Genomic DNA, 72,089 nt, shown 5'->3' on the forward strand with positions numbered 1-72,089 from the left:
GTTTCTTTTTCACTTCCCCCTTGCACCAAAGGATATGTACAGACCTCCCTACTTCTGAGAAGAAGTGGAAAGAGAGGATGATAATTGTTAAAGGGAGATGGGCCGTGCCCCAATCGAGCAAACTCCCAATCCCTCGCAAGTTCGGGAAATTAGGTATAGAACATCCCCCCTTTCTTCATGAAGATTGTTCTGGCTATTTCCATGTCGAATCTTATTCTTTCAATATATTTACGAGTTTCTTGGTGTTTTTTCAGCGACATTTCCTTCTTCGGCTACCAAGAAGAGGCTTTCCTTCCTGGAAAGGCAGGTCTGGAGCAACCCTCCCTCGGTTGAGAGCTTACTCACTTTTGTGAGTCTTAAAGCAGTTGCTTCCAGAGCTGTAGCTGCTAATCTCATGGACCTCTCACTTCCATCATTTGACAGCTTCCCCATGACTGAGGAAGAAAAATAAAGGGCTGAAGCCTTGAAGAGGAAAGCTGCAGAGAATGCTCCGCTGACTATTTAGCGTACAAATGAGTAGGAAAAGGAGATTGATGAAGTCCCTTTGAACAAAAGGGCAAGGCTGAACCCCTCTTCAACCGCAAAATCCAAGGGTGCTTCCAACCCAAAAAGCAAAGGGAAGAAAACTGACGAGATTAACCCTGAGGATGAGGTCAGCGCCTACGTCCTTGCCGAGGCTGGGGCACCTTGGACTCCTTCCTTCTCGAGGGCTGACAAGTCCATCCTCCATATTGGTGATTCTATAATCACTGACCCATCTGCAGCACTGGCCGTTGCTTGGGGAATGTGGCTCCCCAAGGATGAAGAAATTATCGGCAGAATGGGGTTGGACCAGCTACTCCTATCTGCCCCTGTTCAAGCCATAGAGGTTTGCTCCTTCCTTCATTTCCATTATCATAATTGTCTTATAAACTTTCTTACATTATTATTATCTCATGATGCAGGGCTTGTATCTACTATGGCCCTCTGTGCTACTGCTGAGGCTCAGTCTCTTTCCCTTAAGAAGCTGGAGAAAGACCTTAGTAATTCTAAGAAGAAGGCATCCCATGCCATTGCCAATGCACAAATTGTATATGAGACTCGGGATGTTTACGAGAAGTGTCTGGCTGCTTCTGATGCCAAAGTTGAGTCGCTGGAGGCTGAAGTCCAGCGCTTGAATGATGCCTTTAGCACCTGCATCATTGCCGGGAGGCAGATGCAAGGTCGTTACTCCAGTCTGGTGCACTTGTCAAGTGCAAAAGCTTACCGGTCCGGCTTCAATCAAGGCTCAGGCCCCAAATCAATGGATCCTAATACCTTTGATGTGAACATGGGGGTGTCCTTTCCTTATACAGAGGGTCCGAAAGGCTCAAGAGGCTGAGGTGTTTTTTGCTGAAATGGTGAAGGCTCACCCGGAAGATCCTCCCAGCTCATCAACTCCTGTAACTCCTGGTCCTTCAATTCCTCCACCTGTAAGTCCACCTATAGTAGATGCTTTCGAATCGGCCCCGTTTGATCCAAAGAGGAAGTAGGATCAAGCAAATATATATATATATATATATATATATATAGATATATTTTCCTTGTAATGAAACAATTTTGAGAATGAATGATATATCATTGTTTCTTAAGCTGTGTTTCTTTTATTCTGCTTCGACTAAGTATGCTTCTGATATTGCACTCACTCTGTTGAGAGATTTTTTTTTTTTTTTTTTTTTTTTTTTTTTTTTAAAAAAAAAAAAGGAAGGTACTCTGCCTGAAGGTTCCTTATTTGTTTTAGTCTGAAGCAAAATAAATAAGAGGTTTTCCAAGCCGGACACTTAGGGTCCGAGGTGAGGTTTTTGCCTAGCCGGACGCTTAGGGTCCGAGGCGAGGTTTTTGCCAAGCCGGACGCTTAGGGTCCGAGGCGTGGATTTTACCGAGCCGGACGCTGAAGGTCCAAGGCGAGGTTTTTGCCGAGCCGGACGCTTAGGGTCTGAGGGGAGGTTTTTACCGAGCCGAACGCTTAGGGTCTGAGGCGTGGTTTTTGCCGAGCCGAACGCTTAGGGTCCGAGGCGAGTTTTTGCCGAGCCGGACGCTTAGGGTCCGAGGCGCGGATTTTGCCGAGCCAGACGCTTAGGGTCCGAGGTGAGGTTTTTGCCGAACCGGACGCTTAGGGTCCGAGGTGAGGATTTTGCCGAGCCGGATGCCTGGGGTCCGAGGCGGGATTTTTGCCGAGCCAGACGCTTAGGGTCCGAGGCGAGGATTTTGCCGAGCCGGACGCTTAGGGTCCGAGGCAGGATTTTTGCCAAGCCGGACACTTAGGGTCCGAGGCTGGATTTTTGCCGAGCCGGACGCTTAGGGTCCGAGGCGAGGATTTTGCCGAGCCGGACGCTTAGGGTCTGAGGTGAGATTTTTGCCGAGCCGGATGCTTAGGGTTTGAGGCGAATGAATTACTCCCCGGCGCTGAGCCTGAAGGAGGTTTTCATACATATATTCTTCTCTTCATCGTTTATTATATATATATATATATATATATATTTTTCAAACAACTTGCCGAGGACTCAAAAATGATAGGAGGCCAAGAAAACGAGTAACAATGGCTGCGAAGTTTCCTATTTGTTTACTTTGGAGACTTTCCTCCATTGATACTCCCTTCTTGGCAACCATACGTCATGGACTACGCATATATTAACCACATTTCCTTTCTATTTTTATCTGATGTGGGACAAAGAGTTTTAACCATAGGTCAAAACGCATGCTTTTTAATAACTTGCTTCCAACATTGCTTTGCATAAAAGCATAAAATTGCATAATCATAGTGTAGTATGAAAATTTCTTTGCATAAAATTTGAAAATTTCATATTTCTTTCTTTGCATAAAAATTTTCAAAATTTTTTCTTTGCAAAAAAATTGTGCTTTCTTTACATAAACATTTTGCATAAACATTGCTTAAGCATACTGCGACGCAAAATTGCATAATCATAAAATGATGGTATGGCCCCCATTTTTATGGAAAGAAACAAATAGAAGCAAAATAAAGTAAAGCATGGCTGACTGTGAGCTTACGCAGCCTTATTTGTGAAGAATTCTTAATAAAATTGACAAACTTAACTAATGAAAATACCGTTTAAGGTGTATTGCATTCCAAGGACGCGTAATGGGACGTCCGTCAGTTTCGGCCAAATGATATGCTCCCTTCCCCACTACTTCGATAATCATGTAGGGTCTGGTCCAATTAGGTTCCAGTTTCTTTACATGAGCTGTCTCTTGCTTCAGAACCCAATCGCCTACCACAAAGCTCCGGAATCTGACACGTTCGTTATAATTGTTGCGCAGCTGCTGCTGATATGAAGCAAGCCTAATTGCTGCAGTATCCCTTTTTTCATCTAGAAGGTCGAGACTATGTTTGAGCTGCTGACTATTATTTCCTTCAAACAAGAAGGATGTCCGAAGGGTTAGAATCGCCACTTCGATTGGAATCACTACTTCGGATCCATAAGCCATGGTAAAGGGACTCTCTCCCGTGGGCCGCCGTGGTATGGTTCGGTACGCCCAAAGCACCTGAGGGAGATTCTCGTACCATTTCATTTTGAGTTTCTCCAATTTCTTCTTTAAACAACTGAAAATGGTCCGATTAGTTATTTCAGCATGTCCATTCCCTTGTGGATGACTAACTGCAGCTAACTTTTGTATAATTCCATGCTCAGCAAAGAATTTTCTTGTACTTTTATTGTCAAGGTTCTTACCATTGTCCATCATAATGACTTTTAGGACCCCGAACTGGCAAATGATGTTGTTCCAAAGGAAAGTTTTTACCTGCTCATGGGTCACACTTGAGTAGGCCTCGGCTTCTACCCATTTAGTGAAATAATCTGTAGCCAGTAGCACATACTCTTTTTGTTCCACAGTCTTGGGTAACGGGCCCACCATATCAATCCCCTATTGTGCGAATGGCCATGGATTTGCCATTGCATGCAAATCTTCGGCAGGTTGATGCGTCATGGGACCGTGACGTTGACATTTGTCACACCTCTGAGTATACTCTTCTGCATTTCAGGCCAAGTACGGCCAGAAGTAACCTTGAGTCAGGACTTTATGCGCAAGGGATCTACCCCCAGAATGGTTGCCACAATCTCCATCATGGATTTGTTTCAACACCACAAGAGCCTTAGTAGGGCTTAAACATTTCAGGTAACGACTTGAAAATGACTTTTGGTATAACTGATTGTTAATGATGGCATATTTAGCTGCGGTGAGACGGAGCTTCCGTGCTTCGGACTTCTGGTTTGGAAGAACTCTATGCTTGAGGTAGGCTTCCAATGGATCAATCCAGCATGGTTCTCAAGGAATAACAGAAATTACTATTACTTCCTGTGAAGGGTTAATGCTGGGCTCGTCCAGGAAGTCAATCGGCACAATCCGAGTCAGATCTTCATTTGAGGATGACGCTGATGTGGCCAATTGATCTGCTTCGGCATTCTTAACACGAGGTACTTGATAGAATTCGATCTGATCGAATCCCCGTGCAACGTTCTCTACAACTTCTTTATATGCTTTCATTCTTTCCTCTTTGGGATGGTACTAACCTGTCATTTGATTTATAACAAGCTGTGAGTCACTAAAAACCTTTAAGCAATGTACCTGGAGGCTGCTAGCCAATCGAAGACCAGCAAGTAACGCCTCATACTCGGCCTCATTGTTCGTAGCCGGGAACTTCAAACAGATAGATTGCTGCAGCTTGGTGCCTTCGGGTGTTGACATTACAACGCCTACCCCTGCACTTGTTTGATTCGAGGAGCCATCGACTCGAAGTTCCCATTGTGGTTCAGGGTGTACCGGCTCTTCGGGAGTGTCTTCATATTCGAGAAGAAAGTCTGCTATGGCTTGTCCTCTGTGCGACACCTTTGGCTCATAAGTTATGTCGAAGGAACTAAGCTCGATTGCCCACTTGGTAATTCTCCCAAATAAATCGGGCTTAGAGAGTATACCCTGTATAGGATAGTTGGTAAGTACCACAATGCTATGAGATTCAAAATAATGCCGAAGCTTCCTCTTGGCATAGATCAAGGCTAAGATGACTTTTTCTGCTTTACTATATCGCGTCTCCGCATCTGTCATGATCTTACTTGTGTAGAAGACTGGATATTGCCTCTTTCCTTCCTTTCTAATCAATGCTGCACTTGTCGCTATATTAGAAATTGCCAAATACATAATAAAAACCTCCCCGGGTTTTGGAGCGGATAGAATTGGTGGTTCGGCCATGTAACCTTTCAACCGACTAAGGGCCTCCTGCTGCTGAGGTCCCCATATATCTTTACTCTTAGATCATATAGCATCGAAGAATGGTTTGCACTTATCTAATAATCGGGATATAAACCGTTGAGGGCTGTGATCCGACCGGTAAGAACCTGCACATCCCTGCGATTTTTTTGTTCCTGATTCTGGATGAGGGCCTTAGCCTAAGCCAGACTTACCTCTATCCTTCTTTTATTCACTATGTGGCCGAGGAATTGACCTGATGATACCGCGAAAGAGCACTTGGATGGATTCAGCTTCATGTTGTACTTCTTCAAGGTATTGAAAACTTCTTGTAGATGCTCCGGATGATCTTCTTTTTTCACACTTTTAACCACCATGTCATCTATATATGCTTCAACTGTCTTTCCCAGTAGATTATCGAATATCTTGTTGACAAGGCGTTGATAAGTAGCTCCAACATTCTTCAGTCCGAAGGGCATAACCCTGTAATAATAAGTCCCCTTCTCTGTAATAAAAGCCGTTTTTTTCTTCACCTTCGGGATTCATAGGAATTTGATTGTATCCCGAGTATGCATCTAGGAATGTTAGCCTCTCGTAGCCGGTGGTAGCATCAACCATCTGATCTATCTTGGGCAGAGGGAAGCTATCTTTAGGGCAGGCTTTGTTAAGGTTGGTATAGTCTACACAAACCCTCCATTTTCCATTCTTTTTTTGTACGACTATCACGTTTGACAGCCACTGTGGATATTGCACTTCTCGAATGAAACCTGCTTGTAACAATTTGCTCACTTCTTCAGCTATAATGTAATTGCATTCGGGCACAAACCTTCGGTGTTTCTGCTTAACCGGTTTGAACTCCGGATCCACCTTCAGACTATGGAAGAAAACTAAGAGATTAATCCCTACCATGTCCGAGTGATCCCACGCAAAGGCATTTGCATTGCTCCGGATAACATCAATTAACACCTCCTTTTCTTCGGATGTGGAGGAAGAGCCTACATAGGTAACCTTCTGAGGGTCGCCGAGGAAAACTTCTACGGCTTCAAGGGTCTCCTCAGTGGGCTTCGCAATTTCCTCTTCCTCCTCTACCTTAAGATACTTGGGCAGAGGGCTCTGTAATTGCTATTTGGGTCCAGTTTTGCAAGTCATACCTGGTTGCTGTTGAGTCGACACCCTCTTTGCTTCAACTTGTGTCAACATATAGCATTCCTTCGCTGCGACTTGATCGCCCCACAGATTAATTACTTCTTTCCCATCCGGAGATAAGCACCGCATCACCTGGTGAAGGGTGGACGGAACTCCTCTCATCCGATGTATCCAGCCTCTTTCCGTGATGAGATTGTAAGAATGATGGATCTCTGTTAAAACAAATTTCCCTTTAGAATCCTCTTCGCCGCGGTTACAGACAAGTCTATTACTCCAAGGGGATCTACTCTTATGCCATCGAACCCCATCAACGGGCTGGAGGTAGGTCGAATAGATGATGACGGGATCTCTAGCTGCTCAAAGACCGTCTTTGTGATTATGTTGGCGCTACTTCCTGGATCTATCAAAACCCTCTGGATCATACAATTAGCCACTAAAAGACTGATAACCAATGGATCGTCGTGGGGGAGTTGAACTCTAGATAGGTCGCCATCTCTGAATCCAATACTGATGCTACCCGAAGCGATATCACTGACCGAGGCTATCCTCCTGAGCTTGTAGGCTGCCCTCAGTCTAGATCTGTATACATCCTCGGACTCTTGATCATCTTCAGACCTGCCATGTATTGCATAAATGACTTTTACTTGCGTACCTTCCACCTTGCGGGGATAGACCTCGCGGGGCTTTGCATATTCCTTTATCATAAGGTAATCTGTTAACTCACCTCTGGCGATCATATTCTCCACCTGTCGCCTAAAGGATCTGCAATCATTGGTTGAATGCCCATAATCTCAATGATAAGCGCAATGCTTGCTTTTGTCCATTTGCTCTAAGGGTTGCTTTATTGGCTACGGAGTTGTGAACTTCACCTTATTCTCTTGGAAGAGCTGAGCCAAGGTAGTTCGGAGAGGTGTAAATCCTTCCTCTACCCTTTGCCTTTTTTCAGGTGCCTGGGTGATCGGCGTTGAGGAACGTTGGCTTTGTTGAATCTTTGGAGTTGGAATTCTTTCTCGAGGCTTGTTTTCCACTGTCACCAGGGTGGCGTACTGCGCTCGGTGGGCTATATTTTCCTCAAGCCGAATGTAGATCTGGGCCCTGGCATTGAGAGTCTGCATGTCAGGAGGAGAATACTTGACTAAGGAAGTGTGGAACTTCGTCCCCTGAATCATTGCGAGTTTAAATGTCTCTATAGCAGTTGCGGGATGACAATCCGCTATTTCTGAGGCTTCCATGTTGAATCTTGACAAGAAATCCTACAGTGTTTCCCCCCTTTTTTGCCTTACGATGAAGAGGCTGGCAATGCTCTTCTTTTGCTTCTTATTTCCGCAATACTATGGCAGGAACATGGTGCATAGAGTTACGTAATCCGGGATGGACTTATGCGGTCTATTCCTGAACCACTCTAGTGCTGCTCCTGTCAAACTGGTAGGAAAAACTCTACACATCCAAGGGTCATTACGATCATCCAAAGCCATCTTTTGAGCGTAATGATCGAAGCGCCGAGAAGGATCCCCTGTTCCATCAAACTGGATGAAAAAAGGCATGGTAAATTTCTTGGGCCTCTCAACCAGATATACATCGTCAGTGAAAGGAGTTTTGACCAAGGAATTTTTGTGTGCTCTAGCCATCTCGGCAGGTGTCTGAATCTTCAGGAGTCTCTTCTCGTCAAAGGCATCCTGGACACCTGCACCATCTGGGATTCCATTGGACCACACCGTAAGTTTATTGCTGGATTCGACTTGCTCATCCTATGTGCGACGAGGGACGTTATCTGAAGCCGCAGCCTCGGAACTTGCCCTCCGTTGTTGCTGAACCTCATTCGGCTGAGCCTAATTAGGTCGTGCCCTATTAGGTGGAGCCCCATCAGGCGGAAGTCCAGTAATCGGAGGAATATTCTGACTAGGGGGTGCTGCTGTGTCACCCACTGGTGGCGGTGGTGCCAACTGAGCCAGCGCCGTTTGCAGAGTGTTATTCTGCTGTTGAAGCAAGGTGATCTGAGCCACGCTTGCTTCATTTGCTTGACGAAGTACGTTAAACTAGTGTAGAAACTCTTCACGCATCTTCTGCATCAACTCCGTCTGTTGATCCGTTGAAGATCCTCCGTTCGACATTCTGGATGGTAGCTACAGGATTCACTTGTGAAACAAAAAACAAGAGTGGGAATATATTTGCACACACTTCCCACAGACGGCGCCAAAGTGTAGGTGCAAAATTTCGCCCAACCAATAATAATTAGGAGAAATAACACAACTCACTCAATAAACAATAAAAATAAACAAGGACAGTATGTAGAGAAGCGTAGAATTGCTTTTTTTTTCTTTATTGGAGGTCTAGGCCTCTATTTATATACAAAAGTTAGAAGAATTATGATAGGACTCGCGTTGCTTGTCCTCTAATTCTTTCCATATACAAATTTATTAACAAATAGAATTCTTTCCTCTTTATAATTCTTCCCTTACCAGATTTTCCTTACACAGAACTTGCTTCCTTTGGTGAATCCTTTTCCTTGCAGGACCGGCTCCTTCTTTAAATGGATTTGTGCGGCATTTAACTTGGTCCACATGACTCTGTTCATGGGCTAGAAGTTTGTCATTAGTGACATTGGGCTGCTGGCATCGTGATTCGGGCTTCAGTAAAGCTGGTAGTTAACTTTATCAAAGATAAAGTTATATTTATGATGACGTGGACTGCTCTTATTGGAGGGAGATTTTTCCCTCCACATACATATATATATATATATTATTTATCTGCATTATTTACAGATTTTGTAGTTCTACCTTTGTAAGGAATTTGCATGGATAGGACACTCGTTAAGCATTGAGTTTGGGTAATATATCCAAAGAAGTTGATAAAACTTTACTAGCTGTAAAGCACATCAAATGGATAGTTGTCATTCAATGGAAACTTGGAAAAAGAATAATTATAATTTGTAACGCAACTGATTCCTAATCTAATGTATTTAGTAAAATTATATATTCATTTAGGATAAGTTTTAGTGGGCTAGCTAGTCTAAACTAATCTCTTTATTATGGTTAATTGAAATAAAAAACCTATCCGATTCGTAAATCTTACAGATTTTCGTGTAATTTTAAATATTTGTGTGTATATAAATTTTTGGTGTAATATTAAATTGGCTAACGTTGAAGGATGTTGATGGAAGGACTGTACACTTTGGAAATTATATTGAACTCTGACGAATTTTAGTGATGTGCTCTTTTAGTGTAATTTTAAATATTTGTATGTATATAAATTTTTGGTGTCATATTAAATTGGCTAAAGTTGAAGGATGTTGATGGAAGGACTGTACACTTTGGAAATTATATTGAACTTTGACGAATTTTAGTGATATGCTATTTCATTTCATTAAATTCATCGTACAGTAAAGGTTAAGACTTCATTTGTTTAAGCGTAAGAACTTTTTCTTGTAAAGTGGTTTTTATGTAACACTTTTTCATGTAGAATGTTTCCTTTATTTTTTATTTTCCGTGTTTGACAAATATATTGAAAATATTTTTCAGAATTTTTTTTTTTTTTGGTGTACGACTTCTAAAAGTATTTTTGAATTAAAATTAAAATTCTTATTTGAGTCATTGATTATCTAATTATTTTTATACCAATAATAATATTATTTGAAAACATATTTAAAAAAATAATCAATTAATTTTTGAAAATTCAACAAGTGAATATATGTATACATATATATATATATTCTCCACTTTACGTATAACTTCTTAAGATTTTAAAAAGTAAAACTAAAAAATTAATTACTAAGCTAATAATAATGACAAAAAAATATAATAATAAAAAGAAATTTATCAAAAATGGAAAATTATTGTTAATGAGAGATAGGTATTGAGTTTACTGACTATCCTCTATCGCATGTAGAAAAGGACTACTCTCTTTGAAATGTCCTCGATATATCAATTTTCCTTCGTCTTTGAAATGCAGCCTTTTAAAGTTTTGGGTCATGAGCCCTTTGTTCTAAATACCCTTTGTAAGTTTGAATTTTATTTTTATTTTTTTATTTTTTTATTTGGTGTTCACATGAGACTTCAACTACTGACCTTTGTTTAGAAAGTAAAAGATCGATATCACTAAGCCACTGACTCGGTATAAGTTTGAAGTTTTGCAAATACTAAGAGTTTGGTTAAGTTAATGTGGCCTTTCATTACCTTCTAATTTTTTTTGACTCACTCTTCGTCGTAATAGAGAAATGTCCTTAAACTCAACCCAAGTCACACATGCCTCATCTCATTGCCAACCACGAATGGAGGTTTCTAAACTCCACTCAAGTCAACCGTAACTCATATTCCATCTCAACCCGAGTCAGCCGCGGATTGGTTTGATTGGTGGCAAGTTAGTATGAAGATGTTGAATTGGCGGCCCAGCTATGTTGGATGTTGTGTTAGGCACGAAATGCAGTTATTTTCTCAAATTAGAGGGAAATTGAGGCATTGGTGGTGGTTCAACGAGCTGAGACTCGGTGTGAAACAGTGAAGGGTGCAGGTTTGTCCTGTTGGGGGGACACCTCCGATGGGAGTACTGATACAGTGATAATGTCTTTAGTAACTTATTTTTGTGAGTTTGTGATTGGGTTCAAGATTTTAAAAAAAAAAATTCATCAATTTCCCGTGTTGAACCAAATATCACCACAAAAAAATAAATAAATAAATAAATAAATTAAATTTCAATGTTAGAAGATCCATCCTAATCATGTACTAACACAGTAATAATGTACTTGTGTTTTTAATAACTTATTTTTGTGAATTTGTGATTAGGTTCAAGATTTAAAATTTTTTTCATCAATTTCACGTTTTGAACCAAATATCACAACCAAAAAAAATAAATAAATAAATAATATTTAATTTCAATGTTTGAAGATTCATCCTAATCATGGTTCGCAGTGTCACGATCGCGGTGCAACAGACTCAGACAAAATCAGTATAAACTGGTATATTCGAATTTTTGGGGCGTGACACAAATCACATATCAGATGATACGGTGAACCATGATCCTAATATATTGGTGTCTATTCTTTCTTGTATTCGAATTTTTGGGGCGTGACACGAGTCGCATACCAGATGATGTGATGAACCATGATCCTAATAAGTTGGTGTCTATTACGGTGAACCATGATCCTAATATCTTGTTGTCTATTCTTTCTTGTATTATGATAATTTATTTATTTATTTTATTATTATTACTATTTTTACCATGAAAATACAAACAAAACAACTAAACCATAACCTATATCAATATGACTTTGATAGCTTCGCAAGTGCATGAGCAACTTTTAACGAAAATAAAAAAATAAAAAAGTGCATGAGCAACTTGATTGCTAGTATGGACGGAAACAAACGTCCTAAACCTTAATTGATAGCCTTCGAATTGACCCATCACAGCCTTATAAACCAACAAAGAGTGATACTCAATCCAATCAAGTCTTGTCTTAGATGGCTAATTTTGTGCAACTTTTTTCACCTGTGATCTATTTCGTACATGAAAAATGAAGCCAAAAAACTAAAATATGTACTACTAGAGGAAATAAAGATGGTTAAAAAAATATAAAACATTACAATGAAAAAGAACAATTATGGTATTATAAAATAAAAGAATGTGCATCAATGAGTTTAGAGAACTTCTTGTATTACTTTAAAAGAAGAAGAAAAGTAGGGTACAATCGTGGAACCCTAATAATAATAATAATAATAATAAACATTTTTATTTCAAGTTCTTAATCACCGACAAGATCAAACTTTGTATCTCTATTTCATAAATTAAGGTATCCCTCACTATGTAGCCCTTTGATGCGTCACGGAGATTCGTTAGCAACATGAACTCATGGACACCCCAGATCGTTTTCGAGGCACAATAACAGCAGCAAACTGCAAATAAACGATTATTCAACAGGAAGCTTTTAGTTCAACAAAAAAGAAAGTACATATATATATATATACATTGTTATCAAATTTTAACTGAAAAAGCTTATGCGAGAAATTTTAAAAAGAGCTAGTGAAAATTTAAAAATGGTTTCACCTTGAAATTCAATATTGTTTTTGTTGTCGAGTTGGTCTTTTACACGCAGCTTGAATGTTGCATCTATTTTCCAATTCTTAGGAAGTTTCCACCAATCATCTATTTGGAGATAGAGGGACAAATATTTGCCATAAGCACTAGTTCTACTGTTTCCATTGCGATAGGTCATCATCTTCCTGAATTCAATACAAAAATTCATAGATATATATTATAAGATCTATAGATTTTATACAAAATTTAAAAATAAATAAAGAATATCATGACTAAAAGAAAAGCTCATACCATTTTTGTTCTTTGATTTTAAACTCATGACTGAGAATTGAGTATTTCCTAGAAAATCTATCAACCTTGAAAGCGTGACAAAATGGGGTTGTAGTTCCTTTTTCATGGAAAGACACTACCCTTTGCCTCCATATTTAATAACAAAAACCTCGGCTCCAAATACACTACAATCATTTACAAGGTACCCGTTGGAAGGATTTTTGAATGTATCCAGTGAAAGAAATTGATCAAAACCCCATTCCGTCTTCATGCTATGGAAGCGCCTTACTTGTCCAACATCTATATATATATATATATATATATCTATAAATTTATGCATATAATATAAGTACAAATTTCCCAAGGTAACATGAAATTGATAGATCAATTTGTATGTGCGTTATGAAAAAACTAGTTACCTTCGATGGCTAAGTACTTGTCACATATATGATCAAAGACAAATAATGTGAATTTCACATTAGCCTCCCAGTCACCACGAATTTTTGTTGTATTAGCTAATTGCAGGTAGAGTGAGACGTGATCTTTCACATCCCTGTTCTTATTCCCACCTGGATAGAGAGACAATTTCCTGTAAACCGTAAAAGAAAAATAATTAATTTTTAATTTTTTTTTTGTTAAAAAAATAATAATAATAATTAATTTTGTTAGTAGACAATATATATAAACAAAATAGAGAAATTAAAATTCAAACACACCATTCATAACCGCCGGCTTTAAAAACTTTTGATTCATATTTCTCTAGTGCTCCCAGGAGTACTGAGAAAGATTCTATTTTGAATATATAGTCCGCCGGTGAGATATCTCTTAACGATCTTGTAACTTCTGTTACAGTTTGAAGAAAAAACCAAAACAAAACAATTATAGCAATGTTTAATTTTTTGTGCATGCATGCATGTATAAATATAGATTTATTTATTTACCAATAATGAATGTGATGTAAAGGTAAAAGAAAATAAATGACTTACCGAAAGGAGATAACGATTCACCTATACTTTTCCAAAACCTTCGTCGCTTGTTTTTCTAAAACATGTAATTGTCTATATATATAAATAAATAAATAAATATATATATATATATATATATATACACTATTTGTGAGATATTATTTTTGGCAATTATTGTAAATAAAACAAGTCCAAGTCAAGTTGTAATTCAAATTACTTATTCGGCAAGTTATCAAGTTCGACAGCAACTACAAAATTAGGAAGTTGTTCAAGTTACCATAATTAAAGATGATATTTCATTCAGACTTACCATATATAGTGTGTCAAGCTTAAAAGAACCATATTTCAAGTTCTGACAAACTTAAACCGGTTCAGTTCCTCTGAACCCGTTCAAGACTTCAAGATTGGATTCGAAAATTCTTCTGCCAGACTTGAACCGGTTCAGTCCCTCTGAACCCGTTCAATGTATCCTGTTTACAATACAACTTTCAATTTCCTTTCCTAAATTGTTTCCCAGTTGGTCTAAAATTGTACCAAATTCTATGCAAGAATTTTTCCTTATTTTCAAAAGGATTATGTTATTCTATATTCTATATAAACCATGTCATATATATTAGTTTATGAACGGCTTTTGCATTATTAGATTATAATTCTTAAAAAGTCTTAGGAAGATTTTTGTCTCAGTAATTGTTAGAGAATTTTCTGTTTATCTTTCTAGAACATATACACATAAACACTTAGTGAGTTTAGAGTTGTGTTGTGTTGTTCGAATCCTGATCGTAATTCGAGAAGTGTCGTCTGATTTACTTTATACTCTTGTGAGCTAGAATCAAAATTCAGTGTACTAGTTTTTTCCCACTTTCGCTTTATTTTAACACACAAGATCTGTTTTTAAAAATAATCAAAACTTTATTTTCCGCTGTACAACTCACACTATTTATCTGCATTAATTTGCAGCAATTGTAGTTCTATATTTAAAGGGAGATTGCAGAGAGATAGGACACTCGTTAAGTTGATGTTGATTAGAACTTTACTAGCTTTAAAGCATTGCAATTTTGTCGCCCCATCCATTTCCACTCTGCCCAATTCCTAATGGAACAGGTATGGGAACTCTTTTTGTTCCGTACAGGTAGTTTTGGCAAAAAAAAATAATAATAAAAATAAAATTAAAAAATTAAAAAATTAAAAATTAAAAATTAAAAATTAAAAAATTAAAACGAGGGTGGGGTTGGAGTTTGATTTAAACCAACTATATATATCTTTTATTATTATTTATTATTTATTTTTTATAACTATATATATATATATATATATATATCTTAAGTTCTTAGTAAAGTAATCTAACCTATCAAACCTTCAGGGCTTACATTTTATTCATTTGGGACTCAAACTCTCACTAACCACTTTGAAAGTGAGATAAGATACCATCTGATTGCTCTGAGAAGGGCTTCCAATTTTTCAATAATTGTTTACTAGCAATGTATTTTGTTATCCAAATAAATAACAAAATTAAAATTAAAAAAATACAATAAATTTTTTTTTTTAAAAAAAAGTGTAAACGGAGCGGGACCTGGGTTCGGCTCACTTAGCTTCCAACAAGAGGAGAGTTGTATGAAATTTTCATTAATTAAACGGCCGGGTTTAGGCGAACCGGTTGCCATTCCTTGATAACTTGGAAATGATTAATATACAAATTGGTGACGCAAATGTATCCTAATCTAATGTTTTTAGTAAAATTATATATATTTATCGGGATAAGTTTTAAATGTTTGAGCAATGTATATAAATTTTAATTTTAATATTGAATCTGAAGCAGTCTCAATCCCAGCCCAGAAAGGGCTCTACCCTTCGGAAATTATATAAAACTTGAAGAAACTTTAGTCTATGTTTTCTTTTATTTCATTAAATTCATCCATGATAAAGATTAAACAGACCAGACTAAAATATTTGTGAGATATATTAGCCGAATTTTTTTTATTTGGGTCATAAAGACATCATATTATAGTGGGCAACCACCAAATTCGATCCTTAAATCTTTATTTCTTTCTACTATTTTTATACCAAAAGTTGTGTGTGTTCTCCTTCTTCATGTTGAGGGCCCTCCTACAACAAATTGGTATCAGAGCCTCCTACAAATTGGTATCAGAGCCTGAATGATAATCCGAAAGTCGGAATGGTGGAGCAATTTTGAAGCGTGAAGCAAAATAATATATGGCTCGTGAAAAATCAATTGAAAGAAGATTCAAGGAGGAGGTGATTTTGGCACCGAAAAATGAATGAAAAATTAATTCTCTCAAATTATGCCTACTGGAGCAATATCATTTTGGTTTAATTTAAAGCCTGTGGTTTTTGGTATGATATGATAAAAAATCCTAAGTGTTTTAAGCTAAACAAAATTCAAGCACAGAAAAAAGATACTGAAAAATGCAGTTCATCAAGAAGTTTGGAAGCATGTTGAAAATTTGAAATCTCCAAGTCAGGTATAGAAAAAGCTTGAATTTATGTATTTATCTCATTATAAATTCAAATCAGTATCCACTGAATATTGATTCCCAAATTACGATGAAGATGGATTTTTTAAAGAAAAAAGTTGGGAAGATGAAAATGAAGAAAATTTTGATGAGATAGAAGAAAAAGAAGATTTTGAAAAGGTGGAATGTACGAATATAGAATTTGATGAAAAAAGCAAAGAGATGCAAGATGAGAAAATGGTGACAGTGGAGTTTAAAAAAGAAGGAAGAGAAGGAGTTGATGTTGATGAAGAAAAAATATTAACAGATGAAAATGAGAAAGAAGAATAATTAGATATTGAAGACACTGAAGTTGTCACTAAAGAAAAAATCAAAGGAGTTGAATTTGGTGAAGAAATTGGAATATTAAATCTTGAAAAAGAAAATAAATTCTTTGAAATTTTTTGTGAAACAAAAAAGTGTTGCACGGAATATGTTCAATTGGGTGAACTTATCTTAGAAGTAAAATTGAGGAATTCTCATATAGAATATTTCTCAAGTGATATGACATAGGTGAACATAGAAGCGTTCTTTGATTTAAATGAGCAAGTCAAAAGTAAATTTAAAAAGTGTGGAAATTTTCAAGTGAATCTCAAGAACAACATTGGAAATCAATTTCAAGGTCAGGTGAAGAAAAGTACTAGAAGCATAAAGAAGACAAGATACAAAGCTTGTACATCAAAGGAGATTGCAAAGAAGATTTTTGCATTTGAAAGCATTGGAAATTTGATGCATGTAACGGCGACAAGGCTCAATATAATGTTTGTGGGGAAGATCCAATCCCTTATGAATTGCAAAGAAGAAAAGTGGAAGAAGCAATGAATGAAGATATCAAAGCTATTGAAAAGAATGACACATGGGAGTTGGTTAATCTGTCATCAAACAAAAAGACTCTTGCTAGAATTTTATTCAAGAAGAATCTTACAAAGTTGGGAATGAAAACCAAATTTGGTTTACGGGAGGCATTGTTGGAAAAATAAACCAAATACATGAACTAACTCAAGTATTGAATACATGAATCAACTCATGTGTGAAATATACATACACTATCTCATTGGGAGATGAAACACTTGTGTTAAACTTATTATTTTATTTATTGTCTTGTAATTTATGTCTTTCTAGAGTTATGTATTGGTGCCTATAAAGACATATTCTTAAGTTCTTTTGTAAGTAAGAAGTGAGAAAGAAAATATATCAGAATTGAGAGTTTTATGTAAAAGTTGTGTGTGTTCTCCTTCTCTATTTCTTCCTCTTCCTCGGACACCTTGATCACTTCTTGTTCCTCTTGAACCTTCTCTAAAAGAAGTTTGAGCATGAAATGCTTGTTCTAGAGGTGTTGAATCAAAATTATTTAATCGAAGCTTATGAGATTGGAGTGATCCCATCAAGCTATTTATTGACAAAGTCGACAAATCTTTCGACTCTTCAATTGCTACAACGATGTGTTCGAATTTTCTGGGCATACTTCCGAGGATTTTTTCAACAATTCTTTGATCTTGACTATCTTCTCCATTCACCTTCAATTGGTTAGTGATAGAAAGAATACGATTAAAGTATTCTTCTACACTTTCAGAATCTTTCATCTTAATCGTATCGAATTCAGCTCGAAAAGCTTGCAATCTCATCACTTTAACTTTATCTTCACCCTTATAAGTGGCCTATAACGTATCCCACGTTTGCTTTGCTGAAATGTCCATCGAGATTCTTTCAAAAATTACTTCATCAACTACTTAATAAATGAACAATAACGCATTCCTTTCCTTCTTTCGATTCTCCTTCAACTCATTGAGTTGTGCTTAACTTAGCCTCGCTTGATTCTTCGGTTCTTCAAAACCGTTTTCAACAATTTTTCATAAATCTTAGGATCCATACAACACCTTTATTTGTATACTCCACTGATTGTAATTCTTCCCACTAAACTTGGGAAGTTGGGCTGCAACATGTTGTTAGACGCCATTTTTCTTTATCGATCTTATAACAAGGCTCTGATACCACTTTATTGAAGTGAGTGTTTCTCAATTGTGTGTTTACTAATTCAGTTGAATATATGTGAGTGTATCCCATTTCTGTTCATTTGTCCACTAACTTCAACATTTGTGACCCAAATTTTATTTCGGCTCAGATCGTAACAACGCTTTGACCCAGCAAGAGATTCAAGATTTACATTTCCTTTTGCATGGGTTGTGTAGCATGATAATTTTAGTTGTATTTTTTCTTTTATATCTAAGAAAATTTTCTTTTGATTATCGCTTTCATTTCCTGGTCCAATTCTATAGTGAATGAGGTCTTCAACCACCATTTTAATCTATAATTAAAGAAATTTTATAATCTGATTTGGCGTGTAAGCTTTTTTTTTTTTTTTTTTCTAAACCTATGAAGCTCTAGTTTTGCATACCTACAATTTTTTTGCGACTGCCAAGACAAATTGAAAATTAAACACTTGTTAGTTCAATACTTTAATCTCTACCACTACAAGAAAAAATAAATAAATAAATAAAACGTCTAAGAATACGGTTTTCACCTTCTCTTTCGAAATGTTTGCTTTGGATTTGGTCCTTGACAAGCAGTTTGTAGTTTGAATATATTTTCCAATTAAGAGGAAGTGTTTCCGAATCAGCCACTTCTAAAAAGAGGGACAGGTATTTGTCTTTTGCTTGTGCATTTCCTTTGGGATATAGCAATAGGTTCTTGAAATCACTATAATAATTTGTGAGTTATACGCAGCGAAAAATACTTAAATTTTTTTGATTATTTTTAAAAATAGATCTTTTGTTTTTCTAACTTACTTTAATTTAGCAATTAATAAATTAATATCATGCAATCTAAAATAAAGCAAATTAAAGTTAGAGATGATACCAGGATTTTAGCGAAGAAACTCCAGTTGATAAAATACGTCAACTATTTGCATAGAAAAAACCTTGTAGACTGTGCAGTAAAAAATAATCCGATCCACTATGCTTGAAACAAAGTACACTAAACTTTGACTCTGGCTCACACCCTATCGCTCTACCAAACACCAACTGCTGATAATCCTCTGGCTTTGCGACTCCCCGTCCAACAGCAACTTGATCTCAAGCTTATGCTTGATCAGACAACATTCCTCGAATGCTCCAACCCTTTCAAAGTGTGATCCCTTTTATTTCTATTCTTTAATCGTTTGAATCCGATGTAGAAGTAGATTTGTTTTTGTCTGATCGATGTAGATGCAACTGTATAATCACGATCAAGATTCAAATAACACAACTCTAAACTCACTAAGTGTTTATGTGTCTATGTTCTAGAAAGACAAACAGATCGAAAATTCTCTAAGAATTTATGAGACAAAAATCTTCCTAAAGCTTTTTGAGAATAATAAACTGATAATGCAAAAGCCGTGTTTAAACCTATGTGTATGACAAGGTTAATATATAGAGAGTTTAAAATGTCCTAGTCCTTCTAAAAATTCGTGCATAGGACTTGGTACAATTCTAGACCAACTAGGAAACAAATTAGGAAAGGAAACTGAAAGTTGTACCGTAAATAGGACACCTTAAATCGGTTCAAAGAGGCTAAACCAGTTTAAGTTTGGCCGTAAGTAAATTTGAGGCTTACTTGAGTTCTTGAACAAGTTCAGAGGGGCTGAACCAGTTCAAGTTGGCCAGAACTTGATATTGGTTATTTTTAGCCTAAAAACATTCTACAGGCAGTTCTAAAAAAAAATATGGAAAGTGTAGAATATGTCCTAATCTGTTTAGAATCCTTCATAATGTGTTATTCTTACCTTTTTCTTCAAAAGATCTTCAATCATGGTAAGTTTGAACAACTTCCCAGTTTTGTAGTCACTGTCGAACTTAATAACTTGTAGACAAAGTAACTTGAATTACAACTCGACTTGGACTTATTTTGTTTACGATAATTGCCAAAAATAAAATAATATCTCACAATCTCCCCCTTTGGCAATTTCGTGACAAAACCCTAAAAACAATTTTCTCAATCTACCCAAAACAAAAAAGTAAATTACATTTTTTGTTCAAAGGCAAAAACACGAAATATGATCATTTTTCTCTTTTCTTCTTGGATACACAACTAGACCTGATGTCTTGCACACTATCAAGCAATAACTACCAGTGAAGTTTAATAAATAAAAATTTATAAAAACTCCCCTAAAGTATATATCCAGGAAAAAAATATATCATATCTATTCTCTCCCCCTTAATATCTCACTGTGATCTCTCCCTTTTTGTAACAAATTGTCAAAGCATATGAGATAAATAAGAAAACAGATAATTCCAATCTAAACAAGTCATTAAAGCATATACCAAAATTATCTAAAAATAATGACAATGTTAACAATAACTAAACAAAACATGATGTCATGATGCATGAAAAATTAACACAAAAGTCAGCATCATTGTTTTCTCAACCACTCTGTCAGAAAATTATTTGCTTCAATCTTCACCACTCTCATCCTCATCCTCCTCCTCCTCATCCTCATCCTCATCAGAATAATCATCGTCATCCTCAGCTCTCAAAGATGAATAAGGAGGTGCAGGCCTATAGACATCCTCATCCGGAACCCCTAGATGTTGTCCTCTCATCTGAGTCATTAGTAGTTTGAGATCTCAGATCTCAACCATCATTCTATCAAACATAGTTGTCTGATGTTGAAGTAGATAAGAATACATGATGTTTGCACTTGTGACGACCACTTATCAACAGTTCTCCTAGCCTTCCTAGCATTCTCCCTAGTAGTTTTGGACTTATTCAAGACACGAGGATCCAATTCAGCCATGATAGGCTTATGATAAGCCCTTGGAAGAATCTGAACATTCTTCTTCTTTAAGATTTCCATGATAATCATTGGAAAAAGAGAAGAATACTTTTGCGAGTTTTTCTTGTAATGAACTATCATAAGCTACACAATAGAGGATGTAAGCAGAATAGTCTCATTAATAGCAAGAAAATAAAAAACTTGTGCTCGTTTAAGATTTATTTCATTTTTTTTTCCGAAGTAGCCCAGATTTACAATAGCAAACAAATTGAAGAAAGCCGTTTCATCTATTAGAAAATGAGCTGGAATATTGTCTTGATTCAGAGAAGAGTTTGGCACACAGATCTTTGAAACAATTCGGGAAAAATCTGAACCCGTGATTGTCAAAGGCAGAGTCTGTCCAGTCAACTAACGATTGTCTGGAAGGTCTAGGATAGCTTCAATATCCTTTTTATCTACCATATAATCAACTCTAAACAGAGATAGGATGAAGTAGGAGTCATGTACCTCACGAATATTTGCGTAGAAATAAGTAACCATATCCGAACAGTAAAAGCTTTTGCCAAGCTTAGTGAAGAAAAGCCAATTATGCAACTTGATGTAGTTCACTAGCTTACATCCAATTGTGTCTTAAAGCTTTTGAAGATTGACATTCCTCTCTGACCTGATTAGATCATCCTGGTAAACAGAGAGATACACTTTCCAAGTATCGTTGTTGTAGAAGTGTGACTCGTCAAACTCAATCATGCTGGTGCTAGAAACAGACGGGATATCTCATTTGAGCATCTCTTGAAGCATATGAACCACCTTGAGGTTCTTGAATGTTAGTGCTAGTTTGAGACCTTTTTGGAGGTCTTGGATTTGTAATTCCTTTCCCTTTTGCTTCCTTAGACAGTTTAGGAGCCATGTTCTCTAGAAACTTTTTCAATTTGAAGCTTGTAAACTCTTTCAGTAATTTTATCGAACACCTCGTGTACAACTCTAAATGTGTTATAGAGAAAAGCTTGATTCAATCTTCAATCCTCCCAAAAATCAATCAACAATGTAGAAATCAACCCAATTTCACTTTAGAAGCTTCAAATATCATCAATAATCAAGTTAAACCAATCCTCTAAGTGATCAATCCCAAACTCCACAAATTTCTTTCAAACCCATTTTTGAATTTCAATTCTTCATACAACTTCTTCAATTCTTGTCTTCAATCTCAAATTTATCATGTAATGATCAATTGTATATCATGGATGAATGACAAAAATATGATATGATGTATATGGATATATAAATATATGTGTTTGTATGTGTGAGTTGTGGAGTGAAGTGGACTATGGAGCATATAGAGATGGAATGATTATGCAAACAAAGAGGCACAAAACAGGTTTAAAAACCAAAATCCCAAAGCCTTGAACCGGTTCAACCCTCTTGAACTGGTTCAAGAAGGGCTGTCCCTTAATGGCTTACAGCCTTGAACCGGTTCAACAAGGGCAGTCTTGAACATAGTGTTGTTTTGAGAAATTTTTTTTTTCCCTAATTTACCCAAAAAAATTTCTAACACAATGGTGATTAAATAATCAACAAAAGAAAATTTTAAAAATGTAAAAATCAAAATCTTTTTGAATTTTCCAAATCTTTTTGAAAATTTCACTCTAAAAAGTAGTCAGCAATTCCCCAACTCAACTTATCTCCACTTTTAGCTTCAATTTTTTCTTTAGCTTCAGCAACTTTCAATTTTTTCTTTCTTTTCAAGTTGAATATTTTTCAATTTTTTTTTTAAGCTCCTATTTTTTTGGACAATAACCTTTATAGCTTCAGTGAACTATAAACCCTAGTCAATAAATCAAAAAATTTTCAACCAAATTTGTTAGAGATGGACTAGTGCACAAAAGTCTATGAACTTAAGGTGGTGGCGGTGATGGTGGTGTAAGGCAGTGAGGGTGGAGAAAGGTGGTGGCGGCGGTGGTGGTGGATGTGGTAAAAGGCGGTAACGGTGGTGGTGGTGGAAGATGGTGGCGATGGTGAAAGGCGATGGCGGTGACGGTGGTGGTGGTTGCGGCAAAGAAAGGTCGTGTTGGTAGTGAAAGTCGGTGGCATTGATGGTGGTAAAAGGCAATGGTAGTGGTGGTGAAAATGGGAGGTGGTTATGGTGGAAGGTAGTGGTGGTTTTTGGAAGTTGATTTTTTAAAAAAAATTATTTGGGAATGGAATGGCCATTCCATAGGTTTAGTTATAGAATGAATTTTCATTCCAATGGAATGGTTATTCCCACTTTAAATTGCATATCAAACAAAAGAATGGTTAGAATAGGCATTCAATTCCTGCACACCAACCGCAGCATAAGTAAATCTTATTATTATAAATTTGAACCATTTTTTGACCCTAAAGAATAGGGCTTTCAAAAAAATTTGACCTGTATATTAAAGCCTAAAACTGCCTAAAGTTATAATTGTTCACAAGTTACTTGTGGAGAGGCCCAAAGCTACCTAAAGTTAGAGGTCCTAGGCTTTGAAGTCGGTTTTGAGGGTACAGGAAGTCCCTACCAAACAGGCCTTAAATTATCAAGAAATTAAATACTATGAAGCCGATTAGGCTTGATGAACGTTTTAAGTAAACTTTGGAATCTTTGACATATTGTACTAATATTATATGAAATTTCATTAAATGTACATTAAAAAAAAAAAAATAGTAGATTACGTTGATCTTTCCTGATTTAATGTTTGGACAAATTACACACAAGTAGAATGTATGACCATTATTATTTTGACATATCCTTAGATTTGGTATATGTCCCTTATCGTTAATGAAAATTCAAATAAAATGACTAAGTTGCCATTTTCTTGTTTTAAAATACCTCAATAACCTTATATATTTAGAAAAATTACACTTACACCCCATGAGATTATGTCATATTTCAGCTAGATGAAGATTTTGGTTTTAACTTTCACTTACACCCCAATTTACTTTTTGCCTGCTAATTGACTTTTACTCTCAATTTTTTGATACAGAACATATATAATCTTAAATGACAGAAAGGCCCCTTTGTGTATGTGTGTGTATATATATATACTGTTTGTATACGTAGTCCCGAGACCATATATAATCTTAAATGACATATATATATTTTACTCTCAATTTTTTGATACAGAACATATATAATCTTAAATGACAGAAAGGCCCCTTTATGTGTGTGTGTGTATCTATATATACTGTTTGTATACGTAGTCCCGAGACCACCACGTTATCTATGGTCCTGATCAATCCTATACATCTAAATGCAAACATTAGCACATTTTCTCTCCTCTCCCTACAGACCAATCCTCTTCAGATTTTTCATCAATGATTTCACCTACATGGCTAGTTGGGATTTTGGTAAAATTCAATCAACAATTTTACTTTCACAGATACACACCCCTAACCAGCAAAACCATTTCATATTATTCTCTCACACATACCTCTAAAGCAGCAAACCTATTTCTTTACCACTTTCTCTCTCCTCCAAATTCTCTATCTTTGCACTCTCACATCTCTACAATATTCATCTTGAGCCATCTCATCTTCCTCCTTATAACTCTTACCACTCTCTTTAACACCGTCACTTATGAGTCCAATTCAGACCGAGTCACAAAATTCCAAACCACCTTCGCATAGTTCGGCATCAAAGCCCTCATTCACTATCTGAACAACAACAAGGATACGGCGGTGGCATAGAGCTCTGAAGAAACCACCGGCGACAATGATGAACTTGGAAGACGCCGGTGAGTTTGGGCTAATTTTTCGACAATATTGAACTTACCAGCTGTGGACAAAGAGCTGACGAGCTATTTCCCCGTAAGCCGCCCTCTTGAGCCGTTGGAGGACTAGCGAAGTCAAAAATTTTACGTAGAGAAATCAAGCAATCATCTGCATGGTTGTTGAATTTTCTGATCGATTGAACTACTTCTTGCTTTGAGATTGGAAGAGGTACTTTAGAGGAGTGGTCAGATTCCGGCAGCTAATCGGATCAGAGGTGGATAAGACGGTGGAATGTGAGGTTGGGGATGAAGTTGATGGTATCGAGGATTTGTATGGTGGCAGGACAGGTGTTGTGGTAGGAGTCGAGCTAGGTCTGGATACTAGAACGGTCGTAGGTGACGCCAGTAAGGATGAGAGCTTGCCGCCGGAGTTTAGTTGATGGGTTGGGTTCTTTGGATCTGTAAATGAAGAAGTCGATGGACTTAAGACGTTGAAGAACGGAAGTTGAGCTAGCGAGTCTAGGTTATTGTTGTTGATGTGGGTCTTCTTGGGTTTGTGGTTGTTGTCTCTGGTTTGCTAGGCTAGAGGTAAAGAAAATGGGGTGATTTGTATCATCGAGATGGGTTAGAGAGAGATTGGAAGCAAGAGAAGATGGCTTATGTATGAAGTATTTTGCTAACATGGATATTCCTTTCTCTCTCCTGGGCATTGGTGTATGTTAAGGGTAGTTTGGTCATAAAAATAGTCAACACGTGGTCAAAGGGCAATATAGTCATTTAACACCTCAAAAGTACTCTAACCCTACCAAAAACTGACATTTGGCGTGTAAGTGAAATCTTAAACCCCTAATTTAAATGTAAGTGAAATTTAAAACCAAAATCTTCATCTAGTTGAAATATGGCCTAACCTCAAGGTGTGTGAGTATAATTTTCCCTATATATTTTGACATGAAATGCAAAGCATTAATTTTTCATACCAATTTTATATTATTAAAATTTACAAAAACATTTGTTTTTATTAAAGAGATTTGATTAGGTTTCTTTTTAGAGTCTGATTAGGATTTTATTTTTAAAATATAAAAAATTAGGTTGGGTAATATAGTATTTACAATATGGTAAAAAAAGGGATAATGGTGGAGTCTTTTGGTTTGACATATTTTTTATATTAAATTATTATTAAAATAGATAAAGATACGGAAGATATTTTACACTTTTAGGTGGGGTCAAAGTAATAAAAGCCTAACCCTCTACTTGTAATTTCAAATTTGTCCAAGCCTCACTGACAATGTAAGTTATCCTTTAATATGTATGGTTTGATTAGTTATCTAAAAAAAAAATTAAAAATTAGAGGTGAACACAAAAGTCTTGGTTAGGCTCATCGCAAAAGCTCAAGAACAATCAACTACTACTATATTAACAATTTAACCACACTTTCAAAAAAGGCAGTTGAATTTTACGACTTTCAATGGACCATAATGAATCACAAAGTTAGTCACAATTTAATTAACAGCATCCCACAAAATATATATCATTATATATATTTCTAAGAATTTAGTTCCAAAAACATAAACATTCAACAATAAATAGCAAGAAGATGTAACATTATTTCTTACTTTCTAGCCAATCAAGAATGCCTTTCTCTGATTCAGAAAGCTCCTCCTTCCCCTTCAAAGAACCTCCCAATAATCCAAAGTAATCCTTATAGTTTCTCTTGTAATAACTATCTAGTCTCTGTTTCAAAATTAAAAAAAATAATAATAATAATAATAAATGGAAGAAGAAGAAGAAGAAATTAGAGAAAACAAAGATTAAGAGGATAAAGGGTGTGTTTAAATACCAGTAGAAACAAAATCACTCTTTTCATGTCTGCGTGTGTGTGTTTTATGGCATATTATATATAAGAAATAAAATGGGTAATCAATTGCATATGGTATTTATGACCAATATTATTTTGACATGTCCTTAGATTTGGTATGTGTGCTCAACGACCTCTACCGTTAATGAAAATTCAAATAAAATGACTAATTTGTCATTTTCTTGTTTTAAATTACCTCAATAACCTTATATATTTAGACAAATTACACTTACATGCACCCCTTAAGGTTAGGTTATATTTCAACTAAATGAAGATTTTAGTTTTAACTTTCATTTACACCCCAATTTACTTTTTGCCTACGAATTAACCCTTTTACTCTCAATTTTTTTTAATACAAAATATATATAATCTTAAATGACAGAAAGGCCCCTTTGTGTGTGTGTGTATATATATATATACTGTTTGTACACGTAGTCCCGAGGCCACCACGTCATCTATGGTCCCGAGCAATCCTAACAGTCTAAACGCACATATCAACACCTTTTCTCTCCTCTCTTTGTAGACCAATCCTCTTCAGATTCTTCATCAATGATTTCACTCACATGGCCGATTGGGATTTTGGTAAAATTCAATCAACGATTTTACCCACATCCCCACCTCTCTCTCTCTTTATCTTTCACAGATACACACCTCTAACCAACAAAACTATTTCATCATCATTCTCTCACACATACCCTTAAAGTAGCAAACCCATTTCCTCACCACTTTCTCTCTCCTCCAAACTTTCTATCTCTGCACTCTCACATCTTCACAATATTCGTCTTGACCTATCTCATCTTCCTCCTCATAACTCTCACCACTCTCTTTAACACCGTCACTTATGAGTCCAATTCGAACTGAGTTGCAAAGTCCTAAACCACCTTCTCATAGTTCGGCGTCAAAGCCCTCCCTCACTATCTGAACGGCGATAGGGAAGTAGTGGCGGTATAGAGCTCTAAAGAAACCACCGGTGATGATGATGAACTTGGAAGACGCCAGTGAGTTTGGGCAAATTTTTTGACAATAATGAACTTACTGGCTGTGGATAAAGAGTTGACTAGCTACTACCCAGTAAGCTGCCCTCTTGAGCCGTTAAAGGACTTAGCAAAGTCAATGATTTTGCAAAGAGAAATCAAACAATCATCTGCATGGTGGTTGATTTTTATGATTGATTGAACTATTTCTTGCTTTGAGATTGGATGAGGTACTTTAGAGGAGTGGTCAGATTTCGGTGGCTGATCGGATCAGAGGTAGATGAAACGGCGAAAGGTGAGGTTGGGGACGAAGTTGGTGTTGTCGAGGATCTACATGGTGGCAGGATAGGTGTTGTGGCTGGAGTCAAGCCAGGTTTAGATGTTGGAATGGTCGTAGGTGACGCCCGTAAGGATGAGAGCTTGCCGCTAGAGTTTGGTTGATGGGTTGGGCTCTTTGGATCTGTATATGAAGAAGTCGATGGACTTGAGACGTTGAAGGACAGAAGGTGAGCTAGCCAATTTGGGTTGTTGTTGTTGATGTGGGACTTCTTAGGTTTATGGTTGTTGTCTCTGGTTTTCTAGGCTAGAGGTAAAGAAAATGGGGTGATTGGTATCACCAGGATGGGTCTGTGGAGAGAGAGAAAGATTGGAGGAGAGAGAAGATGGCTTATGTGTGAAGTATTTTGTTGACATGGATATTCCTTTCTCTCTCCTCGGCATTGGTGTATGTTGAGGGTAGTTTGGTCACAAAAATAGTTAACACATGGTCAAAGGGCAGTATAGTCATTTAACACCTCAAAAGTACTCTAACCCCACCAAAAACTGACATTTGGGGTGTAAATGAAATGCTAAACCACTAGTTCAAATGTAAGTGAAATTTAAAGCCAAAATCTTCATCTAGTTAAAATATAGCCTAACCTCAAGGGATGTGAGTGCAATTTGCCCTATATATTTTGACATGAAATGCAAAGTATTAATTTTTCATACCAATTTTATATTATTAAAATTTACAAAAACATTTGTTTTTATTAAAGAGATTTGATTAAGTTTCTTTTTAGAGTCTGATTAGGATTTTATTTTAAAAATAAAAATATTAGATAGGGTAATATAATATTTACAATATTAGAAAAGGGGTACTAGTGGAGTCTTTTGGTTTGACATATTTTTTTTATTTTTTATTATTAAACTATCTTTAAAATAGATAAAAGTATGACTGATATTTTACACTTTTAGATGCTATCAAAGTAATAAGAACCTAACCCTCTCTACTTGTACTTTCAAATTTGTCCAAGCCTCATGACAGTGTATTTTATCCTTTAAAATGTATGGTTTGATTACTTTATCTATATATAAAAAATAATAATACTAAAAATAAAATAAAAATTAGAGGTGCACACAAAAGTCTTGGTTAGGCTCATCGCAAAAGCTCAAGAACAATCAACCACTACTATATTAACAATTGAACCACTATTTGAAAAAGGCAGTTGAATTTTATGACTTTCAATGGACCATAACGATTCACAAAATTAGCCACAATTTAATTAACAGCATCCCACAAAATATATATCATTATATCCCACAAAATATATATCATCATATATATTTCTAAGAGTTTAGTTCCAAAAACTTAAAACATTCAACAATAAATAGCAAGAAGATGTAACATTATTTGTTACTTTCTAGCCAATCAAGAATGCCTTTCTCTGATTCAGATGCAAATTATAATTAATTCGTGTTAAGCCATTCATCACAAATAAACATGAATCCCATAATCTTAAAACTTCATTATTCTCACATATCTATAATGTATAAATAAATATAATTAGATGTAAATACCTCGATCTGTGATTGTAAATATCGTAGATCGAGATCAAGTCTAATGTCGAAATCCTTTCTACGGAACAAACAACATGCTAAACTGCAATAGTCAAAATGTGGAAACCGATTTCTCTTTCTTGGCCTTTTGCACACATAAAACTTTTACGTGTTGTATCATTAATTAATTGTACATAATTGATGGAGTATATGCACTTTTATAAAGGCAGAGAGATGACCAGTTTTCTTTTTAGTAACCTAATTTCACTTTCCATCAAAGTAAGGAACAAGAAAGGAAAATACTTCTTCAATAAGTAATTACCAAAAAGGTAATTTATAAATTGACCAAATAATATAATATTAATCTGATATCTATTTTATATAACCACCAAATAATATGTCACATGTCCAAATTATGTGGACCACAATAAAATAAATAATCTTACATTCTCCCACTTGGCACATATAGTAACTTCTGTAGTGTTTTAGTAAAATAGTCATTAGTGTGCACCATAAATCAGATTGACTCATTAAGTTAGTCATCATAAATACCATGGTAAATAAACTACCAATGCGAGTCATGATGGTTATATGTCCCTAAATGACACAGTCCATTCCATGTACCACAACATTATTAACCTATTCAACACAGTCTATAAATGAGAAATATTAATAATGATCTAACAATAATGCCTTTCCCAAGATTATTCCTATTACCATTTATTAAAGCAATACGTACATGTACATTAATTAATAGAAAATATCACAAACACATTTAATTAGTACAAAATGTCAAATATATATAAGCACACTTAAGCAATCCACAATTAAAAAATAATCATCATTGACTACATTCAAGACCCATTCTTTTAAAATGTTCCATAAATGTCTTGGGTGGTAGTCCATTCGTTGATGGATTGTAACCATAAGTTGTGTGCTTATATATTTAATAGACATTCGTTATTTCTAAACATCTTCTTTAATGATAAAGTATTTCAACTTTAGAATACCTATCATTTTTCATACAAAAATATCAACAATTGCAGCATAAATTTTCAGTAATCTGAAAATGGTATTCATAACTCCAAATCCTAAAATAAATTCTGCAATAATAAATTGTAGCCTCAAAGTATGCTACAAATTAAAAATTCATAATAGATAAAGTAATAAAAAATTACTTTATACTTTTTCATAATATTATTCTTCCAGCCAAAAGAAACAAATAACTAATTAAAAAATGTCTTTCTAATTGTAAGCATATAATCTTTTATCACATACCAACTTTATATCAAACTCCACAATATATGCATAAGGAATATTTTTCGTTTCTTTACCTTCTAGCTAACTCATTCTTTGGGATTGCATGAGTTTGAATTTATCCCCTATTATGTATGAAACAATAGTGGTTGAATAATGTTACAAACCAAATCTTTCTAGAACTCTTTCAATAAATGCTTTCTAAGATAATCTTAAAAAATTTACGTGATCTATCATGAAATATTTCTATTCCTGTCATGTAGGATGCCTCATTCATATCTTTCATTTCAAAGTTCTTAGAGATAACTTTTAGTTTCATATAATAAACTAAGATCACTACTAACAAATAAAATATTATCAATATATAAAATCAGAAATATAAACTTACTCTCACTAACTTTTTAGTATATACACTAATCAACAATATTTTTCTTAAAACCGAAAGAAATAATGGTATCATTGAATTTAAAATACCATTGTCAGGAAGTTTATTTAAGTTCATATATTGACATCTTAAATTTATAGATCATATATTCTTTACCCTCTAATGTGAAGCCTTCAAGTCATAGTTGTCAAAAGCACCGAAGGCGCGCGCCTGAGGCGCAAGGCGCCTACAGACACATGACTTGCGCCTGTGTAGACCATAGGCGATGGTCTTTGAACAGGTGAGCGCCTTTATGGAAGAGGCGAGAGGCCCCAGGTGTAGAAAAGGCGCGCCTCCTTTTATTTGTTACTATTCGCCTATTTGTTTATTACTTATGATTTGTTTATTATTTATTATTTGTTTATTATTACTGTTTTAGCAACTTTACAAAAAGAAAAAGAAAAAAATAAAAGCAAAATCAAAAAGGAAAGTGTAAAAGTGAATCGAAGAAGCAAAAAGGAATGTGTAAAAGTGAATCGAAGAAGCAAAAAGAGAAGTGGAAGTCAATTGAAGAGGAAGGGGCTAGGGCTGAGAAACTTTGAAGCAAAATTCTGTCGACAGAGGAAGCTTGTGATTCTGCCGAAAAAGGAAGCTTGTGATTGCAACAATTCCAGGTAAGTCCTTATTGGCTTCTCATTCTTCTCTCCTTCTCTCTTCTTCTTTTCTCATTCTCTCTTCTTCAGATCTTCTTCTCTCCCTTCTTTTCTCTCTCTTCTCTTCTTCTTCTTCTTCTTCTTTCCTCTCTTCTTCTTCTCTCTCTTTTTTTTTCTCTCTTATTATTCTTCTTCTTCTCTCTCTTCTCTCGACAGAATAATCTTATTTTTTCTTTCTTTTTCCAACTTCAACCTTTTCCTCCTCCTTTTCTTTTGCTGCCATGTAGAGACATAAGTTACATAACTTCCCTTATATAACTTGCATTTTCTTTTGCTGCCACGTCTCTTCAGAAGCAAAATTATTATTGGTTTCTTTTGCTGCCACGTCTTTGCCATGTCTTATCTGAAACTGGTTGTTTAATTTTTAATTTATTAGAATCAATCTCACTTTTTATATTACCTATGACCTCCAACATGAATGGTACTGTACATAAATCATTGGATGTCCCATAATTGGTTTTTAAAATTAAAACTTTGACGGTGTGTATTTGAAAGCTTAGGAAGTTTCACAGTAAAGTAGTAGACTACTTAATTTTACTTTGAAATAATGTTTGAAATCAAAAGTGAGAGCAATATTCAATCTCAATTTTTTTTATTCAACATTTTATTTTCCCAATTTAATTGATTGGTCAAATAGGATTTCAAGTGAAAATTTAAAAACAAAAAATTAGTTTTAAAGTTAATCCTGTAACTAATTTGAACTACTTCATTAGAGTGAACTTTCAAATTATTTAATTGATTGGTAAAATATGTTGAATATTGCTTTCAAATAATTGATTTAGTTGACTTTTACATCTTTATATATATTATTACATCTTTATTGGGTGGGTTTTTTTTTTTTTTTTTTTTTAAACGTGCGCCTCGCCTTGCGCCCCAGGTTCAAGGAGACCTTTGCGCTTTTGTGCGCCTTGAGCCTTTAACAACTATGCTTCAGGTTGTTCCATATTGACTTCCTCTTCTAAACTCCCATTCATAAAAGTTGTATTCACATCCATTTGATGTAACTCTAAATCATAATAAGCGACTAATGCCATGATATTTTAAAAGATTTCTTCTTAGATACTAGAGAGAATGTTTCTTTTTAATCTCTTAATTCATGGCACTAATCTATTGAATAAAATCATTACTATTAATGGCTTGTGCATATGTAACCAAATTCATATATATCTCACTATATATCAAAATCAGATTCTTGCAGATATATCACATAGTCATCCGGAATAGCAAACCTCATTTCTCTTTGAGATCGTCTTAATGTTATTCTTTATGATTCTTTTACAATCTATTTATTGGTGATAATCTCATTATAGAGTTGTTGATTATTCAATTATTTTTCGTTGTTATACAGTTCAACAACTGAAGGAATAATTATTTCTTTAGAAGTTATGGGTAAAGAAATTTGTACCCTAACTTTTTAAATAATCGCATTCTTATTTTTTATCACTCTCACTGACTTTACCATTCTCAATGAATATGACATTACCGGTTTTAATAATTATTGTACTATGTTTAGGATAGTAAAACTTATACCCTTTTGATTACTTAACATCCACAACATTATTGGCAACGAGGAATTACTTAACATACTCCTAACCAATTCTATAAGAGTACGATTACGCTTTACAGCTACACGCTTCTACTGTGGCATGTATAACAAAGTATATTGAGCACAAATACCATATATTTCAAGTAGTTTAGCAAACGGTTAGAGTATTAACCCATTTCATAATACTTTCCATAATATTCACTACTTTTATATGACCTTATGATTTTCACTTTTTTATCTAGTTGTTTTTTTAACTCAATTTATATATACTTCAAGAGTACCTACTGCTTGAGATTTTTCATTCAACAAATAGATATATCCATAGCATGAAAAATTAATTATAAAGGCAATAAAATATTTTTCTCCACCAAAAGATGGAATATCAGAAGGTATACAAATGTCCATATGAATAATTTTAAGAAGAATTAATTATGACTTATTTCTTTATGTGTTTGGTTTATTTACCCTTAATACAATCTATACACACACAAAAATCAGTAAAGTTTAGATTCAGGAGAATCACACCATTTACTAATTTTCCTAACATTTCACTAGATATTGACCTAGTCTTTTATACCATAAGAAAAATAAATTTTCTATTAATTGAATTACGCTTAATTCTAACATTATGATGTAAGATCAAAAGGTTTTTAATAAATAAACTATCAAGTTTGAATTTACAAAAATCATTAAAAATAATACAATAACTCACAAATTAGAATTTCTTGAATAAATATCATTATCAAATTTAAATAAAAAACCATTAACATAAAGTTTTGAAATAAAATCAAATTATAGGATATTGAATAAATATAAAAAGTTTAAAATAATTTAAATAAAATTCACAGTCTAACATTAAACATAATGTCACAATAGTTTCAACGAAACTTTTATCTAATTATCAAAAATAAGAAATTATTATTTGAATTTGTGGTTTAGGCTATAAGAAATTATTGCATCTATTAGAAACATAAACATTAGTACTTAAGTCAACCTATCACGTATTAGAAAGAATTTCAATAAGTAATTCGAAATATACAAAATCCAAAAGCTTACCATTTTTTTTTTGAATCATTCTTTATATTTCTTGTACTCTTTCTAAAAGTATTTAATACATTAATGACACTTTTTCATTATTACATTCCTTTCTTTTAGTAGATTGACCTAAATCTTTTAATTTTGGGTGTTACTCACTTAATGTCTTTTCAAGCTTATTCCTAAATTTCTTTCTAGCTAATGATTACATGCTGCTTAAGCCTTGTCTCCTCCTAAATTAACATAATGGTCAATTCATTCACTTTCACTTGTCTTAATTCGAAATGACCTATACTGAGTGGATAAAAAATTGAGAATAAATTTAATGAGAAATTTCTCATCCATAATCTTCCCCAAGGTTCTCAATTTTGTAGCAATATTAGTCATCTTAAGAACATACTTATACATGGTAAGAGTACCAACAAAATTGCATAGTAGTGATATAAATTAATAATTTTCATTTTAGGTAATTATCTACAATATGAAAACATTCTTCTAGTCAAATATTCCTTAACACGATCACTATAGGGAACAATTATTCGCATAACCATAATACTTAATCCGCTCGATCTCTCCCAAACTTTATGGAGAATCTTTTCTCCCTCACTATCTTTATCAGTAATAACAGTAGGTTTCTCAATTTAAAATGCTTAATCTTAATTTAGCACACCTAAATTTTGAACTTAACTTACTCATTCCATTATGAGAAGTTAGTTCTATTAAGAACCAGAACAGATGTAGCATGCGTATTAAGGGTTGTAATAAAACAAATATAATAAGATAAAATACTCACAACAATAATGCTTTGAGTTAACAACAAGTATATATAACTTAAAAATATAAATATAATGTATAACTATAGTACCACTTTGGGTGGCAACTATAAAATACTAATAATGATGCTTATAAGTATTTATATGTATACCTTTATTGGTAATGCATTATTTAATTAAACAAATAAGTTACCTTTGGATATCATATATCTACCTAATTAAAAAATACATACAACCCCTTAATTTTTATTTAATCACTTGAAAATCAATTCCCTTTGAAAAATTATTTCTCATGGTCAAATAAACCCAATATTCATGAATATCACAAAAAAATTATAAGTATCATAATTCATGAAATATTACAATTATGTTTACTACTAAATTAATATTCATCAACCATTATGGTTAGGCCACTTTAGTAACTACCAACCTTTACATAATATGAATATTAAATTAGATAGTAACTAATTTATGATTAATTATGTCTACTACAAAAATTAATATTCATCAATCATTATGATTGGGTCACTTTGGTGCCTACCAATCTATACATAATATGAATATTAAATTAAACAGAGATTAATTCATCATTAAATTATATTTACTACTAAAATTAATATTCATCGACCATTATGGTTAGACCATTTTGGTAGCTACTAATCCTCACATAATATGAATATTAAATTAGCTAGTAACTAATTAATCATTAATTTACCCATTTAATATTATACACACATACTCATACTGATCAATCCAAATTTAGGTAGGTTCAATCCTAGAAACTTAATAGTCCAAAATTTCAATAAAAAATATCCTTTTACTTTATATACATAATAAAATATTTTATTTTTATTTTCGGACTTGAAGATCATAATTGAATCAATTTAAAATTGATTCTCCAATATATACGTATGTTTGGATATAAAATAATAATTTATTTATATGTCTAACAAAATTAAATTAAATTTCTAAACTCACACATTATTCCAGAAATTTAATTTTCTACAATAAAATAAATCATTCTCCATTAATTTATCATATATGTAATTAATGATATATGATAACAAGTATATATATAAGTTTGTACAAAAACTAGTAGTTAGCATTAAAATTCATCACCTCGATTTATGCAAAAAGTAAAACCAACTATTTCAATTCCAATTGCTATTGTAGTCATGTACGGAATAAAAAAAACAAACTCATACATATACTTCAACTATCAAACAATTCAATAAGGATAAGAAATCAATTTACAGGCTTAAAAATCGATTATGTAAACCAAAATAAATTGATCAACTGATCCACCACACTAATCCATTATGCACCCACGATTCCAAAACAAATCTAATTATTTAATTTTCATTTTAATTTTTTATATATATTATTTATGCAAACTTTAGTGGAAAATAACGAGTTCCTAAACCATTAGCCCTGATACCACATGCAAATTTTAATTAATTCGTGTTAAGCCATTCATCACAAATAAACATTAATCCCATAATTTTATAACTTCATTATTCTCACATATCTATAATGCATAAATAAATATAGTTAGATATAAATACCTCAATCTGTGGTTGCAAATATCGTAAATCGAGATCAAGTCCAACATCGAAATCCTTTTTGCGGAACGAACAACGTGCTAAACTGCAATAGTCAAAATGTGGAAACCGATTTCTCTTTGTTGGCCTTTTGCATACATAAAACTTTTACGTATTGTATCATTAATTGTACATAATTGATAGAGTATATGCACTTTTATAAAGGCAGAGAGAGAACCAGTTTTCCTTTTAATAATCTAATTCCACTTTCCATCAAAGTAAGGAATAAGAAAGGAAAACACTTCTTCAATAAGTAATTACCAAAAAAGTAATTTATAAGTTGACCAAATAATATAATTGAAGACACCAAAAGTAATTCAGGTTTGGTATGATTCATATTACTAAGAACGGGTCGGCTATGGGTCACCGAGATGGAGCAAGTCCTCGCTGAATGGGCCCAGGTCCAGGAAATCATTATAGAAGCCCACATTATGATGAAAGAAGTTGGGCCCAAACAAAAGGAAAGAAGATAGATCCAACCTAGGAGTGATTGTAACCATCTATAAATAGACGGAAATGAGAGGGAAAAGGGGTTGGAAAATATTTTGGAAGTGTAAAGATTCTTTCTTTAGATTTGGGGAAAATTTTTTGTACTTTCAATTGGCGCCGTCTGTGAGAAGAATAACGAGGATTGATTTGAGGATTGATTGGGGAGGAAGATCTTTGGCACACAAAGCAATGACACAAGGGTACTTTTAGCCGAACATGACACAGGATGCAGAAGAATTCTCAAGAAGATGTGATAAATGCTAAAGGTACGGACCATTGATACACCAACCACCTGAAGAATTGTACGTAATGGCCATGCCATGGCCTTTCGCGCAATGGGGGATGGATGTGGTTGGCCCTCTGCCGACCGCAAGATCGTAGAACAAGTACGTTCTGCTAGCAACAGATTACTTCACCAAGTGGGTGGAAGCAGAGCCGTACCCTAGTGTTACCCAAACTCAAGTAAGACGCTTCATCTGGAATAATATTATCTGTCGCTTTGGCGTACCAAGGTCGATCGTTATAGACAATGGGACCAATCTCGATAGCAAGCAAGTGAAGGAGCAGCTGTAAGAATATGGAATTAATCAAAAGTTGGCAACAGTCAGCCATCCCCAGGCTAATGGTCAAGCTGAGATCACGAACAGGACAATATTTTCCTGTATCAAGAAGAAGTTCGAAAATGAAAAAGGAAAATGGTTGGATGAACTTCTGAACGTCTTGTGGGCTTACAGAACAACCCCAAGACGGCTGACTGGGGAGACACCATTCGCTATGGCGTATGGCGCTGAGGCAGTGATACCAATCAAGCATTTAGTTCCAACCGTTAGAAGCTTGGCGTGGAATCAAGAGCAGAATGATAGAATGTTAAGATTTAATCTTGATCTGCTGGAGGAGAAAAGGGACGCAGCTGCAATAAGGCTTGCTTCTTATCAGCAGATGCTAGTAAATAGCCATAACAAGAGGGTGAAACACAGAGACTTTGCCCTTGGCGATCTGGTTCTAAAAAGGAAGGTGGGGATAGTCAAAAAGATGTTTTCGCCATGGGAAAGTCCATACAGGATTGCAGAAGTCATAGGAAATGGGGCATACGTCCTGGAGACCATGGCAGGAAGGTTGGTCAGTAAACCATGGAATGCCACGTCTTTGAAAAGGTATTACCAGTAGAAGTAGAATTCAATTCCGAACAATATGCTCTTTTTGACTTGCATACTTGTAAGTGTACAAAATTCTCAAGTTTTATAAAAAAGAAAAGAAGAGAGAATTTATTTTGCTTAAGATTAATTGGCATTCTTTCCACATAGCAGAGCAAGTGGCAGCTGGCACTACGAGCCGAACGCCAAACTCTTGCATAAAAATGAATGTATGCCAAGTGGCAAGAGGCATTATAGTCGAACGCCAGGCACTTAGCACAGTTAGTGGCAGCTGGCACTACGAGCCGAACGCCAAACACTTGCTCAAAAATAAACTTATGCCGAGTGGCAAGTGACATTCTAGCTGAGTGCTAGGCAATTAGCAATGTCAGTGGTAGCTGGCACTACAAGCTGAACGCCAAACACTTGCTCAAAAATAAGCTTATGCTGAGTGGCAAGTGACATTCTAGCCGAGCGCCAGACACTTAGCAATGTTAGTGGCAGCTGGCACTACGAGCCGAACACCAAACACTTGCTCAAAAATAAACTTATGCTAATTGACATTCTAGCAGAGTGCCAGACACTTAGCAATGTTAGTGGCAACTAGCACTACAAGCTGAACGCCAAACACTTGCTTAAAAATAAGCTTATGCCGAGTGGCAAGTGGTATTCTAGCCGAGTGCTAGGCACTTATCAATGTCAGTGGCAGCTGGCATTACAAGCCTAACGCCATACACTTATGAAAAGTGAAGTTTAAAAATTAAAAATTGAAACTTGAAATTAAAGGGAAAGGTCAGGTATCAAGTTACCACCATATCATCTAGAATTGAAGAATGGAAGTTTTGCCAAAATTAGGTATTATCATTCCCTGTTCCTTCATTACAAAAGAATTCTGAGATACATGAAGATATATTAAAAAAAAAAAAAAAAACCTGATGCAAAAGATTGCAGAATGCTAGTTGGCACGATCTTCTCCGAGCTGTGACTCGTTGTTTCCCCCATCATTACCCTCTGGCCCATTGTGGTCCTCTCAATTCTTAGGTGTACCATCATCCTTGGAGGGAGAGTCAAGATGAATCACCCCCTCAGCTAGCATGAGTCTGTCAGAGGCAATTGAAGTAGAGGGGATGATAGTAGTAATTGGAGGAACGTTTAAAGGATGAAAGGGTGGAACAATCCCTGAGGCTGCAACCTCTCTGCATTCAATAAAGATATTGTCAGCAGGGTCGCAGGGTGGATTCTGGTAGTTGCTTGGTAGATGGATATCTAAAGAGGCGTCCAACTCATCCGGACCAGCACAGGAGCTAGATTCACCTTCAGGGGGAGAACGGTCAATAAAGCCGTCTCTATATCCTTCAGCATACCTGAGAGCACTGCTCTAGTGAAGCGGGCAAGGAGAGCTCTCATGCCACCCTCAACTTTGCTAATCATATTCAGCAAAGAAGAATGTTCATTTAAAAGCTTTTCCTTTGAGTTGGCATGAGTCAACCGGTTAGCAATAAGTGTACGCTGAAGGTCTCCCTTCTTAGCCCTCAATGAGTCCCTTTCATTCAGGGCAATATTCTTCTCAGTCTTTAGGACATCAACTTCATCCTGAAGAGAGTCCCGTTCAGCCTTAAGGGCCTCCCGTTCAGCTCTTAGGGCGTCCCTCTCATTTGCCAGAACGTCTTTCTCAGTTTTCAAGGCAGCAATTTCTTTTTCTGACTCGTTCAGCTTAGACTCAAGCTCAGTGATTTTGGCCTCAAGACGATTCTTCGCTTCAATGGATCTTTTATGGCCAGCAAAGAGAGACTTGAGCTTCTTGTTCAGAACCTCAATGGTCTTCTGAAAGGTGAACATCCCAAATAGAGTCTGCACAGAGGAAGGGAGGTTTTGGTCAGTTCAGAAGATAAAGAGTTAAAATAGAAAAGAGACATATCTCAATAAGAAGAAAAGTTACCTCCATGGCAGCTGCTGGGAACTGCCGGTACATATCACCAAAGGTCATCTTGTTCTGAATTTCAAGATCCTTGGGAGTCCAGAAACCCTTGTAGAAAGCAAAAGAAGTGAGGGGGTCTTGGTATAAAGAATCTGTATGGCCAATGGTCGAGCCATCTTCACGGTTAAGTAGAGGGCGCCATGGAAGAATGGATGGTGCTGGACCAGAGGTTCTGGCAGATTCACCCTCTAGAATGAAAAGCTGAGCTGGGGCATGGGTTCAGTAATCCTGAAAGAAGCCATCATGGTCCTCCGAGCTGGTGGGATGTCACTCTGGTCATGACCACCCTCAGGCATTGGCCTCTTTCCCAGACTTTTCTCTGACATACCAGCTCTAACTGGCCCTCCATTGTTCTGAGATCCCCCAGCATCCTGAGTGCTCTCTAAAGAAGTGTTAGACAGAATATTTGAAGGCACATTGGTGGGAGCAACAGGATGGGCCTTAGCAGAATGATCCATAACACGGGTCTCAGCAAGGATGGGTGTAGAAGGCCCGTCAGCAGAATGATCTATGACTTGAGTTATAACTGGAACAGTCACAACCTGTTCTGGAGCTGAGACAATAGAGGTGGCTGATGTGGTAGCAGGTGTAGAGGAAGATATGGTAACAGGGGTAGCAGAAGGGATGGGAGTAGAACGCCTCCTTCTACTGAAAGATGGAATCTGAATGCTCTCCATTGTAGATCCTAGGAGAAAGATGTCAGAGTCAGGAGTAAGCAAGTCTGTAGCTGAAGGGACGCTGTTCAGCACATTCTCTTGTAAGATGTCTAGCCTAGCCCTGCAAACGCTATAAATTAGGTCATCATGAGGTATTTGAAGGCATCTACAAAGAAAAGTACAAAAACGGGGAAGGCAACTTTCACAGTGGCATTCAGTGGGATGTGTTTTCAGTTTTTTATAACCAGAGATAGAGCATACTCCAAAGGTGGAGGGGATAGAGAAAGATTGGCCGAACGGAGTTCGTCAATTCCCACTGACACCAATCAAGTTTTGTCTCCAACCTTTTTCAAAAGAGTTCTTGTCCGTGCAGATCGATCGTTTGTCAATAGGAAAGAAATGATAATACAACTCACTTTGTTTGATTTTGTTAATTTGGTAGCAGAGGAGGAGGTCAATGATGTCAAGATTGAGACCCCTATCACGGTTCGAGAGCAGAAGGACTGAAATTACCTTAAGGAAGTTAGGGTTAACTTGTAGAGGGCAAAGCCCCAATTTTCTAAAGATGTAGCAAAAGAATGGGTGTAAGGGGAACCTAATGACGTTTAAGTGGACGACAGAGAATAAAATCTCCCCAGGAAGGAGACCCTCACCAGAGCTCCCATCTAGGTTTGTGGGATAGATCCTGAGAGAAACGTCATTAGGAATGCTATTTTTGAAACGAATGGCATTCAAATTAGAGGGAGCCATGGATAAGGGGAGGAATCTCTGATAATGAAGGTTTTTCTTTCAAAAAGGATAGTAAAAAAAAAAAAAAAAAAAAAACTGACCTTGAGGAAGGAGTTTGTGAAGTACTCAGCAATAGCACAAGAGCCAAATCGCGAAGGAAAAACTCGCCGGAGAAACTGAAGAAAGCTCACCGGAAAATACAGGAAGATGACAGAAGAGACCCGAGAAGACAACAACAGAGGATAAAAGTAGGATATGTTAAAGGAAGACAAGGATTGAGAGGATCAGGGTTTTTAAAGAGAAGAAATGGAGGTGACACAGAATTTGAAAGATTAAGGCAAAAGTGGCGTAGCAGATCTCGGAGTCTGGGTCTTCGTGCCAGCCGCTCGATTCCCTGTGTCATCACTTTGAGCCGTTAGACCAAGATTGTGTCTTTTCAATAATCTCACCCTAATTAATTAAGGGAGAGATTATGGGGGCAGATGAAGACACCAAAAGTAGTCCGGGTTTGGTATGATTCATATTACTAAGAACGGGTCGGGTATGGGCCACCGAGATGGAGCAAGTCCTCGCTGAATGGGCCCAGGTCCAGGAAGTCATTACAGAAGCCCACATTGTGATGAAAGAAGTTGGACCCAAATAAAAGGAAAGAAGATAGGTCCAGCCCAGGAGTGATTGTAACCGTCTATAAAGAGACGGAAATGAGAGGAAAAAGGGGTTGGAAAATATTTTGGAAGTGTAAAGTTTATCGCTTTAGATTTAGGAAAAATTCTTTATACTTTCAATAATATTAATCTGATATCTATTTTATTTAACCAATAAATAATATATCACATGCCCAAATCATATGGGTCACAATTAAATAAATAATCTTACATCAGAAAACTCCTCCCTCCCCCTTCAAAGACCCTCCCAATAATCCGAAGTAATCCTTATAGTTTCTCTTCTAATAACTATTAGTCTCTGTTTCAAAATTAAAAAAATAATAATAATAAAATATCAGAGATTAAGAGGATAAAGGGTGTGTTTAAATATCAGTAGAAACAGAATCACTCCTTTCGTGTCTCTGTGTGTGTGTGTTTTATGGCATATTATATATAAGAAATAAAATGGGTAATCAATTGCATATGGTATTTACCTCCTCATCATTTTTGGCCTTGTTTTCTTCTGATTTCTTACGTTATCCTGAAAAATGTTTCAATTGTTAATTAAGACACTCATGAACAGAAGAGACCAAAAGCAGATTCAAATATGTGTTTATACATATATATATATATATTTACTGTTAAGAAGCTCAGTCTTAGAGTCATTGAGTTGGGAAGCTGCAATCACAGTTGGTGATAGGAGGAGGCATCTCCTTCCAATTTCCGTGACCGCAGTTGTTGTTCTTGATTTTCTTTCTCTTCTACCATTTACAGGTACATTGCAGGAAGCAAACTCGCTCACAGTTGCTGTTAGCGACATTGCAATTCTTTGTTTATTTTGCTATCTTCACAGCCACCCGTTCGCTATGACGATGAGTTGTACTGGTTTTTTTATTGGCCACTCCCTCAGCTAGAATTACACAATTATCCTTGGTGACACTTTGTCACTCTCTCTGGCTAATATAGTGAGTTGCCTGACAATATCACGTATATTTATATATATATTCCCATTGTCTCGTATTAGTTATTAGGAATTTTTATGAGTAATGTAATTAATATATTATTTCTTTCTAAAATTATTAAGTTATCATTTTAAATTTAAATATGAATATTACTAAATTTTGAGATTTTTGAAATTTTAAAAAATAATTATAAATATATAGTCTTGTTTTGCTTTGACTTTTTAAATGAGCAACTCAATTGAGATGGAAGGTATATAAATATATTTGAAAAAATTAAACTGATTTCCCCTATAGATTGGGAAACTTACAAAAAGTACCCTTTAGTTTTAAAAAATTACTTGGACCTCCAATGACTTTAACAACTGATGTCATCAAAATTTTAAAATGTAATCCCTATTTTACGCTGCAAGTGTGCAAAAAAAAAAATAATAATAAATAAATAAATAAAAAAAGAAAAAAAAGAAAAGAAAACGACTATGTCCTGTACCTTTGGTATAAAATGACATGTGACCTTACTTTAATATAATGCTAAGACCAAATCGCCCTTTGTACCTTTCCAAATTTGTTTATTTCCATTTGGAAAGATCAAATTAGGATCGTTCCATATTATTAGATGATTATAAATTATAATTAAACAATAAATCTAATCTAATTAATAATTAATTTGTTTAAGTAGGATTAAATAATTAATAATAATGTTTGACAAGCAAGCTCCAAACGGGCCAACTAAGGATTTAAATTAAGGTATTTCAATGATACGGATAAGGTAAGTACTAAACACATGACATAAGGTAGCCCACATGACACTTAAAATTTTAAGAGTGACCAAGTTTAAACAAGGATAACTAAAGCTCAAAATCAAATGAGCTGATTGGGTTCCCAACAAGATGAGAAGCAAACTTTACGAAGCTGAATTGGTCTTCCAATGTATGCTGATGAATTGGTCTTCCAATGCATCCCAATTGGAGATAGAGGTAAATAATTGACAATTTTCCTAGGTGAATCTCCAAATTGGTGATATGAAACAGCATTTGAAAAATAAATGCTCATGTGATTCTTGTAAATCCTAGCAGAGGACACATTGGTTATGATGGTGTGCCAACCAAAGATTGAACATCATTCTCGATATTGTTGGGAGTGCCATACCAGGTTGTGCCAATGGACTGTGGGAAACTGCTGTGCAAGGTGAGCTTAAGTGTGCTTTAAGTTGTACATACCTGAGGGTGATGCAACCCAAACTTTCTTGTTACTTCTTGATGGACATGGAGGATACATTGATAACAGCTCTGGAATTGCAGTTGTAAGTGAATGGGGAAAGCACGATGATGAGTTTAGTATGAAGGCACTAACTGTAGTGGCATGATTGAATCCAGAATCATTGAGAGTGGTAATTGGAAATCTAGAGCACAAGGGGCCTCCAGAAAAATTAAATGCACAAATTAATTTATTCATTATGAAAACTCTGGAAATTAACTTGATTGTCGGAGGATACCCGACTGGGTGCCAGGCCTCGGTCACCATCCCTCTTCTTTTCTCTTGCAAAAAACATTGCTGATCCAGGTTGTGTATAATTTCACTTCAACAATAATTAGCCCTCCAAATGGTGCAGCTGTTGTCATATGGTTCATTTTTCATGGACAGACACTCCCCTTTTCTAGAATATTTAATAACAAAAACCTCTGCTCCATACACAACAATCATATAAAAGGTACCCATTTTAAGCAATTTTGAATGTATCCCGTGAAAAAAAAAAAAAATTTGGTCAAAATCCCATTCAGTCTTCATCGTATGAAAGCGTCTTACTTTTCCCGCATGTATATACATAGATCTATGTGCGTGTGTATATATACACACAGTACAATAACATGAGATTGTAGAATTTACCTTCTATGACTAAGTACTCGTCATATATGATCAAAGACAAATAGTTTTTAGTTGACATGAACTTTCCAATCACAAGGAAGTTTATTTATATCAGTTATTACTAGGTAAAGTGAGATGTGAGATATGATCTTTCACATCTCTATGCTTATTCTCATTTGGATAAAAAAGACAATTTCCATAAAACCAAAAAGAAACATAACTAAATTAATTTTTTTATTTATTTTTAATTTCTAATTACTCTTAAAGTGGTTACTATATATAAACAATATTGAACAAATAGGAGAGAAAAATTCATTTATAAACTCGTTTGACTTATATTTCTCAGTCAGTGTTTCCAGAAGTATTGAGAAAGACTATTTAGAATACATAGTGGGCCTGTTGAATTTCTCTTAATGATCTAACTTATGCTATATTTTGAAGAACCCAAACAACATGAGTACCTTAGCTCATTGGATATAACAATGTTTAATTTTGTGCATGTACAATGTTCAATAAAAGAATATCTCAACAAACCCCATTTTTTTTTTTTTTTTTTTTAATTTGGAGGTGGGGGGTAAGTTAATCTCAACAAATTAACCCAATTTCTCTGTAATAAACATTTTTAATTGAAGTTCTTAATCGAACCTACGCTCGAGATTTCTACTTCAAAAGTTACAGAATCCATCAATTTGTAGCCCTTTGATTCGTCATGAAAATTGCTTAGCAACATGAAGTCAGGAAACCCCAAGTTTTACTCGAGGCACAAAAAATGCTGCAACCTGCAAAGTTGCAATTTGTAAACATGGAAACTATTGGTTTAACAACTTTTCAGTTAAAAAAAAATAAAAAAAAAAAAATTCAAGAAAATAGAAATTACAATTAAAAACCAGAAAACAAAGATCAATTTTAACAACAGCAGGTCAAAAAAAAAAAAAAAAAAAATTGGTTTCACCTTGACGTTCCTCATGGTTGTAGTTGATGTGGTTTTTTACCCTCACCTTGTAAGAAAGAGGGATAAATGTTTTCCTTCTCCTCCTCTGGGATGGAGGAGTATCTTCCTGAATTTAAATTCAAAAAGGCATATACAGATATATAATAGCTTACTTCAGAAATTTAACAAGCCAAATTTTAGTCAAATTCAAAGAAAACATAATTAAAAAGAGCTCACACCACTTTTTTTGTTTGATTTTAAACTCTTTAGAGTAAAGGGCTCCTTGGCTAATTGATGAAAAATGACTAATCTTCCAAGTGTGAATGTGGTTATGTAGTTCCTTTTTCATGGAAAAAACCTCCCCTATGCCTGCAGATTTAATAACAAAAACCTCTGCTCCAAATACACAACAATCAGCTACGAGATACCCATTCGAAGGATTTTTGAATGTATCGAGTGAAAGAAATTGATCAAAACCCCATTCTGTCTTCATGCTATGGAAGCGCCTTACTTGTCCGATATCTATATATATAAATTTGTGATATGAAAATGATAGAACAATTTATAAATGTGTTATGAAGAAATTAGTTACCTTTCGATGGTTAAGTACTTGTCTAATTTATGATCAAAGACAAATAACTTGAAGTTCACATTAACCTCCCAATTACTTGGAAGTTTTTTTGTGTCAGCTATTACCAAATAGAGTGAAATGTGATCTTTCACATCTCTTCTCTTATTCCCATTTAGATAGGAAGACAATCTCCTCAAACCCCAAAAACGAAAAGTAATTTTTTTTTTTTTTTGTTCTAATAAACAAAATTGAAGAAATAAAGCAATTAAAATTCACACACACCATTTATAACCGCTCGCTTCAAAAACGTTCGATTCATATTTCTCAAGCTTTGTTTCCAGAAGGGCTGAAAAAGACTCTATTTTGAACATATAGTGCGATGGTTGGACATCTCTCAACGATCTTATAACTTCTGCATAGTTTGAGGAAAAAAAATTAAAAAAAAATTCAAACAAAACAACACTGTGCGTAAGCACCTTAGCTCATTGGATTATTATAACAATGTTCAACTTTTGTGCATGCATGCTAATTTAGATGTAGATTTATTTATTTATGAATAATGTGTGTGATGTAATGGTGTAAAAAAAAAAAAAAAAAAATACCTTACCAATTGGAGATAACAATTCACCAGCCATCTCATAGATCTCTAATATGGTAAAAACATGTAATGGATTGTGTGTGTGTGTATATTATTTATCTGCATTATTTACAGATTTTGTAGTTCTACCTTTGTAAGGAGTTTGCATGGATAGGACACTCGTTAAGCATTGAGTTTGGGTAATATATCCATAGAAGTTGATAAGAACTTTACTAGCTGTAAAGCTCATCAAATGGATAGTTGTCATTCCATGGAAAAAGAATAATTAGAATTTGTCACGCAACTGATTCTTAATCTAATGTATTTAGTAAAATTATATATTCATTTAGGATAAGTTTTAATGGGCTAGTGTAACGGGTGGGCGCTTGCCCATTTACCCAAAAGCTCGAACTGTTAGGTAAGGCTGCATACCCACCCATTTATACCCAATCTCTTTCCCATCCGATTCCGATGTGGGACAAAATGACCCTTGTTACATTCTCCCCCACACAAACTCGCAACGCCCTCATTGCGGTTGGGTCACCCTGCCTACCCGGGTGGACTTACCCGGACGCCTTCCGGGCCGGGCGCTTGGCGTGGCACCGGATCAAGGACTGGGTTTGGCTCTGATACCAACTGTAACGGGTGGGTGCTTGCCCATTTACCTAAAAGCTCGAACTGTTAGGTAAGGCTGCATACCCACCCATTTATACCCAATCTCTTTCCCATCCGATTCCGATGTGGGACAAAATGACCCTTGTTACAGCTAGCTAATCAAAACTCATTTTTTATTATGGTTAATTGAAAGAAAACCTATCTGTGGAGGGAAAAATCTCCCTCCAATGCGACCTGTACACGTCATCGCAATATAAATACCCATCACAAATGTCAGAGGCCCATCCTGCTCAAAGCCCAGTTCAAGTTCGTTGACAGCCCAAAATCATAAGACACTAGCCCAAGGTCACAGCTAATTGATATCTGTAGCATTGCTCAAGCCCGAAACAAGAGATCCAACCCGTTAGCAATGTCACATGGATCAGGTTACTTATGACCCAAATCCATTGAAAGGAAATTAGTCCTATTAAAAGAAGGATACAACAAAGAAAGAAACAACTACAGAAGGAAACTTATACAAAGGAAGGAGCTCTATTTGTAAAGAATTTCTGTGTGTAGGGAAAGAATTAGAGGACAAGCAATACGAGTCCTACCATAATTCAACCAATCTTTTGTGTATAAATAGAGGCCCAGACCTCGAATAAAATGATCAAGCAATTCTATGCTTCTTTATACACTGTTCTTATTTATTCTTATTATTTTTTTAAGTGAGTTGTTTTATTTTTCTCAATCATTATTGGTTAAGCGAAATTTTGTACCTACACTTTGGCGCCGTCTGTGGGAATCATATAAAAATATACTCCCACGACGTTGCTGGTTGCTAGTGTAACGTCGTGATGTACCACCAAAATTACAATCGGTGTTCATCCAGACACAAAATTATAATTGGTGTTCAGTAGCCACAATTATAATTGGTGTTCGGTAGCGTGATGTGCGCGATCCACTTTCCATCCGGCTATATTATCCACTTTCCATCCGACTTTACACCCGACTATATTATCCACTTTCCTTCCATTTGGCACTAATATAGTTAGTGCAGGAAGAAAAAACTAAGGTGGACAGAGAGACTGCCAAGAAAAAAATGTCCAGTATGGTCCCAATAGAGGACCCAAAAGTCCCCTTACTAGACTACTCAATATCCACCAGAATATCAAGAAGATGATCAACACCTAGATCTTCTACGAAGGGTCTGGATTGAATCAAAGAAGCTATGGCACATTGTGGGCCCAGCAATCTTCAGCCACCTTGCCTCCTACCCAATGTTCATTATCACCCAAGCTTTCGCCGGCTACCTCGGCGACCTTGAGCTTACTGCTGTCTCCATTGCCACTAATGTCACAATTGGTTTGCTCCTAAATATAATAATAATAATAATAATAATAATAATAATAATAATAATAAAATCCTCATGTCTTACTGGACCGAGTTCAGCCCAACCCAGAGCTCGGATCACCAATTCGCTCCACATGACCATCCAGACAGCCGTCTTCAACAAAACCCTAATCGCCTTAGGTGCCGAGGACCGTTGCTGCTCTTGCAACATCTTCACCACGCCGCCTCCACCATCGCTCGCGACGGTGCCGCCGTGTTCGCCTGAAAGGGCGAGACCGTTTAGGAGAACCGGTGGTATACCGAGCGTGTTCTCGATTGGGGCCCTGGCGGTGGACCTGACCTCACTGTCGACGATGGCAGTGAAGCCACGCTGTTGATTCACAGGGGAGTAAAGGCAAAGGAGGAGTTTCAGAAGTCTGGGAAGGTGCCGAATCCAAAGGGGCTTCAACCCAGCCTTTTCAGAACATAAATTAGTGATGGTTTCTAATCAATCTGTAGCTTGGATAATCCATCGGCAATTTCTACTCAAGGGAAAATCCAACACGATTTGGTTTGATGGAGTCACAGAGGCAACAAGCCGAATGTTGATCACTAACTCGGCGGCAATAACCCAATGGAGGACAATTTTGTAGCAAATACTCAAAAGGTTTCTAGAAAATTCTTAAAGGTATTCTAATGATTCAATCTTCAACCAAGGTATGATTGCAGAATTCCTCTCTTCAATTAATAATTCTCTTTCAATTTCTTATTGGATTAGAATCTAATTTCAATAGTTGATATCTTTAATGCTTATCCATCCCAGTATGTTCATGCTTCCAGCAATGCATAAAAACATAAGCAATGTTATTGTGAAACTTGTACTAAGTTTCTGCTATAACCAACCTAGACTGTGTGTGTGTGTGTATATATATATTAATTATGTGTATATCTGCTCACCATATGGATAAGGCATCCACAAAACTTTTGCATTCTTTAGATATCCGGCAAAGAGAATAAGTGCCATAAAATACCAATATTCTAAGCTGCCAAATTTTGAAAGAAGCAGTTAATTAAAAATATGTCTACATATCTAACCCAAAGTGTTAAGTGATGCACTTAATGTATTTATCCTGCTCATTCTATGCCTTAAGGTACGTGTCCTCTGGTTTTATTGACTTGAGTTGCTAATAATTTTTCATATATGAACAACACACAAAGCAGCACATATATTGAATGTAGCATCACTCAATCATAATCATTATGGTTTCCATTAGTCTCAATGCATGCGTCTAACTATTTGTTATTGATTATTTTTCTCTACAACAAATTCAAAGCTCATAAGTTGTGAGCATAATCATTTCTTCAAGTGGAATTTTATTCATGGAGTTTTCAATGTTTTTAATTTGGTTCCATGACGTAGTCTCTTGAAATAATTCAACTATAACATAGTTGATATCTTTAATGAGGATATACACTAAAGAGAATCTGACGATGTACTTGGGTATTGCACCAGTAGAAACAAAGGTTTTCTGGCACTATTTTCACACCCACATCATGTGGGTTTTGAAGTATTTATGAGTCATTCTTGCATATAAGCATGATATTGGATGACATCATCATTTTGAATTAGAAAGAAATAAAAACAAAAGTGAGGAAAATAGTGAAATGTGTCAATTAATTGCATGAAACTACTTTGGTTTAGTCATCTTGCAATGAAGGTTGTATATAGTATGACATGAATTCTCTGCAAATCCAGTGGCAGTAAATTGCAAATCTAGATTGCTTTTGGGGCATTACTTTTTAAATATTTATTTTTATACATTTAAGCTCCAGTTCTTATGGCTTCTTTCCTATTGAGAATTGCTCTGGTGTGCATAAAATTCTTTCTTTGAGTGCTTTGATTTGTCAAAGATGGGCTGCCGCTCAATGCTTTAAACTTCAGCAGACTTATTGGCTGGGTATTTCAAACATCCCAGACCTTTTCAGACACGAATCTCTCTAATCAGATAAGTTTCCCAACTTGATTTTTACAGTTAGGGCTAAGCTTTTCGTGATAGAAATCTTTATTAAAAATTAAATACATAATATATATATATATATATATATATATATATATATATATATAAACATTTACACATGATACAATCAAACTTCATTATATAGTACATTGCTAATACAAAGTTTTGTTGGCGAGTAAATAAGATTTAATTTGGCATGAGCCCTTGCCAATTCTCGACTTCCCAGTTTATTTATGTTATAGAATTTATTATTTATAGTGTTCTAATCTTTGCTAGACATGTAAGAATTCTAATAAAGAGAGGTCAATGACATCTGAAGTGAAATCCTCCCAAATTACAACCCTCCCACTAGGAACAAATTTTTTTTTAGTTCTTTTCTTACTCTTTCTAACAGTAGCTCAAATGCTCAATGATACTGAAATATTCATACTTCATACCACAAAAGCTAATAAAATTAGAAGTTCAGACTAGAAGCTGAACCACATAGCTCAAACAAAAAATTTTAGCAAGATGTTGTTTGACGACTGATCTAATCATTGTAAGGGAAAATGTTGTTAGTCTTTTTGCATGAATTTTGGGCAGTATGTCACTGTCTCCTACTTGAACTCTAGAGGGATGTTATCCTTAATGCCTGCTCCCTTATTTTATTACTATATAAGATTTAAGTGAGATAGTTAGGTGTACCTAACTTTCTTGTTCAAAAAAATATGAATATTCTGCTATGCTAACCATGTTGTTCAGCTTAATCAGCTCACAAATGTTCACAAGCTATTGATATGTATACTCATGTAATTGAACTGAATAGTCAAAATGTAAAATACTGGGCAAATCGTGCATTTGTTCACCAGTTAGTTATGAAAACTCAGCATGCATAAAGATGGAAAAACATGTGAAATACTAATAATGATGCCCAGAGAAAATACAAAATTCTCCTAATTCCTATCTATCTATCAATCTTGTGTTTTTGTAGTTCTTAGATAGCTTTTGTAAAGAAATTAAATTGGCAGAACTAAATTATCCTGGTGAACCAACCAGAAATTGTGAATTTATTAGCATCTGGTTTCACGATTTGAAATTATGAATAAGTTCAATTGAACTCTAAATATTTTTAGAGTTGACATATATGCTATAATAGAATAAATACTTATTGGTAGTTAGAATTTCCATTTATATATTCTATTATGATATATAGGAAGTTCTTGAAATTATTTCATTCAAGCAGTAAGCTACATGTTACACATGGACGGTTATAAATAGTTTTCTATTTATTTTTCAGTCTTACTTGGTCCATGTTCATATGTTGTTCACTAATATTTGGGTTTGTCTATATGCATTGACAAAAAGAGTTAAATCTCAAGTGAAATGACAAATAGCACAGTTAAGCCAATCACAAAAATAGTGGCATTGGAAACTAGTCTGAGACCGCAGATTGAGAAAGCCGCTAGTTTCTACAACAATCAGCGGACAAAGCAGAAACACACATAGACAACTCGTGTTGCAGCCGAAGTAATATTTGCCCAACAAGATAAAGCCCAAAGAAAGCCAAGTGGAGGTTTGTCAAAGGACAATCACAACACCGACTGGGCAATATACTCTCTTCAAAAAGATAAGTAAAATCATTGCAGCTAAAAATACAATTTAATTTTTTATTTGTTACCTATTGATTCTAACTTTCGGCTGCAAATCATTTTTGTATTGCACTATTTTCTGAAAGAAAAAGAAAATAGTTAATTTATGTTTAACAAACCGTGCTAGGTCTATATAAATTCAGATGGTGTTAAGGAAGTGTAAACAAAGTTTAACACCAAAATCGCAAAGTCAGCAAATTAGGGGTTGCCAAAGGAGTAGTCCCATACAATTTTGTAGCAAATATTCAAAAGACTTAAAGGTATTCCAGTGATTTAATTTTTAATCAAGGTACGATTACCGACTTTATCGACTTTAGTTGATGTTTTCTTCTTGATTTCTATTATTGAATCAAAACCCAAGAGAATGCTGGTTTTTCTTATAGAAATTAAGAAGATGGTAAACATATAGAATTTATATACGCATATTGGGACTTTGAGTTTATGCTTCAAAATTAAAAATTATTTTATGTTGGAGAAGTACCCAGAGTACTAAGCTTTCTTGATTAGATGTCTGGATTGTTTTAATAGCTTCATCTATTTACTCATCAATTTTGCCATACATCATGTACTACGGGGCTAAGTATCTAAAGGTTCTAATAACATGCGATGGTGTTGCATAAATTGTAGCTTGCTGAATTTATTGATTGTACCATTGCCGCTCCAAAATCTAAAAGTTACGAATCGAAAACTTCATTTTTTAAGCAATTATATATGTCTATATATATATATATATAAACAAGACAGATATTTTCTTTCCTTAATAATACCTTCTGTAATGAGGGCAAGATGAGCAGCCCTACCTAAAGAGATATTAAGAAAAGAAAATGAGACAGATATTTTCTTTCCCTAATGGAGGCAATACTTTTATCCTATTCGATGTGGGGTACAATTTTGCTTCATATATTTCTTTCTTTTCATAAAAAGGGGGGTTATACTTGTACCCTACGATTTTACAATTTTCATGCATTTTTATGTAAAGAAAAACAAAGGCATGTTTCAATAATTGCTTGTGTTCAGAATCTCTTCTTCCATAAGTAACTTATGTGCGGCAACATTTACCGTTACTATTGTCCTACATCGATTACAAATAGAAAGAATATGCAATTAATATATGCAAGATTTCATACATCAAAATGCCACGAAGAGAGTCTCCGTGGAGGAAAGTCTCCCAAGCAAATGAATGGGAGACGTCCCAGTCATGGTGACTCTTTTTCGTGGCCTCCTATCATTTTTGAGTCCTCGGCCTCGCCTACTGCAAGATACTCTTCAAGTGCATGGAATTCTTCCTAGTCCACGCTTCAGACCCTAAGTGTCCAGCTCAATACACATCTTCTCAGGCTCAGCACCGAGGAATAAAATGCTCCGGACCCAAAGTGTCCGGTTCAGCATACATCCTCTCAGGCTCAGCGCCGAGGAAGAAAACGCTTCGGACCCTAAGTGTCTAGCTCAGCATACTTCCTCTCAGGCTCAGCGCCGAGGAAGAAAACGCTTCGAACCCAAAGTGTCCGGCTCAGCATACTTCCTCTCAGGCTCAGTGCCAAGGAAGAAAACGCTCTGGACCCAAAGTGTCCGGCTCAGCATACTTCCTCTCAGGCTCAGTGCCGAGGAAGAAAACGATTCGAACCCAAAGTGTCTCACTCAGCATACTTCCTCTCAGGCTCAGTGCCAAGGAAGAAAACGCTCCGGACCCAAAGTGTCTAACTCAGCATACTTCCTCTCAGGCTCAGTACCGAGGAAGAAAATGCTCAGTGTCTGGATCAGCATATTTCCTCTCACGCTTAGCGCTGAGGAATAAAACGCTTCAGACCCAAAGTGTCCGGCTCAGCATACTTCCTCTCAGGCTCAGCACCGAGGAATAAAACGCTCTGGACCTAAAGTGTCCAGCTCAACTAAGTTTCCTCTCAGGCTCAGCGCCAAGGAACAATTCGCTTCGGACCCAAAGTGTCCGGCTCAGCAAAGTTTCCTCTCAAGCTCAACGTTGAGGAATGAAATCACTTCAGACCCAAAGTGTCCGGTTCAGCAAAGCTTCTTCTCAGGTTCAGCGCCAAGGAATAAGACGCTTCGGACCCTAAGTGTCCGGCTCAGCACATTCCCACTCAGGCTCAACGCTGGGGAATAATTTGCTTCGGACCCTAGGTATCCGGTTCAAAAAGCTTCGGACCCTAAGTATCCGGTTCAGAGTATCTCCTCTCTCTTGATCAACGCTAAGGAAAATACTTCATGGGTATTTCCTTCACAAGCCCTCACGCTAGTGTAAGGCCTGTTATACATTGGTCCCACAGCGAAAACACACAGGAAATAACAAGTATATACATATATACTCCGTACAACTCCATGGCAAGAAAGGTTCCCTTGACAGTTAAAACACTAAAGGAAGAAGCAATCCTTAGATATCACGTAAACTGTCAAAGAAGATCCCTTCCTCATATCCTGCCTACTTTTGCTTCATATTAAATGAGGAGCTCTCAGACAAGATAATATACTTCAAACATTAACATCCTACAAAGTGTGTACAATATTAAGGGCATTCATGAACACTCAGTTAACGCAAAATTAAGGCATCAAGGCTTAGAAAAAGTTACATTATCCCAAAAATATTGTTAATAAAAATAAATTACACTATTTTACTTCCTCTTCGGATCGAAGGGAACAGAATCAAAAACATCCACTATAGTAGAGCTTGAGGTTGGAGGAATTGAAGGACTAGGAGTTGCAGGAGTTGATGAGCTTGGAGGATCATCTGGGTGAGCCTTCACCATTTCAACAAAAAACACCTCAACCTCCTAAGCCTTTGGACCTTCATCGTAAGGGAATGACACCCCCATGTTTACATCAAAGGCATCAGGATCCATCGTTTTGGGGCCTGAGCCTTGATTGAAGCCGAACCGGTAAGCTTTTGCACTCGACAAGCGCACCAAAGTGGAGTAACGGCCTTGCATCTATCTCCCAGCAGTGACACAAGTTAAAATTGACTCGGTCAAGCACTGGACTTTAGCCTCCAACGTCTCCACCTTAGCTGCAGACTCAGCCAAGCGCTTCTTGTAGACATCCCTTGCTTTAGAAGCAATCTTCGTATTCAGGGATACATTTGAGGCTTTTTTCTCAGCATTGCCAAGGTCTTTCTCTAGCTTCTTGATTGAGAAAGATTGCGCCTCAGTAGTGGCACACAGGGCCATAGTATAATACAGACCCTATATCATCAAACAACAGAGATAACAATGTAAGTATAGTTGAAGCAAGAATTAAAAAAGCGGGGAAGGAAGAAAGAACAGATCTCTATGGCGCGAACGGGGGCAGATGGAAGTAATTGTTCCAGTCCCATTCTGCCGATAATCTCCTCGTCTTTGGGGAGCCATATTCCCCGGCCAACTGCCAGTGCAGCTGATGGATTGGTGATCATAGAATCACCAGAGTGCAGGACCGATTTATCAGCCCTAGAAAAGGAAGGTGCCCAAGGAGTCCCAGTTTCAGTTAGAACATATGCTCTGACTTCATCCCCTGGCTCAGTCTCTTTAGCCTTTTCCCATTACTCTTAGAGGGAGTCTTACTCCTGCCAAAGGAAGGTGGATTGGGCCTAGTCTTCTTCAGAGGAGGCTCATCGACCTCTGTCTCATGCTCATTCGACCTGATAACTGCGAAGGGCTGGTCTTCAGTAGCTTTCTTCTTTAGGGCCTCAGCCCTCTGTTTTTCTTCCTCGGTCATTCGGAAGCTATCAAAGGTCGGAAGAGACAAATCCATGAGGTCTACAGCTTCAGCTCTGGATGCGATTTCCTTAAGGTTTGCCGAGGTAAGCAAATCCTCAATAGAAGGGGGCTCACACCAAACTTTTTTTTTAAGAAAGGAAAGTCTCTTCTTGGCAACAGAGGAAGGGAATGTCACTGAAACAAGACCAAGAAATTCATAAGTATACCGGAAGAGTAAAACTTGACATGGGAAACAACCAGAATAATTTTTATATAAAGAGGGGGCATATTCTATACCTAATTTCTCAAATTTGCATAGGATTAGGAGCTTGCTCGATTGAGCCACAGCCCATTTCCCTCTAACGATTGTCATTCTCTCTTTCCACTTCTTTTCAGAGGAAGGGAGATTTGTGCATATCCTCTAGTGTAAGGGAGAGGTAAAGAAAAAGCGACCAGGTTCGGTCCCATGCTTAGAAATAGTATAAGTAATCAGCAAGTTAGCAAGAGTCAGATCAAGACTCTCCAGCCTTCGGCGAACTAAGAGTGCTGAGATTTTTCGGAAGAAGTTGGGGTTCACTTAGTATATATTAAGCAAATCTTAATTTATTCTATATAATATTTGTTTGCTGGCAGTGAAATATATATATATATATAAATTCAAGATGTGAAAAGCGCATGGAGGATATCATTCAAGAATATTCATTCTATTGTGAGGAGGTTGCATGATATGAAAGGCAAACGGAGGAGACCATTCAAGATGTGTGCAGTGAATCCAGTGATTGACCCATCAAAAAAATCAAGCAATAATTAATAATGGAATAATATGACACTGAGGGAAAAAAAAATCCAAGAATGAAAACCTAAAGATGTTCGTTGCAGGTTCTCAGTAATGGTCATAATCAATAATTCCAAGAATGCCAAACATTCAGCTGGAATGTGAAGAAGAAGATGCCGGGGCAAAGAATTCTCAAAATGATCCAGTCGCTCATGAATACCGGCAATGCTAGCCCGGATGAAAGCCTGGTCCTGGTGAGAGTCGACCGGAGGCTCTACCCTTGCAGCGGCTGCTGCTTACACTTGGTGTACTCATACTTGATAGACACTTAATTTTCCTTGATACACGATAAATTGAGAGTTTTAAATAATAATAAAAAACATGATTGTGCATGGTGGGATACCAAGTGTAAAATACCCATGTGGTCGGTATTGTATACGTTCTCCAAGTGATTGTGGTTTAGTGTTACAAATTAGGTCTGTCCCACATCGGATCCGGATGGGATAGTGATTGGGTATAAATGGGTGGGTATGTTGCACTACTAAATATCATAAGCTTTTGGATAAATGGGCAAGCGCCCACCTGTTACGGTTGGTATCAGAGCCAGACCAATCTTTGATTCTTGTTGCTTAGACTCTAAGGTAGCTTAGGATGCTCCCCGAGTCTCACTTGGACATAGACGTTAGGTGGCATGAGCCCCTTTAACATGTTTCACCATAAGGTGATAAATTTGTAAAATGCTAGGTCGATGTATGCTCATCTCCTACGAGTAGCTTTATGTTACTGAAGGGGTGAAATACCTAACTTATTGAAAACTAAGTGATAGAAAAGGTGAAAGAGGAACCGAAGAGCATTAAGATGCCTAACTGAAAGAAGCAACTCGTCATCTCCAACACCCCTCACCAGCACAAAAATCGGCACCCTCGAGGTACTCTACAATCTCAACCCCCTCGGGAATCTTAAAATTTTCCATTGTAGCTTCAATAGAGAATTTAATACGCCGAACAGACAAAATTAGACCCAGAAGTGGATGTTTCGGTTTGAGGTAGATGGACGTTTGATTGATTGGTCAAAATCGTTACAGATCCAGTAAGATTGGGAACCCTAGGAGGAGGAACCCTAATAAGTGTAGGGGACGACGAAGGTGTGGACTGAAAATCCACGATTTCTATGTGTTCAGGAGTAGTCGAAGTACTCATGATGCAAGATCAAAGAGAAAAAGATGAAGAACTAACCTGACAAGGCGACGGAATGAAGAATGCAAGAAACACAGTGAGAGCAAAAGTAACTCTTATAGAATCTCTTAAGGTAGAATGGCAATGGGCAATCTTCGAACCGTCTTTTTGCAAAATAGACAACCGTACAACTTCAATTCCCTCTTTAATAGGAGCCACAATCCAATTAAAGAGGGAATTAGGGGCAAAGTGTGGAGGGAAAAATCTCCCTCCAATGAGAACTGTACACGTCATCGTAATATAAATACCCATCACAAATGTCAGAGGCCCATCCTGCTCAAAGCCCAGTTCAAGCTCGTTGACAGCCCAAAATCATAAGACACTAGCCCAAGGTCACAGTTAATTGATCTTTGTAGCATTGCTCAAGTCCGAAACAAGAGATCCAGCCCGTTAGCAATGTCACATGGATCAGGTTACTTATGGCCCAAATCCATTGAAAGGAAATTAGTCCTATTAGAAGAAGGATACAGCAAAGAAAGAAACTACTACAGAAGGAAAATTATACAAAGGAAGGAGCTCTATTTGTAAAGAATTTCTGTAGGGAAAGAATTAGAGGACAAGCAATGCGAGTCCTACCATAATTCAACCAATCTTTTGTGTATAAATAGAGGCCCAGACCTCGAATAAAAGGATCAAGCAATTCTACGCTTCTCTATACACTGTTCTTATTTATTCTTATTATTTTTTTGAGTGAGTTGTTTTATTTTTCTCAATCATTATTAGTTGAGCGAAATTTTGCACCTACACTATTCGATTCGTAAATGATGTTTATGTAATTTTAAACATACAAGTATGTATATAAATTTTTGGTGTAATATTAAATTGGCTTAAAGTTGAAGGATGTTGATTGAAGGACTGTACACTATGGAACTTTGACAAATTTTAGTCATGTGCTCTTTTATTTCATTAAATTCATTATATAATAAAGGTTTAGGCCCCGTTAAAGTGGTTTTTATGTAACACTTTTTTATGTAATTAATTTTTTTAAATGCAACAAGTGAATATATATATATATATATATATATATATATATATATATATATATATATATATATATATAGTTGATTGAAGGACTGTACACTATGGAACTTTGACAAATTAATTTTAGTCATGTGCTCTTTTATTTCATTAAATTCATCATATAATAAAGGTTTAGGCCCCGTTAAAGTGGTTTTTATGTAACATTTTTTTATGTAAATAATTTTTTAAAATGCAACAAGTGAATATATATATATATACTAGAAAATGACCACGTGCAATGCACGTAAATAAAAATACATATTGAATAATTAATTGGTATTTAATATATTATTATATCTCAGAATAAAATAAAATTGACTTCAATTTTAAATCTTTCAAAACAAAAATTAAAAGAAGAAAATATTTTTCATCATGGAAACATTGACTAACTAATAAAAATAACTTAAAATTGTATTTAATTACAATGACTCTTTTTACTAGCAAAATCATTTTGAATTGATATTTAATATTTTTTGTTAAATTTGACCGGATGATGATGCGACTTTTTCTAATGACTCATTTGTTGATATCAAGTTAATGTTGTTATTTACTTCATGATCATTTAGGTTTAGTTGTTGTATTGAAAATTTTTGGCAATTGATATTTTAATTGTTTTATCCGACATTTATGTCCTTTGTAAAAGGTTGTGTAATTTGCATGAACGATTGTGTCATAATTTCATTTGATAATTGATGTAAACTTATTTAAGTTAGTATTAAATTAATAAAAATGTATACAAATAGAAAATAATTTAATTAGAGTGATAATTTAGATTAACTGAATAACGGTTAGTACAAATTAATTTTATGAGCGATGATTTATATGAACGTGATAACTATAAATATGAAAAATAAGGAAAAGTCACGTAACTATTAATATGATTTATATAAGTGATGGGTGTTAATCATTTTGTGTAACTATTAAAGTATTAGAAGTGTTTGCATTAAAAAGATGACTTTTAAAAGGGGTTGTAACTTTTAAGTAGTTTAGTTATTTATTTATTTATTTATTTTATTTTTTAAGTCACATAATTTGTTTATTTAAAATTAAAATAGCTACTTTAAAAGTGTATGTAAATACAATAAATCCAACTGACTTTAATAAAGAGATTTATAGATATAAAAAGAAAGAAAACCAGATGACTCCAACAAATTAAAATTAAAAGTTGGCAACACCCCAAATATGGTAATTCTAACAGTTTATAAGTAACTTTTATCCACTTAAAAATTTTTTTTTTATAAAAGAAGAATATTATTAGTAGAAACTTGAAAATAGAATGATATATTCAAAGAGAAGAACATGAAGGAATTTTTTTTTTTTTTTTTCTTTTATGAAATTGTAAAATTTGGGACTCTGTAATCATTTGTAGCGAAATGACCAATGACAATTGTAATCTTAATAACGGGTGCATTTTGAAAATTATCGTTGTGGGATGTTAACGTATATAATTTTGTAAAACAGTTTTAATTAAAATGAAAAATTAGGTTTATTTCTCCGATTAAAATAAAAAAAAAAAAACTGTTTTAAATGTATAAATTGATAGTATGTTGAAATATATATATATATATATATCTATATGTGTGGCCTGTGTGGGGTAGAGATAAACATAGAAACCGTGGGAATTGTTTCAAATGAAAGAGTTCACAGCAGCCTAATTTTTTTTTACTCTAATAATAATAACAACTACTTTTATCACCTACAAAACTAATTATTATATAAAGAAGTATATCATCTGAGAAAGAATTCTGTAGGTGATAAACTTGAAAATAGAATAATATTTTTGCAGTATTTTTTTTTCCCTAGAATCTTAAAGTATGGGACTCTCTAGACACGATAGACATCTTAACCGCTAAAAATCGCCTTATTAATCTATAGACTTGAAAATAGAATAATATTTTTGCAGAGTCTTTTTTATTTTTTTCACCCTAAAATCTTAAAATATGGGATTTTGTAGCCATATATAGACGAAAAACATAACACCTTAACGGCTAAAAAAATACCGTATTAACGTATATAATTTTGTAAAACTATTTTAACATAAACATTTATTTCTTATATTAAAATTGGGCATAAAAATGTAAAGGAAAGTAAGAAAAAGAAAGAAAAGAAAGAAGAACCTGTGAATCGTTTCAAAGAAAGAGTTAGGCAACACCCAAATCTCATGACTCCGACAATTTTGACAGCAACTTTTATAGACTAAGAATAACATTTTTACAGAGAGAAAGAAGGTTTTTGTTTTCCTTGTGAAATCTTTAAATATAGGACTCTCTACATATATATAGACCATAGATAACTCTTGACAAGAGGCATCTTAATAGTTGATGACTTTTGAAAATTATCGTTATACTTTTTAATACGCAATGGTTTAAAAAGATGTTAACCAAATGTCACTTAACTTTTCTTTTAATGAAAAATAACTTTTTAAAATGTATAGAAATTTATAAATTGAATACACTTTTATAGGGTATATAGATATATTTTCTCCACTTTTAGTGCGTATAACTTTTTAAGATTTTAAAATATAATACTACAAATTAATCACTAAGCTAATAATGATGACAAAATATATAATAATAATAATAATAATAATAATAATAATAATAAAAGCAAATTAAAGAAATTAATCAAAAATGAAAAATTATATGATTTAATTTGTTATAGAAGAGATTGGCCTCGTGGCTCTCGAGGAACAATAGATATATCAATGTTCCTTAATCTTTGAAATGCAGCATTTTAAAGCTTTGGGCCTTGAGCCCTTTGTTTTGGAAGGCACGAAATGCAGTTATTTTCTCAAATTAGAGGGAGTTTGAGGCAATGGTGGTGGTTCAACGAGCTGAGACGGTGTGAAACAGTGAAGGGTGCAGGTTTGTACGTTCTGTTGGGTGGACACCTTTAGTAACTTATTTTTGTGAATTTTGATTGGGTTCAAGATTTATTTTTTTTTTCAATGTTAGAAGATATGTAACCCAGTCGTGTAACAAACTCTGGTTTGAGTATCCGACAATATGGCGAATTATGATCCTAATTAGGGGTGGCAAAATGGGTCAGGAACCATCAACCCGCCCATATCCGCTCGCTTTTTAATGGTTATGAGTGAACCATATTTAATTGAGGGTCAAGATGGGTTGAGTAATTTTTAACTACTTAATTTGAAGATCAAGATAGGTTGAATATAGTTAACCATATTTAACCCATATTTCACCCATCACATAATAAACACACAACACACATCTATTCCATAATGCACTCAACTCATTTCTCTCTCTAAAATTCTCTCACCCACAATCCTCTCTTTCTCTCTAAATTTGTCTCTCATCTCTAAGTTTTTCCCTCTAAAAATTTGTTCTAAAAAAATAAATAATTAAAAATAATTTTAAAAAAATAAATAATAATTAAAAATAATTTGAAATAATTAAAAACTAATAAATTTAAAAATAAAAAAATTTAAAACCTTCCAAAAAAATAATTTAAAAATAAAAATAATTAATTTTTTTAAAAAAATATATAAAAAAATATAAATAAATAAATAAAAATTAAAAATAAATAATTTTTTTTTAAAAAAGTATAAAAATAAATTTAAATAATTTTTTTAATTTACTTGGCTCCTGAGCGTGACCGTGATCCCAATTAAGTAGGACTATTAATTTCAGACAGATTAAAAATTAGTCCCATAGCTCACAGTAATTAGGGCTCTGCATATATAATAATGACATTTGTTCATTACAGGAACATATATATATATATATATATATATAATATATATATATATGTATGACTCTGCATACATATATCGTACAATATACAGTGATAGTTTATGGAATAGTAAAACATAAAAGAAGTTTAGCCGTACAGGGCGGAGGGAGTGGTGACAGATGCAGATGTGTCTTTGTGACATTGATTGGGGCGACCGAGAGAGAGAAAATGAACAGAAATTTCTAAAATATTCTTTTCATTTCAAATTTCTAAAAATATTCTTCACTTTCCTTTTTTCTTTTTTTTTTTTAATCCTCTTTTGATATTTTCACTTGATTTAGTTATAATTTTCTTAACAAAATTATTAAATTTGGGCGTGTTTGGTAAAACTGGTACTATTATTTCTGTCAAAACTAAAACATGCTTGGTAATTTTAAATGTGAAAATAAAGCTAAAACAATTATTTGGATATGGAAGGCTCAAGTATTTTCCTTCTGACTTAACTTCTTTCTTTTTTTTTTAAAAAAATAAGGTTATGTCTAATAATTTAGTAATGATCATATTTGGGTTAAATAATAATACCTTCCTTTCTTTCTCCGCTACTCTCTCTTCAGACACATTTTTCACTCCAACTCCCTGTGCCTCACAAATTACAACCCAAGTAGGTTCAGTCAAATATATATATAGCTATATAACTCGATGGGAGATATATAATATTTGCATTTGAAAAAAAATAGCTCTCAACCACAGATTTATTTTGTTAGATCTGTTTGTATGAATTAAAAAATTTAAAAAAATTAAAAATAAATAAATAATTTTAAAAAATTAAAAATTTAAAAAATTAAAAATAATAATTAATAAATCCACGGGTCATAACGGGTTGACCCTGTCCATTTTTAACCCGCCCATTTTTAACCCTTTCTAAATGGGTTGAATATGGGTCTTGACCCATATTGACCCGCTCATTTTCAATCCAACCCAAATCCGACCCAACCAGCTCATTTGCCACCCCTAATCCTAATACATTGGTGTCATTTTATTATTATTATTATTATTATTATTATTTTTTGTGACAATACATACAAAATAACAAACAAACCATAGCCTGAATCAATATGACTTTGATAGCTTGGCAACCGCATGAGCAACTTGATTGCTAGTATGGAAGGAAACAAATGACTCATCACAGCCTTATAAACAAACAAAGAATGATGATACTCAATCCAATCAAGTATTAGATGGCTAATTTTGTGCAACTTCATTCGCCTGTGATCTATTTCATACATGAAAAATGAAGCCAAAAAACTAAAATATGTACCGGAGAAAATAAAGATGGTTAAAAAAATATAAAACACTACAATAAAAAAGGACAATTATGATATTATAAAAATAAAAGAATGTGCATCAATGAGTTTAGAGAACTTCTTGTATTATAAAATAAAAGGAGAAGAAAAGTAGGGTACAATCGTGGAACCCTACTACTACTACTACTAATAATAATAATAATAACAATAATAAACATTTTTATTTCAAGTTCTTAATCACCGACAAGATCAAACTTTGTATCTCTATTTCATAAATTAAGGTATCCCTCACTATGTAGCCCTTTGATGCGTCACGGAGATTCGTTAGCAACATGAACTCATGGATACCCCAGATCGTTTTCGAGGCACAATAACAGCAGCAAACTGCAAATAAACGATTATTCAACAGGAATTTTTTAGTTCAACAAAAAAGAAAGTACATATATATATATACACATTGTTATCAAATTTTAACTGAATAAGCTTATGCGAGAAATTTTAACAAGAGCTAGTGAAAATTTAAAAATGGTTTCACCTTGAAATTCAATATTGTTTTTGTTGTCGAGTTGGTCTTTTACACGCAGCTTGAATGTTGCATCTATTTTCCAATTCTTAGGAAGTTTCCACCAATCATCTATTTGGAGATAGAGGGACAAATATTTGCCATAAGCACTAGTTCTACTGTTTCCATTGGGATAGGTCATCATCTTCCTGAATTCAATACAAAAAGTCATAGATATATATTATAAGATCTATAGATTTTATACAAAATTTAAAAATAAATAAAGAATATCATGACTAAAAGAAAAGCTCATACCATTTTTGTTCTTTGATTTTAAACTCATGACTGAGAATTAAGTACTTTTTCCTAGTTGAAAATTTATCAACCTTGAAAGCGTGACAATACTGGGCTTGTAGTTCCTTTTTCATGGAAAGACACTCCCCTTTGCCTGCATATTTAATAACAAAAACCTCGGCTCCGAATACACAACAATCATTTACAAGGTACCCGTTCGAACGATTATTGAATGCATCCAGTGAAAGAAATTGATCAAAACCCCATTCCGTCTTCATGCTATGGAAGCGCCTTACTTGTCCAACATCTATATATATATATATATATATATAATATAAGTACAAATATCCCAAGGTAACATGAAATTTATCTATCAATTTGTATATGTGTTATGAAAAAACTAGTTACCTTCAGTGGCTAAGTACTTGTCACATATATGATCAAAGACAAATAATGTGAATTTCACATTAACCTCCCAATCACCACGAAATTTTGTTGTATTAGCTAATTGCAGGTAGAGTGAGACGTGATCTTTCACATCTCTATTCTTATTCCCACCTGGATAGAGAGACAACTTCCTGAAAACCGAAACAGAAAAGTAATTAATTTTGTTAGTGGACAATATGTATAAACAAAATAGAGAAATTAAAATTCAAACACACCATTCATAACCGCCGGCTTTAAAAACTTTTGATTCATATTTCTCTAGTGCTCCCAGAAGTACTGAGAAAGATTCTATTTTGAATATATAGTCCGCCGGTGAGATATCTCTTAACGATCTTGTAACTTCTGTTACAGTTTGAAGAAGAAACCAAAGCAAAACAATTATTAGAATGTTTAATTTTTGTGCATGCATGTATAGATATAGATTTATTTATTTACCAATAATTAATGTGATGTGAAAGAAAATAAATGACTTACCAAAAGGAGAAAACAATTCACCAACCTCACCAGCCATCTCTCTAACATGGTCTATTTGGACTTGCAGAAATCAAATTACATACTTTTCCAAAACCTTAGTCGCTTGTTTTTCTAAAACATGTAATGGTCTATATATATACTATTTATCTGCATTAATTTGCAGCAATTGTAGTTCTATTTTTAAAGGGAGATTGCAGAGAGATAGGACACTTGTTAAGCTGAAGTTGATTAGAACTTTACTAGCTTTAAAGCATTGCAATTTTATCGCCCCATCCATTTCCACTCTACCCAATTCCTAATGGAACAGGTATGGGAACTCTTTTTTGCTCCGTAAGGGTAGTTTTGGCCAAAAAAAAAAAAAAAAAAAGTTAAAACCTAACAGTGGGGTTGGAGTTTGATTTAAACCGACTATATATATTTATTATTATTATTATTATTATTATTGACAAGAAACACTTACATACATTTTGCTCATTTGAAATTCAAACTCTGATCATCCACTTTGAAAGAAAGATGAGAAATCATCTGATTGCTCTGTGAAGGGCTTCCAATTTTTTCAATACTTGTTTACTTGCTATTTATTTCGTTATCCAAATAGTTAATGGACTTAGGCCCACATAAAATAATAATAATAATAAAATTGTGTAAACAGAGCGGGACGGCCTGGGCTCGGCTCACTTATCTTTCAACAAAATCATAATTAAACGGCCGGTTGCCATTTCCTTGATAACTTGGAAAGAATTAATATACAAATTGGTGCCGCAAGTGTATTATCTAATGTTTTTAGTAAAATTATATATTCATCAGGATAAGTTTTAAATGTTTGAGCAATGTATATAAATTTTAATTTTAATTTTAATTTTAATATTGAAAACTGAAAGAATATTGAACCTACTGTTCCGCCATAACCTATTTCGCTTTCTGCTCTGAAGCAGTCTCAATCCCAGCCCAGAAAGAGCTCTATACTTGGGAAATTATATGAAACTTGGAGAAATTTTAGTTACCAGAAATATTTTATTTCTTTTCATAGAGTAGTTATTTAGGTCATAATGACATCATAATATAGTGGGTAACGACTAAATTCGGACCTTAAATCATTATTTCTTTTTACTATTTTTATGAACTTCTTTTTGTCAATTTGTGACCCAAATTTTATTTCAGCTTAGATCGTAACAATGCTTTGACCCACCAAGAGATTCAAGATTTACATTTCCTTTTGCATTGGTTGCGTAGCATGATAATTTTCGTGGATTTTTATTTTTAAGAAAATTTTCTTTTGATTACCGCTTTCATTTCCTGGTCCAATTCTACAGTGAATGAGGTCTTCAACTATAAGGAAACAAAACCATTCCTCCAATAATATCTCCTCGATTACTTCTCCAGGATTATAGCAATTTGACTCGTGTAATTATGTAATTTATTCTTTACTTGTATTGCTTATTATTTCCTGTATAATCTTTAATCCTCTGTACAAATATTGTAAAACTCAATCAATGAAGATGCAACCATTTTTATATCAAGACTCTTTATGGTATCAGAGCATCACGTGCTTCTCCGAGTCTGAAATCGATCCTTATATATATATATATATATATATATATATATATATATATATAAATTTCCCTCTTCTTCAATGGCCACTGAAAGTACAGCCTCTACCCTCGCTGCACCCATAGTTCACACCACAACAAGGACTTCAACCCTTCCCAACAGTCTTGTGGCTATTAACTCAACCCAACTTCCGCTCAAACTGCTACCCTCGATCTATCCATCGTGGAAGGCACAATTTGACGCCTTGCTCTATGGATATGACCTACTCGGCTATATCGATGGTACAACTCCATGTCCGTCACAGACCATTGAAGAAAATGGAAAAATGACGCCTAATTCTGCGTTTGCTCTATGGATGCGTTAAGATAAGTTGCTACTCCTAGCAATCATGGGATCACTCGATCCATCTATCGTTCCTCTGGTGACTTCTGTAAAAACCTCGGCGCAAGCATGGTCCAAGCTTGAGAAGTTGAATGCGAATCGTTCCTACACTCGCATCATGGGTCTCAAGGAAAGCCTAATGAAAATAACTCAAGGTTTAGATCCAATAGCAGATTACTTGCGATATGTCAAAGGTATCGTTGATGATCTCACCCTTACTGGAGCCCCACTCAACAACTTGAATTTGGTCATGCACGTTCTCAATGGGCTTGGATCAGATTTCAAGGAAAAAGCCGCTGCTATTCGCGCCAGGGACACCGTCATCTCGTTTGAAGAATTATATGATAAACTTGTTGAATACGAGTCATACATCAAATGACAAGACCTTAATTCTTCCTGTATTACTGCCAATGCCACTCACTTCAACAACAAAGGTGGGAACCCAGGCAATCGCAAAGGAACCAATCAAAACCAATACCCTCAAGGGAACAACAACAACTCTTAGAGAAACAATGGGCAAAGTTCAAACAACAGGTCCAGAAACTCTAATGGTAATGGCGGTGGTAGAAAACCTAATGTTGTTTGCCAGTTCTATGAAAAAAGAGGGCATACCGCTCACCAATGCTACCATGCAAAAAAAATTATGCTAAAGGATAATGCAAACCATCCAACAGCCAACCACATGACGATTGGTGCCGGGACCTCCTCAAATTGGCTTATGGACTCTGCTGCTTCTCATCACATTACAACTGATCTGAGCAACCTTTCTTTGGGCCAATCGTATGAAGGACCCAATGACATAGTCATTGGTGACGGTACTGGACTCTCTATCACACATACTGGCTCCTCTACTCTCACATCTCCTTCCACTTCATTTACTTTATCAAATGTTTTTTCTGTGCCCTCCATGCAACAAAACTTAGTTTATGTTTCACAATTTTACAGCTCGAATAAGACCTCTACTGGATTTTTTCCATCTTATTTTCTTGTTAAGGATATCATAACGGGGGCAACACTCGCGCGCGGTCAAAGCAGGAATAACGTGTATGAGTGGCCAGACACATGGAAGGCGGCTTCGGCATTTAAACAAGCATGTGTTGGTATCAAGGCCTCTTTTGAAAAATGGCATAATAGACTTGGTCATCCGTCAGCCAAAATCATTCAGTTTTTGTGTCAAATAAAATTTTCCCAGTGTCATCAAGTTCTTCTAAGTCTAGTATCATTTATGATTCATGTTTGTGTACCAAAAGTCATAGACTACCTTTTGGTGTCTCTACTTTTTAGAGTTGCGGTCCATTAGATCTCATTTATACTGATGTATGGGGAGCTTCTCCTGTTAAATCAATTGATGGATTTTCATTTTATGTTTTATTTGTTGACCATTTTACAAAATATTCATGGCTTTTTCCTCTGGCAAAAAATTTTGATGTTTTCCCATTGTTCTCAAAATTTAAACTTATGGTGGAAAATTTTTTCAACACCCCTATTATCATGATTTATTCCGATGGAGGGGGTAAGTATCAAGGGTTGAAAATTTTTTTTGAGTCACATGGAATTCAACACCTTGTATCACCACCATACACACCCCAACACACTGCATCTGCAGAACGCCGACATCAACACATTGTTGAAACTGGCTTGTCTCTACTTCACAAAGCATCACTTCCTCTTTCTTTTTGGTCACACGCTTTTCAAGCTACGGTTTATTTAATTAATCATTTACCAACACCAATTTTGAAGTTTAAATCTCCTTTTAAAAGCCTTTTCATCGCGTTCACAATTATTCAAAATTACGGGTATTTGGATGTCTTTGTTACCCTTGGTTACGTCCGTATACTCGTCACAAATTGGAACCAAGGTCAAAGCCATGCATTTTTCTTGGTTACTCACATATTCATAATGCATATAAATGTTTTGATTGCAATGACAATAAAATTTTTATTTCCCGTCATGTTGAATTTATAGAAGATAATTTCCCTTTTTCTTCCTTTTCCCAAAATAAGGAAACTCCTTCCTTAAATGAGTTTTCTAAATGGACAAACGCCTCCCCTTCTCTCTCCTATCTTGGCCATATTATCCGCCTACACAATTCCGAGTCAACTTCATCACCTTCTCATTCCAATCACGCCTCAAATCCATCTCAAATATTAGTTGAGTCAATGTCTTCACGTGATTCTCATATCACGACCTCCCCAAACCCTCAATCTTTTCCTTTTAGTTCCAGTCCGTCCATGACCAAGTCTAATGTTACCACGGTGTCGATAGATCTTGATATGGCCATCTCAACCACATCTAGTCCTACTCCCATGCCAGAGAGTGTTACGCACCCAAAGTCTGATTACATCACCTCCCTTCCCCAGATTCATAAGCCAACATCTGACATTAATCAACATATAATGACCACACGATCCAAGAATCAAATCTTCTAGCCCAAAACCATCAATATCACCACAAAGCATCCCCTACCTGACTTCCTTGAACCCATTTGTGTCTCCAAAGACCTTAAAGATTCAAGGTAGAGCTCTGCTATGTGTGCTGAACTCAATGTTCTTCTTCAAAATGGTACTTGGAGTCTTGTTCCATCTCAATCGGGTCAGAATATAGTTGGTTGCAAATGGGTATTCAGAATCAAGCGGCATCCTGATGGTAGCATCGCTTGATACAAAGCCCGCCTTGTTGCCAAGGGTTTTCATTAGCGTCCCGGAGTCGATTATCATGATACATTCAGTCCATTAGTTAAGCTGACTACAATTCGATTTGTTTTATCTCTTGCTCTTAATAATGGGTGGCGGATTCATCAGCTAGATGTCAATAATGCCTTTTTGCATGGCCGTTTATCAGAAAAGGTGTACACGTCTCAACCTCCGGGATTTGTTGACAAATCTCATCCCTCCTATGTTTGCAGGCTTCATAAGGCACTTTACGGACTAAAACAGGCACCAAGAACTTGGTATCAAGAGTTGAAATTGATGAGCACCGAAAAGTACATTCTAGGACCTTTATCTATCTTATTTACCCGTTTTAGTACTTATTTGTGTTTTTGTCTATTTCAGGTCAATAATGTTAAAATGGGCTAAAAATGAGTTCCTAAGGCCTTTTTGGAGTCAAACTAAGTCTTAGCGATGATCCGGAGCAAAAAGAGGCTGATTTGGAGCAAAAAGAAGCTGATACTGAAAAGCTGAAAAGTTGGATCGATCGAAAATAAGTTGGATCGATCGAACTGGACATGCTGGCAGCAAGCTGTCACTTTTTCCGTGCGCGCCCAAAAGTTCACCTACCAAAAAGTTGCGGGATTAGATATTTTTGGGCATATATTCTAGACTTAGTGACTAAGAAAAGGACCTTCTATATAAAGGGAAGTGACCCATTTGTAAAGGAGGATTTTTAGCTTTTATCATTTTATTTTCTAGATTGTAATTTTTATTTTTCCCTCTCTAGAAAAGTTAGAGATTAGGGTTAGAAGAAAAAAGGGAAGTGGAGGCACATCTCAAGAAGACATCTCTAAATCCACTATCTCTCCATCTCTAGAGCTTCAAAGAAGAAGAAGAAGAAGAGGAAGAAGAAGATGGAGCTATGTTTGGAGCTTGATTCCATGACTACATCCACCTCCTCCATGATTGACTAGATCTACACTTAGGGCTTAGATGAGCCCTAAGTCTTGTGTACTCTAAACCCTTGTATTTCTATTTTTGGGGATTTTTATATATATTGTTGTGATTAGTGTTCTAACCTTGTGAATTTCATGAATCTTGGTATATTTCTATGATTTCCATGGTCTAATTCTTCCTATTAATTCTCTAGTTTATTTACATGTCTATGTATGATTAAATTAGGAATTATGTCTCACATGATTCATATATGTTAATTCTTCCATTGATTCTCTATTTTAATTACATGTTATCTTATGTGTGATTATTTGGGGAATTGATCTCTACACTAGTTTTTCTATATTAATTGCATGTCTATGTGTGGTTGATTGAGAATCTAGTGATGGCTAGACATTAGTGCTTAATGGAATGCTCTTGTTATGTCTTTTGATGGTTCATACTTATTCCTTGATGGATTGTACCTCTCCCTTA

The 72,089-nt window shown here is 35.3% G+C and overlaps 3 protein-coding genes across 4 annotated transcripts; all 3 read right to left on the reverse strand.

Annotated features, from left to right (window-relative positions):
• Positions 1-6,581: 6,581 nt before the first annotated feature.
• On the reverse strand, positions 6,582-7,598 carry LOC132301366 (uncharacterized). Its single transcript, XM_059798623.1, has 2 exons — positions 7,219-7,598; positions 6,582-7,128 (listed from the first exon to the last, which is right to left on the reverse strand). The coding sequence occupies exons 1-2, from the start codon at positions 7,596-7,598 to the stop codon at positions 6,582-6,584; spliced, it is 927 nt and encodes a 308-aa protein (XP_059654606.1).
• Positions 7,599-11,973: 4,375 nt separating this feature from the next.
• Positions 11,974-43,022, reverse strand: LOC132300106 (uncharacterized). Of its 2 annotated transcripts, none has more exons than XM_059797058.1 (8): positions 42,864-43,022; positions 42,670-42,716; positions 36,511-36,592; positions 26,227-26,344; positions 13,380-13,506; positions 13,083-13,252; positions 12,403-12,578; positions 11,974-12,251 (listed from the first exon to the last, which is right to left on the reverse strand). In XM_059797058.1, exons 1-7 carry the CDS (start codon positions 42,993-42,995, stop codon positions 12,571-12,573), a joined length of 684 nt encoding a protein of 227 aa, XP_059653041.1. In that variant the 5' UTR covers positions 42,996-43,022; the 3' UTR covers positions 11,974-12,251; positions 12,403-12,570. The 2 variants fall into 2 exon arrangements, with proteins under 2 accessions (XP_059653041.1, XP_059653042.1); XM_059797059.1 differs by having other exon boundaries at positions 11,975-12,251; positions 42,815-43,001.
• A 22,017-nt stretch (positions 43,023-65,039) lies between these two features.
• Positions 65,040-66,115, reverse strand: LOC132301367 (ubiquitin C-terminal hydrolase 12-like). Its single transcript, XM_059798624.1, has 5 exons — positions 66,079-66,115; positions 65,820-65,946; positions 65,566-65,735; positions 65,250-65,464; positions 65,040-65,072 (listed from the first exon to the last, which is right to left on the reverse strand). The coding sequence occupies exons 1-5, from the start codon at positions 66,113-66,115 to the stop codon at positions 65,040-65,042; spliced, it is 582 nt and encodes a 193-aa protein (XP_059654607.1).
• Positions 66,116-72,089: the final 5,974 nt, after the last annotated feature.

This window comes from Cornus florida, unplaced genomic scaffold, assembly GCF_030987335.1.
Source record: "Cornus florida cultivar Cherokee Brave unplaced genomic scaffold, ASM3098733v1 CherokeeBrave_3.0.0_Hap2_Chr03, whole genome shotgun sequence".
Classification (NCBI taxonomy): Eukaryota; Viridiplantae; Streptophyta; class Magnoliopsida; order Cornales; family Cornaceae; genus Cornus; species Cornus florida.

What these genes read in the sequence shown, in the direction of transcription:
- LOC132301367 (XM_059798624.1), bottom strand. Translation starts at nt 66,115, where the DNA reads ATGGCTGGTGAGGTTGGTGAATTGTTTTCTCCTTTTG. An exon ending in CAAGTACTTAGCCACTGAAG is followed by an intron (nt 65,465 to 65,565) that starts GTAACTAGTTTT and finishes ATATATATATAG; the next exon opens with ATGTTGGACAAGTAAGGCGC. An exon ending in AGTATTGTCACGCTTTCAAG is followed by an intron (nt 65,073 to 65,249) that starts GTTGATAAATTT and finishes TATTGAATTCAG; the next exon opens with GAAGATGATGACCTATCCCA.
- LOC132300106 (XM_059797058.1), bottom strand. Translation starts at nt 42,995, where the DNA reads ATGTCGCTAACAGCAACTGTGAGCGAGTTTGCTTCCTGCAATGTACCT. An exon ending in AGGCCAAAAATGATGAGGAG is followed by an intron (nt 36,593 to 42,669) that starts GTAAATACCATA and finishes TGACTATTGCAG; the next exon opens with TTTAGCACGTTGTTCGTTCC. An exon ending in CATTCTTGATTGGCTAGAAA is followed by an intron (nt 13,507 to 26,226) that starts GTAAGAAATAAT and finishes AAACTGTAACAG; the next exon opens with AAGTTACAAGATCGTTAAGA.
- LOC132301366 (XM_059798623.1), bottom strand. Translation starts at nt 7,598, where the DNA reads ATGGAAGCCTCAGAAATAGCGGATTGTCATCCCGCAACTGCTATAGAG. An exon ending in AAGGTGAAGTTCACAACTCC is followed by an intron (nt 7,129 to 7,218) that starts GTAGCCAATAAA and finishes CAATGATTGCAG; the next exon opens with ATCCTTTAGGCGACAGGTGG.